Genomic DNA, 72,089 nt, shown 5'->3' on the forward strand with positions numbered 1-72,089 from the left:
GGCTTACTAGCCGTCCTCTTCTTCGGTTTTTGATCTTCGAGGGCGGGGGCTCTTTTCCTATTATTATCTTTTACCGGCTTTGGGACAGAGGCCGAAGCCTCTTCCTCGACAGACGATGGCCTCAAAACCGCATCCTTGCTCATACCTGCATACGAAATTTTTTACTAAAGTATGTGAAAGGCATCTTATTCGAATTACCAAGGGATACGAGAGAAATTCTCACCATGATTTTTGGCCTCCCATTAGCCCTTTGACAAGTCGCGCCATGAGCGCTCGGCATATGAGAAGGTCGAAACCAGATCACGTACCCAATTCTTGAGATCGGGCACTGCGCCGGGCATCCAGGGAACCGCTGCGTCACAAAAAGGGATATTGGTGAGAAAATAAATGAAAGAACAACATAATAGAAGATAACAACAGAATTACACTTACGCTTCATGTTCCACTCCCTGGAGAAAGGCATCTTTTCGGTTAGGATCAGGTCTGAAGTCCTCACTCGAATGAACCGGCCATCCAGCCTCGATCCATATCCTCGTCTATACTCGAGAACAGAGCCTTGGTAGCTCGACATTGGATTTTTATTAACCCTCCTCGAAAAAGACGAGGACGGTATAATCGGACAAGATGATCGAGGGTGAAAGGCATCCCCTCGTTTTTTCTTACAAAATATCGGATCAAGATAATGATCCGCCAAAAGGAAGGATGTATCAAATCTATGATAATAGGGTCGAGGGGACCTAACGTGAAAGGGTAAGTATACACGCTTAAAAACCCTCTCACGTGAGTAGTAATATCCTCTTCAAGAGATGGCACTACCACCTCTGTGTTTTCCCAGTTATAATCTTTTTTAATCAGCTCGATGTGCTCCCGGGTTATCGAACAAATATATCTCGATACGGGCTCACATCGGCCAGGAGCCGGTGAACCTTTATCGAGTTTGAAATCGGAGGTAAGAACACATGCCGCCGGAACGCACTCCTCAGGACGAGGATCCACCGGTGTTTTATCGGCGGCGGTTTGGGAAGAAGAAGGTTTTTCCTTTTGGGGGACGGTTTTGGACGTCTTCACCATCTTGGATTTAAAGAAGGTGACAAAAATTCGGTAATTTGGAAGAAGAATCTTGCAAAAGGGAATCACTGATTTGCGAATAAACTCAGAGAATACGAAAAAGAAATTAGGAAATTTGGAAGATTGAAGTTGCAAAAGTGATAAATGATAAAAGGAAGGGTTATTTATAGGTTCAAGCAAATGACGGTTCAGTATCAGCGGTGGCCGACCACCGTCTGACATGCATTAAATACCTTGAAAAACTAAATCGATGGGACAACTATTACGTGCGTCATGGTCGAGCCCAATATAAACGTCAGCTTGTAATCCGATCGAGCCGTTAAAAAGTCATATCGTTTCTCACCATATTCTTCTTGAGAAACGAGGGGACTATCTGTATACGGTTGAAATAGATTTCGGCCTTCGTATGATCGATCGAGTTCGAAACATAATCGATCGAAGCGAGACTTCAAGATGGATTTCGAAGATGATACAAACAAGCCTCGAGTCCGAGGGGCCGGTATCATTATCGAGCCCAAATCCAAATCAAACTATGATGCAAAGTGAAGTTATCGAGCTTATGATCCAGAGACAGACCAACATTGACCCCGAATCATTTCAAGGGTCCGAGTCAGAATCGAGCTCGAGCCAAGATCGAGAGCTCGAGTCAAAACCGAAAACTCAAGTCAATATCGAGCTCATAGACAAGAGCCGTTACAATCCCACTAGAGGAGAGAATCTCCGTAGGAATTGTGAAAAAGTTAATTTATCATGGGTCTCCCACTATGTATTTTTAATTATATCTAAAGTAAGATCCCTCTACTATAAAAGGGATGGTTATCATTTCTATAGGGGGCAAGTTTTATGCTTACATTGTAATCCAAATACCATATTCTCGATAGTGAAGAGTTGTTCTTTCAAGCTTCTTAAACAAATTTCACTTGTTTAGTCCTAAATTTCATCTTCTTCGCAACTTTATCTATTTAGCATTCTTTTCGAGCCATATTGGGGATTTCTATTTATCTCTAAAATTTGTATTAAGTTGCACCACATATCCTTAGAACTACGTATAAATTCAACTTTATCCGTTTTTCGGGTAAACACCAACAATTGATAACATTTTATCCCCCATTATCTCACTCCGAATTTATGAACCAAATGACTCTTAGAATGTGTCGATGTTTCCGGCTTTAGGTGTTCGAACTTTTTGTGCAAAATGGCTCTGCACCTTGCATCATTAGAAGAGCCATTACCATAAAATCAAGGCAAAATACATAGTTTACCCATCAACCTTGCAGCGAAATCCCTGTTACAGGCAAAATACATAGTTTACGCACTCAGCCTTTCAAAAGTGTGTCTAAGATACACTACTTTTGACCAGATAGCACTTGCATGTTTGCACGCAAAAAACGCGCGTTAAGCCCATAAAAAATCCCATATTTTGTCTCCCCTCCCCACAGGAACCCCTCCCCCTGGTCTTCTTCCTCAGACCACCTTCCCTTTCATCTTCTTCCCCACATAGAATTGGTGAAAGAACATAAAATTTCAGATCTAAAATTTCAGCGGCTTTTGTTAGTTTATTATCCAAATATTGTGAAAACCATTTATTTGTGATAGATTTAAAAGCTTTAACAGTAGCATTGAAGGTTTGGTGAAAAAAATCTAGAATCCGTCATTGTTGGGGTATTAAAAAAGCTTGAAAAGTCAATTGGGTCTTGTTGATTATTAAGTTGTTGAACTCAATTTGTTGCTCGATTTTTTTCCGACTAGTTGTTTAGATAGTGTGGTTGACTTTTGGCGTTGGAAACTCTCACAAACAACCATGGTAGTGGCAACAATAGTGCTTAAGATAGTAAATGGGAAGATGAAGATGGGGTTTAATTGTAATTTCTAATTTTTTTCCCATTTTAAAGTCAATGACACGTGTCACGACCCTACTCGGACGTGCCTTTCACGTTATCTGAAAAATTGGTCAAACACAAAAATGGTATGTCTTGGACACTTTTAAAAGGTTGAGTGTTTAAAAGATTTTTCATGAACGAGAAGTGTGTAACAGGAATTTCGCTGCAAGATCGATGGGTAAACTACCGTCTAAGTAAGCCCACTTCATACAAAATTTCATTCGCCATTCACTGCATATTAGATATTATGCACAAGTTATATCATCATATTTCCAGAAAAATGAGAATTTCCAAAACCTTCCTAATGCATGACGTATTTTCATGCTTCATCTTCACTACTTTCAAGGACTACAAGAGCTTTCTTGGTTTTCAACTTCTTAACAGCATTGCCTTTGCTCTCTTTGCCATCTGCATCTTGTTGGGGGTCAGACTTATAACTGGCAATCTCTTCAAGAATTCTGCTCCCATATTTTTCAGTCTTCAACTTGCCAATAATCTTCTCCAACTGCATGAAATATAGAGTAGTTTTCAGATGATTGCATCACATGAGAAGCTGTAAGGCTGTGCTATCAATACAATCGTCTAAATTATAGCAGTCTCAGCTCTTAGCTAGAAGGATTTTTACATTTTCATACCAAACAAACATTGCATCTCTGCATCTCACTACTTAAGAGGCCAAAAATTATCATGCTTTGGAATAACTATGTTGCACGCACACGAAGCATACAGTAGGTACAATTACTCTGCAAAGTCCTCATTAAAAATTTGCTCTCTCTTTGTCAAATTACCTGTCCTACTTCCTTTCTTTGGCCATACCCGAAGACAATCCATTTTGAGAAAGTAAATTTTTCCTATACTCGTCTCAGTCTGTACTTGATTTGGCACTATTATTATGTCAAGATTTGAAAATGTGAATATTTCAGCATTAAGAGAGGAAAACTGTGGAAGTCATTGCCTACTTTTCTTAAATTTTTGGAGTAATGTAAGAGAATATTTTGCGAGAGACGTAAAAGCAGGGTCCATAAATGTTTAGTGGATAACAGTATCAATCACTAGATTTTCCTTTTAGCAACATAGATTTTACTTTGACATGAATGGAAAGGAAAAACCAGACAATTGGAGGTAACAAATGTAAATGTCCTCTTTCCTGAAGATTTTAGTAACTACAACAGACAATCAAGTAATGAAACACCGAAAGTCAGAAGTTAAAGCATCTACTCTGTAAGAAAAAACAGTAGGAGTGTACCTCTTCAATTGATTTTGGTTTCTGTGCAGTCAAGGCACTGATTTGTTGCATAGATAATACAGAATGAGGGAATATTCCCCCATGGATGGATGCGAGTTCTTTTCGCAGCTCGTCAAGCTTATCATCCAATCCTGATGATCTTTCTCGTTTGGATGATCTCATACTGCTCGAGGTCCTTGATTGTCTAGTTGACATCTCAACCGTAATAATTTTCTTACCTGAAAGTTAACCAGAAAAAGAAGTTAGATGTCTATAGGACTCTATGATGACTTGAAGTCCTTTTCCTTTCTTTGATTTGTATGTAACTAGAGATGATAAAGAGCTGGCTTAGCCGAATTCTTTGTGCCTGGGCTTGACTTAGCATTCTTTCAAGCCAAGCTCAAACTCAGCTTGAACACTAAATGAGGCAAAAACTTCGCCAAAAACTTGAGATCAAAACACTGAAAAGATCGGATTCACACTTTGCTAATCTCTAGAACAATGAAATTGTCCAAGTGCTAAAGCAAAGAATGAAGAAATTGTCTAATACTAATTGTATTGGCTGAAAATCAGCAGAACTCTTCTTAATTCTCACAACCACGACAATCCCTTTAAGTATTTAGAAAGCATCCAACTAGGAAAAGGAAAAGGAAAATAAAAAATTCATTTCTACGAAGTGGGTGCAAGATGAGGTGGTTGTCCTTATGGTTGATTGATTGACGGAAGAACAAACCTTTAAACTGGACTAAGTGGTGGTGCAAGGCACCGACTTCACTAGCACGCATCAGCAATAACTTTGCATCACATATTGAAGGTGGAACCAACAGGGGGGGGGGGGGGGGGGGTTCTCATCAACTTGACTTCTGAAGGAAGAAACCAAAATGATAAAGTTGAATACTGTGCATCCTGAGAGGTAGGATGAGGATGTTATTTGAAGGTTGAGAGATGCTGCATATTTGCGTATCTGGAAAGAAGGGTAGTTACCTTGCAATACTTGCATTGCCAGAGGTCCTACTGTGACATAAGCATTTGTTGCATAGGCAGTATGCTGATATTCTTCTTTCTGCATGGAGGAAAAGGCACAAAGATGTTAGTTCAAAACTTAGGAAAGGGAAAGGAGACAGAAGCGGATACACTTTTCGTATAATCATATCCATTATTCCCTGGCTTGTTTCTACCTAAGTTGCTCAGACACGGGTGCGGATCTAGAGGTCGGATCCTTTGACATGTAAATTCTAAGATTCAGGGATACGGATCCTAGTACGGATGTGGGTGCGGGGATCCGGCTAAAAATAATTCAAAAAAATAAAAATATAAAAATATCTCTAAGTTATAAGAAATTTTGTGGAATACTTACGTATAGCTTGTGAAGTGTGGATTTTCTTTTTATTCTCAAATTGTAGATAAGTAAAGGATTAATTTACTAGATAAGGTATGCTATTTTCTTCAAATTTACCCTAGTTATGGTTCTCATTTCGGGAATCAAATTGTATCTCGTCTCGAATTTTTTCGTCAGTCGTGGTCAAAGTACCCAAAATTGTTTGACCATATCCGGTATGGATCCCATACCCACACCCATACTAGTGTCGTGTCGACACGGGTGCGACACCTAAACTGCCGTGTCGGAGCAACTTAGGTTTCTACTGCAAAGGCAAAGGGGAAAAGGGAAAGTTTTATTTATATGCTTTGTACTTCTGTTCTTGTAATTAATTCTATTTACCCTCTAAACTAGAATCTATTACACCCTAGTCCAAAACTTGGATCACAGCTTAATACTTGAAAATTTGTTACCTCAAATTTAATTTGTCGCTGAAGTGTTAAGTTCCTATTCTGATATGTTAGTAAAGTAAGAGAGTAACTTAAGAAAATAAAAATAAATAAAAAGAGTCCTTACAAGAACATGATCCAAAATAAGCTTGATGACAAGTTGCTCCAATTCATCTTTTTTCAGATCAGAACCTGGGTAAATACCAAGAACGCTAAATTTTTTATTCTATGTCTGCTATCCCTAAAGTAAGAAACAAAATAAGAGAACTAAAAGCAAAAAGTAGCAGAGTGATAATAAAATACTGCATTTGGAAAGAAGCTGCTCAGTTAGACCGACATTAAGCTCTCAATATAAGCATTGACCAAGACAGTGGATGAAAGGGGAACACGCTCATGCTAAGGGGGGAGACAATCCAACTTTGAGACAAGACACAAAATCTATATCCATGTAAAAGCTGCTTTTAGTAGCCATATTTTCCCCTTGACATAAAGAATTGATTTGGCCTAATGATACTTGAGACTGCTTTTGCTCAAGACTCTGTTTTGGACTTCCTTTTTCTCTAAGAAAAGCATATTTTTTGCAATGCCATGATTTTGTGAAACTTACCTAGGTTCTTCTGATTAACCTTTAGCTTTTCCACCAGTTGCAACATTGTGACCCTCTGATCATTCTCTTGTATATCTTTCAGCATAGAGACAACGAGTTTTGCATGACCTGCACACAAATAAAGCATAAGCAGAAAGATACTTCCCAATGGGAAACAAGATTAAATTTGAAGCATCGCATTGTAGATGTGATAAAATCTGAAAGGATGATATTTTTTTAATTGGAGTACAGAACAATCGCAACAATAGTTGTGCACCCTCCAACAAAAAAAGAAGAAGAATAGAGAGAGAGAAATGGAGCTTAGAAATCCTAAATACTATGATTTCTTTCAGTGCAGCTAGTTGTCAAAGAAATTGACCATCCAACCCAACCCTAAGTCAATTGGTGGAGTAGATCTTTATAAACCTTTCTTTAATTTTTTGATAAAGTGCCCTTAATCATCGGGTGACTTTATATCTTTCAAATTTGAATTTTTTAAAGGAGATAGACCGTAGTGACTCAAGAAAAAGAGTACGCTTGGAGCAGATGACTCAAATGAGCTAGGAGTTAATTGAGAAAAGCCCAAAACAGTAGAGGCAATGATTCAATAAGCTTGAATATTTGTGAATTGTGATAGAGAAGTCCAAAATCGTAAGAATGAGTTGAGAAGAGAATAACTAGATGATGATTCAATAAGCAGGAATATTTGTGAATTGTGATAGAGAAGTCCAAAATCGTAAGAATGAGCTGAGAAGAGAATAAATAGAATTATCCCTATTAGAAAGGAAGGAAAACTAAATGAGTACTAGACAATGAACCAGCATATCAAAGGTTAGATCTGATGCCATATGAAAATATGAGCACCAAACCACACGTAAGGTAATGAGTGGATAACCGAATAATCTTTATACACCACTTTAGATTCCCTTAATCAATGTGGAAATTTATTACTAATACAAGTAAATATAGATCTATGCCGGTCGATCCATCTTAATTGAACTGCTACAAAAAAATAAATATTTTTCAATTAAAAGTACGAATCTGGAGTTGTCGATTCTTCTTTTTGTTTGTCAGAAAATAACTTTTCCCTTTCCGCTTAATAAAAAATTAATACAAAGAGGCGTTACTCGATATGTCAAAGATCTCAATGTGAATTAGGGCAGTCATCCCCCTTCTTACGGGTTCCCTACCAGCCCAGTGACACACCAACCACAACCCTTCTCCTTCTCCTATTATAAAGCTCCCTATCCCTTTATTTATCTTTCATCCCCCTTGAATAAGTAAGACCTTTCTCCTTCTATTTCAAGGAAAAAAAAGGGGCGAAGAGAACGATGCAGTGCTGTCCTTGTATATCTACTATAAAATTCAGACTTAGACAAGAAGCCAACATGCAAAAACAAGAACAGACTTCCTTAGCTCGAATATTTGCATCATATATATGCCCAGATTAAGTATACTAGAAAAATGAAAAACTAAAGCCAAGTGAAATATGGACATTTTAAAGTAAGAATTCACGTTTCGTGAGCTTGTATATTACTCAGTAAAGCTGCTTTTGCAGAAAACATTCACTACTAGGATATTTGTTAATTTGTTGGAGACTGTTGAAAGAGAACATCTGTTATATATATATATATATATCAACAATTTTATTGTCGGATCAAAATGATCATATCTTAAATCCAAGAAAATGGTTGATAACTAAAACTAACATAACTTATCGAAGACTGCGAAAGACAGACTAAGGTAAAGCCATGCCTTTAGAGAACTCATAGACATAAAAAGAAGATTGGTATGACTATTAAAGTCAACACAACGTACTTGAGACATCCAGCTCTTTCACCTCATTTGAAAAGGCACAGTTGTCACACATTCCTGAGCAAGATGAAGGTCAAGTGAAGTTGTGGTGCTCTTCTGGCTATTGTGACAAGTTAACATCACAATCCACTTACGAAGTTAGTGAACCATACCGTTACATTCTTGTAAAGGCTCAGCAAAATGTCGGAAGAAAGCACTTCGACGGCACTCTCTTTTAGACTGCAACAAAAAGATATTTATTCCTCTAGCTGATTGTTAACAATAAACTGTTTACACATGAGCACTAGTAGAAATTGAGTTCCGGGTTCCCTATAACTTGGGAGCAATGGCTCTTATCGAGCAAAACTATAAAACCGGTATACTTGTGGCAACTGTCACTTACTGGTTAAATAATGTCAGTACATATAACTACGGATTAAGCAACCAAGAACCATCATTCCTATTTTGACAGGAATGGAAAACCAGCATAATATCAGAACAAACTCTCTTGCATTCCCAATCTAACTAGTCTGCAACTTTCGAATTTCGAGAGTCAAACGAGTTTTTCTTTGACCAGATTTTTGCATATACCTTTTAAATATTTTGAATTGCTAATTATTGAGATTTATATTACTTTTATGTAGTTTCCAAATATGTAAATTTTATTTCAAAAAACTTTAACGATTTTCTATGGCCGAATTTGCGGTCAAAATTGAGAAGTTTGACTATCGAAATCCTAACTGCATCAAACAAATTGGGGCGGAGGGAGTATTCAATTACAGCTTAAAAAAGATGTATTCAGGAGCCAGGTACTCTAAGAGCATCTCACATCAAAATGGTATGCAAGTTTATAGCAGAAGCTGGAAAGCTGGCAGGAATAGCAACTCCAAACCTTTCCCTTAACACTAAATGTCTTTTATTTTTGTACAGCTGAAGTACTCTTACACCTGTAAACTCCCCTGACAATTTTTTGGACTTTGTTAGCTCATTAACTCTAGTCTAGGATTCATTGTACTGGAGCTAGAAAACTGTTTTGTATTTCTTTTTTGCATCTTCTTGATGCCATTTATAAATCTCTTCATCAAAAACATATTGCTTTAATATGGAGCCTTTTTCATATTCTAAGTTTTTTCCCTATCATATTCTAAGTTTGACACCGAGCTTTTTATTGGTTAATGATTGTAGGAGATCAATAAACTGGCACAAAGGAGGTCCATCCATGCATAGTACCAGAAATAAAGGAAGAGACTGCATCAATCTATATAAAGCTTACGTCTTCTTGAGAAGGGAAGAATTCAGCATGACCAGTATGGTATAATTCAGAAGATGACAAAGAATTAAGCTAAAAACACAGTTGAAAATAGCACATGGCATTACTTCTTTCAAAATATTGTTTGAATGGGCATTGTATTATTAGATTGAATGTTCAAAAGGAATACTATGTGAAATTAGAAGTATCTAGAGTTATTAGCCTTGAGTGCTCACAAATAACAAAAAGCAATATAAATAAAGTTCCCTAGATTTTTAAAAAAAAAAGGATAGCTGGGGTAGTTCTATTATGATGGAAATTTTCACATTAAATGTGCAAATCGTGATTGTGACTAGAAGTCCTGAAACAGAAAAGAGGTATTAAGTTTTGTCATATGAATCCTACTGACAATTCTTCAACAGTCAATTTAGGAGGAAGCCATACAGAAACTAAAGCACAAGAGAAGGCACAAAAGATGTTTATCATCTAAACTGTCTTCCTCATATGTGGACAGGGTGAGGGTTTAGGTAATCAGATGATATCGTAAGGTGACCTTCAAACATTACTAAGAAATTACATCACTTTTTCCTTTCCATACCAGCAAAATCTTCTGCTTATTTGCACACTTTTACAGGGCATATTGAATGTTTATAATTGTATAATTCTCAATTTATATAGGCTTATCCAAGTACCTTAGCTGGTTTTGGGAGAAGAAACTACTGATATATTCTAAGCAGAATGAGCTGTTGCTATATCCCTTGAGTAAGATTATATTACTAATGGATTCTTTTTAATAGCAAGCGAATAAGATAACTAAAAGGTATGCGCATGGAATCAGAATGACATCAATATAGACAACACAACCGCTAATATGAAAAAATTCTCAACAGCCAACATTATAGCCAACCAAGTAAAAAAGGCACAGAAAACATCAAAGCAAAGAGTTGAGGAGCCATACCTGACAATAACGTACTATGTCATACAGATTTTTCAATCCAGAATTCTCGTAGAAGACCATAGAACTCTGCCCAAAAACCACAACAGCCACATATTACATCATCTTGCACTAAAACATTAAGAGAAAAGGCATAAGTTGCCCCTTAAACTTATCCGGCAAAGTCATTTACACACTTTAACTTTACGGGTGACCCATCACCCCACTGTTCTTGTTTGAAGCGAATTTATTTACCCCCTAATATGTCACAACCATATCCGATCAAAACTGTATTTTACACGCGCTGACATGTGTCGTTACCATATTTTTTCCTTTTTAATTTTTTTTTTCACTAGAATAAACCCTTCCCCTCACTCCACCTCATTTTTTCCTCTTTTCTTCCTTCCGGCGTTTGTTCCCCCCTAAAGTAGACTATTCGAAATAATATAAAAAATAATGGAAGAATTTGGAAATTAGCTACATCTAATTAGGAACCCGTAAACTATTTGTCAAGCCTATTGGATTTATAAGAAAAGTTCATATGCTAATGATGATTAGAATGGAAAATGCCATGTTATTGTTCTTTATAGCTACTCATGTTCTATGCCATGATTAACCTTTGGAGGATGTTTTTGGAATTAAATATCAGATCAGAAGGGCATATTTTAGCTAAGTCTTTTTAGGTTGAATGTTGCAGTAATTTTTGGAATTTGGGTATGGAGGGAAATGATGGAGACCGGCAGCAAAAGGGCCAACGATGGAAATGAGAATGTAGGTTGTTGGTGGAGTTTGGAATTTTAGTTGATGGAGAGGTTTATGTGAGGTGATGGAGATTATGAAAATGGGAGTGAAAGAGGTCGGGTGGTGACAATAATTTTCCGGCCAAATCTTGGTCGGACAATTATGGTGGTTTCACCATTGAAGACCACAGACCTTAAGATTAAGGAGAACAGAAAAAGAAGAAAAGGACAAAAAGAAAAAAGAGAGTAAAGAATAAGAAAAAATAAAATATGCAAAATTATTAAGAATCAATAATTAAGTATAATTAGCTAACACCCAATTGAAATATGACACGTGCACAAATTAGTTAGTTTTTCACAGTTTCTTGCTTTCACGCGCTTATGGGAATGTGAAGACACATTCTTTGCCAAGTCACCTTTTAGGTGGTAAATAAATTCGCTTCAAACAAGAACAGTGGGGTGATGGGTCGCCCGTAAAGTTAAAGTGTGTAAATGTCTTTACCGGACAAGTTTAAGGGGCAACTTATGCCTTTTCTCAAACATTAACAGTATCAGTCCAAACAAATTTTACCTGCCTAGGAACATCAGCAGGTCTAAAGAAAAGAACGCATTCAGAAGGAAGTCCATCCCTTCCCGCTCGACCACTTTCCTGTAGAAAGACAGTTAGACAAAGAAAGCCTATATCATGCAAAATAAGCTTGGGGTAGGGAATTAGGACCTGGTAGTAAGTCTCCATTGATTTGCTCAAGCTGTGATGGACGACAAATCTGACTATGAATAAGTAGGACTGAGTTTACCATATCAGAGCAGAATACCTCTATGAATAACAGATTAATAGAAGAAGCAATATTAACTATTATGTTCTGCTCGCCACAAAGTAGAAAAGGAAATTGACGTCTAAGAAGCTTAGGGATAATTTTGTTTCACAAGTAAAGAAGATTAACAATATTATTAGGGCACTACAAGAAAAGAACTCCTCTCATTTCTTGAAAGAAGAGAACTAGGTGAGAAACAGACACAGAATTCCACCCATGGTCCCTCAATCTTATGAGGACACTGTTAAAAAACGGAAAGACCATTTCCAATAGCTGCTTCTAAATGTCTTAGATGGATAAGAAATTTATACATTTCAAGCAAACTTCTCGATAAGATGTATTAAGACAACTGTCCAGCAAATGACATCTTTTTCCGTCTCTACTGAATGATAGGACTGGGGAAACAAGATTCCAGTGAATCGTAAATGTTTGATTTTTCTCACATAAAGCTATTTGAACTGCAGTCATCCTAGTGCTGAAGAGTCTACACTGCATTACTCTACTAATGCTGGTAGATAGATAGTCAGCAACTAGCTTTGCTACACCATCAACTCTCTCTTTCTTCTTCCTCTTGTTCGTGTATGTTCCAATTTTACCCGATGCTCCCCAGGAGATGCTAATCATCTCTTAACAGCATTATACTTTCTTAATCGTGCTACAACATGTGTGAATCACCTATTTTCCCCATTATAGCAGGTTGTAGATGGTCAAAACTTCATCTGGGTGAAGCCATTCACCTTATTAGGAGACTGGTGGACAGTATAGGGAAAGAAAGACGGACTTGCAGATGGTGTTCACTGACCTAGAGAAAGCTTACGACAAAGTTCCGAGGGAGGTTCTTTGGAGATGCTTGGAGGTTAGAGGTGTGCCCGTAGCATATACTAGGGTGATCCAGGATATGTATGATGGCGTTAAGACTCGGGTTAGGATGGTGGGAGGAGACTCGGAACACTTCCCTGTCGAGATGGGCTTGCATCAAAGGATCCGTGCTTAACCCGTTTTTATTTGCCTTGGTGATAGATGTTCTGACGGGGCACATTCAAGAGGAGGTGCCATGGTGCATGTTATTTGCGGATGACACAATACTAATTGATGAGACGCAAGGTGGTGTTAACGCGGGGCTGGAGGTTTGGAGATAGACCCTGGAGTCAAAAGGTTTCAAGATGAGTAGGACCAAAACAGAGTATTTGGAATGTAAGTTTAGCAACGTGACTCATGATGCAGACGCGGAAGTGAGGCAGGATTCACAAGTCATCCTTAAGAGGGGAGTTTCAAGTACCTCGGATTTGTTATCCAAGGTAATAGTGAGATTGACGAGGATGTCACACATTGTATTGGAGTGAGATCAATGAAATGGAGGCTCGCTTCCCGGGTTTTATGTGATACGAAGGTGCCACCAAGATTTAAGGGTAAGTTCTACAAAGTGGTGGTTAGACTTACTCTGTTATATGGGCAGAGTGTTGGCATGTGAAGAACATCCATGTCCAAAAGATGACAGTAGCAGAAATGAGGATGATGAGATGGATGTGTGGGCATACCAGATTAGATAAGAAAAGGAATGTTGATATTCGGGACATGGTGGGAGTGGCCCCCGTGCAGGACAAAATGAGGGAAGCTAGGTTGAGATGGTACGGGCATGTGAATAGGAGGTGCATTAATGCCCCAGTGAGGAGGTGTGAGAGATTGGCAAGGGGGGAGGGTTGAGGAGAGGTAGAGGTAGGCCTAAAAAGTATTGAAGAGAGGTGATTAGGCATGACATGGTGCTACTCCAGCTTACTGAGGACATGACCCTTGATAGGAGGGTATGAAAGTTGAGAATTAGGGTAGCAGGATAGTGGTTAAGCGGGTGTATCTCATTTACATGCCGATAACATTAGAATTAGTCTCATGTTTTCGTTTCTTCGTATCCGTAGATTTCTTTTACTATATGTTGTCTCTATCGCTACGATTTATATATCACCTTTGCTTGCTATGGCCACTACTTGTTGTTTCTGCTTCTTTTTAGTTTTTTTTCCTTGAGTCAGGGGTCTATCGAAAACAGTCTCTCTACCTTCATAAGGTAGGGGTAAGGTCTGCGTACACTCCACCCTCCCCAGACCCTACTTTGTGGAATTACACTGGGTTTGTTGCTGTTGTTGTTTAGCAGGTTCTAACAAAATATCCATGGCTGCAGTTTGGCACCATTATTCCAGCCTCAAAACAACCCTTCTCTGTTGTCATTGCTGTCGATGCTGCTTCTATGCAACCCATTCCCATGATCTAATCCCACGTCCAACCTTCCCTGGCTGCAGCTGCTCTATCATTGTTCTATTTGGCCGTCAGGGATGACTACCATATGCCCATCCCTCCTTCCTCCGCATATCTGACGGGCTATTTCCAGATTGCTAGAAAGATACCGTTTAGTTGTTCCTTTTAAATTTTTTTCAACTTGCAATTATTTCAGTTTTGTTTTTTCCCCTTATTTATATTTTGCTTGCAATTAATGTTAACTAGTTGCTGAAGAAGAATTGGTAGGATTTTCTTTATTGAAAAATCTTTTACTGGTTTGAAATTATTGTGCATTTGTGCTGCTATTTTCCTTATGTTTTTACATCGTATCTCGATTGAGATAAAGAATGTTGGTTCTGAAAAAGAAACAAAAAAAAAGTCGACGAAGATAGAGTTGGGGTTAGGCAATCACTTGTTAATAACTTTATTAAAAAGGGCAGCCCGATGCACAAAGCATCCTGCATTCATGCAGGGTCCGGGGAAGGAAAGAAAATCTTAATGCCTAAGATATTGGAAGGAAGAAATTAATCACGTCGCGTATCAGGCAATAGACTAGATCATTATTCTTTTTTGATATATAATAACTAGATTATTATTAGGACAATGAAAACCATGTGTCCGAGAAAGGTTCCCTATCTGACTCTTAACCCATTCCATATTATCCAATCTTGAGTGATAGCAATCCTCAGATATCGCATTTTCTATCAAACAAACCCTTTGTTTATAGAGTAAGATCCACAAGCTTGCTTAAAGAAATTTTTGTCAAATGAACCTTTTCTAAGCACCCAGGGGCGGAGGCAGGGAAGAATAATATCCTCACTAATGTATGAATTTATATGATAAGACATGTCAAAAGGATATAACCTGGTAAGTACTAACCATCTGGCTTGTTAATTCCCATACCAAATGCGACCTGAAAAAGAAAAGAACTTCTAAGTATGGTGATTGCCATTTGAAAATTAGAAGAAATCAGGGAACTTCATGATACATACCGTACCAACAATCACCTGCAATTTCCCACTACTCCACCTATGACATCACATATAAGTTACTTATTGAATTAGAATAAGATTTTACAATTAAGAAACCGATACCATGAACTATAACCGTGCAGCTAAAATAGTAGAATAAAATCACAATTTGGCAGCTAATAGTATGAAATATTTTCAATGCGTAGTAATTTTGGGAAAACTATTTGTTAGATCATTTTCCAGAGATTGGTTGGGTGTAAAGGTAGGTAACTTATGGTAATAGCAGAAGGTGGGGATGGGCATGAGGTGATCTCTTAGCGATAGCTTTGTGTACTAAAAGCCATGTATTATTTGAAATAACAGTAGAAGGTGGGGATGTAACATGGCATGATGTCTCGGTGATAATTCTGAATACTAAGGCTAACAACAGTATTTATGTGTTATTTGAAACAAATGAAATAGAGTAACAATTGAGATATTTATAAAAGAAAATGACTTAAAACCATCTACGAGGTAAGTTATTTTCCCCTAAATGTTCTCAATGATAGAAGGCATTAATAAAAAAATGATCTCATCAAGCAAAACATTTTACAACAAACTATACACATCATAAGAGGAAAAAAAGAAACAAAAATTTCAAGTAAGACATGAAGAGCACACAAAGGACTGACAAGATGTCCTTAAGCGACAAAGTCAAAACATAAAGAACAAAAAAGAAACTCTTAACAATCAAAAAAAAAAAAAAAACTCTTAACAAGTAGTGCTTCGTGATCCCCATAGCAAAGCCTAAATGTCATGAACAGAAACTAGAAGCTTATTTTACCATAAAACAATCCAACAACCAGCTCTCGAGCAAAATAAACCATCGAACCACAGGAGAAAATATGTTATTGATATTGGATGATAAATACAATACAAGAGGTCCCTATTTATAGCTATACACTACAAAGAGATATTACTCCTCTTCCAATGTGGGACAAGATTACACTATACATATCTGTAAACTAACAATATTGAAGATATGCTTGTTGGCCGCGCCTTCAGTCTTAATACATGTAACTAGGAAGCGGGTATGCTTACGCCGATTATCAAGGTGACTCCCATTTCCCTCGGCGTCTTGATAATCGAGCAGAGTCACCTTTTACTTTAGTCCATTCAGATGTTTGGGGTCCTAGTCGGGTCAGTTCCACCTTGGGATTCCGCTACTTTGTCTGTTTCATTGATGATTATTTCAGGTGCACTTGGATATTTTTGATAAAAAATCGATTTGAGCTGTTTTCTATTTTCCAGACTTTCCACGCTGAAATTCAAAATCAATTTGGGGTTTCTATTCGCACATTTCGTAGTGATAATGCCCGAGAGCGTTTGTCTTTCCCATTTCAGCAGTTTATGAAATCTCATGGGATTATTCATCAAACATCTTGTTCGTATACATCTCAACAAAATGGGGTAGCTGAAAGAGAATAGACGTCTTATTGAAACTGCTCGTACCCTACTCATACAATCTCATGCTCCCTTGCGTTTTTGGGGGATGCAGTTCTTACATCTTGCTATCTTATTAATCGTATACCATCTTCAAATATCCAGAACCAAGTTCCATTCTCTGTCATGTTTCCCCACTTACCTTTGTTTTCTCTTCCACCCCGTATCTTTGGAAGCACTTGTTTTGTCCATAACCTTACTCCAGGAACAGATAAGTTAGCTCCTCGTGCTCTGAAGTGCGTATTTCTGGGTTTCTCGAGAACACAAAAGGGGTATCGATGCTACTCTCCTAACCTCCAGCGGTACCTTATGTCCGTTGATGTTACCTTTTTTGAAACCCAATCATACTTTACAGGTTCAGGTCATCACTTAGATATTTCTGAGGTATTACCAGTTTCAACTTTTGGAGATTCAGTCACTCCAGTGTTGCGACCAAACACACTCACGCAAGTATACGTGGTCGTCAAGTAATATAGTAGTGAGTAGAGTATCGTTCCCACGGAGACTTATGATTAACTTTTGACTAACTCAAACTCAAATAACTTATCGATTCAAGCGATTTCTCACAAAATAGATAATTTTCTAATTTACTACCTAAACACTATCAAGTAATGAAATACTAGAGATCAACCACAACACTTAAATGATTTCGAATAACAATCAATAGGAGATAATATTCCAGAGTCACGAGTTATCTAACAATCATGTTGCATTCTTAGCTTAAAATAACTAATTGATTTATCTGGATTGTTGATTGACAGGGTTGATATTACTCATAAGAATCTGTCGAGTTCTTACTCGCCTATTCAAGCTAACTTAATGCCTATATGTCTATGGAATTAAGATTAACAAGAATGCATTTACACATCCTGTATTTCAACCAAGCAAGACAATTAGGTATATTTCTATCCTAATTGCGAATCCGTTCCCCGATGCCCGGGTTTAAGAACTTGCTCTATTTAATTCTATATGCAATCTAGAGTTCCCACTTTCAAGTTCAACTCTAGATTCGTAGATAGTATTCCACTGTTAGCTACTCAGCAAAATAATGAAAAAACAGAATTAAATAAACAACCCAATATGATAAAATCAACTTTGTCAAATTAAACTTCAAACATCAACATTCATGTATAGCCCATGACCCTAGAATAATAGGGTTCTTAGCCACTCATGTTCATGCAATCATCAAATAATTCACAAGAGTGCATAATAATCAATAAAAGAAGAAAAAATAAGAACTCAAGATGAATTCCGTGGTTCCCCAACTTTGTCGTGGCTTTTTCCCCCTTCCCAATATGTTAGATGACCTAAAAGAGGCGTTTTTGGCTTATATATTGCGTACAAAAGTCGTGGGCCAAAGTTCTCCTATTTCTAATCCAAATCAGCTTCAGGGATTGATGCTGGGGTGGATGCGTCGCATCTACCTCGTCCTCCACTTCTCAGCTTCGCATGCTAGGGTGGATGTTCGCATCCACCCTTTGTTCCTCCATCTCAGCTTTGCCCAGGTGCGGATGCTAAGGCGGATGCTATGGGCCGACTTCACTGCTAAAGGTGCACAAAATCTGATTTTTTTCTAGATTGGATGCGACGCATCCAACCCCTCTTCCTCTAGCTAGAGCACCTTTTCTTCATATTTTTGCACTCCAAACACTCTAAATCATCAAACACAACTCAATTAGTCATAAAACCAATAATTAAACCATGTTGGGCATTTTAAAGATCAAATAGCATCAAAAAGCGGTTAAAACATGGGTAATGTAACATCAACACATATCGAAATATGCCCAACATCATCCAGCTCCACCACCTATAGCTCCAGTTCCACCACCTACAGCTCCAGTTGTAGCTCCACCACCTATAGCTCCAGTTCCTCCACATAATCCAGTTCAATCTTCTGAAGCTCCACCACTCTTGACTTATCATCGTCGTCCACATCCAGCATCAGGCCCAGGTGATTCACGCCCCGCATCAGATTCTGCACCTACTGCGGACTTGTCTCCTCTTAGTCAACCAATTACACTCCGCAAAGGTGTACGATCCACACTTAATCCTAATCCCCACTATGTCGTTTAAGTTATCATCGTCTGTCGTCACCTCATTATGCTTTTATATCTTCTTTGTCCACTGTTTCTATCCCTAAGTCTACAGGTGAGACACTATCTCATCCAGGATGGTGATATGCTATGATTGACGAGATGTCTGCTTTACATGCGAGTGGCACTTGGGAGCTTGTTTCCTCTTCCTGCAGGTAAGTCTACTGTTGGTTGTCGTTGGGTTTATGCAGTCAAAGTCGGCCCGGATGGCCAGGTTGATCGGCTTAAGGCTCGTCTTGTTGCAAAAGGATATACTCAGATTTTTGGGCTTGATTATAGTAATACTATCTCTCCCGTGGCTAAAGTAGCATCTGTTCGTCTCTTTTTGTCCATGGCTATTGTACGTCATTGGCCTCTTTATCAGTTAGACATTAAGAATGTTTTTCTCCACGGTGATCTTGAGGAAGAAGTTTATATGGAGCAACCACCTGGTTTTGTTGCTCAGGGGGAGTTTAATGGTTGTGTGTGCAGATTGCGCAGGTCACTATATGGTTTGAAACAGTCCCTCGAGCTTGGTTTGGTAAGTTCAGCACAATTATTCAGGAGTTCGGCATGACTCGTAGTGAGGCTGATCACTTTGTGTTTTATCGGCATTCTACTCCTAATCTGTGTATTTATCTAGTGGTTTATGTTGATGATATTGTTATTACTGGTAATGATCAGGATGGTATTACTAATCTGAAGCAACATCTCTTTTAGCACTTCCAGACTAAGGATTTGGGCAGATTGAAGTATTTTCTAGGTATTGAGGTCGCTCAGTCTAGCTCAGGTATTGTTATTTCACAGCGGAAGTATGCCTTAGACATTCTTGAGGAGACTGGAATTATGGGTTGCAGACCTATTGACTCTCCTATGGATCCGAATGCTAAGCTTCTGCCTGGACAGGGGAGCCTCTTAGAGACCCTACGAGATATAGGAGGTTGGTTGGCAAATTGAATTACCTCACAGTGACTAGACCTGACATTTCTTTTCCGGTGAGTGTTGTAAGTCAGTTTATAGATTCTCCCTGTGATAGTCACTGGGATGCAGTTTTTCGCATTCTTCGGTATATAAAGTCAGCTCCAGGCAAAGGATTACTATTCGAGGATCGAGGCCACGAGCAAATTGTTGGATACACAGATGCTGATTAGGCAGGATCACCTTTTGATAGACGTTCTACGTCTGGATATTGTGTTCTAGTAGGAGGTAATTTGGTCTCGTGGAAGAGCAAGAAACAGAATGTAGTTGCTCGATCTAGCACCGAAGCCTAATATCGGTGTCACACCTCCTTTTTCCCGCAGGGATAGGGTAGTTTTTCCAATTTAAGTGACATTAATCGAATTGAGATTATTTATTTATTTTTTAGAGTCGCCACTTGGAATAATTTATGGTGTCCCAAGTCACCGATTTATTTTAGAATCCCAAATCGAGAAAAATTGACTCTTATTTATGGTCTGCGAACACAGAAGACCGGGTAAGGAATTCTGTTAACCCGAGAGAAGGTGTGAGGCACTCTCGAGTTCCGTGGTTTTAGCACGGTCGTTCAACTATTAATAATTGGCCTAGTTATTTGATTTAATACATGTTTTAAACCTATATGTGCATTTTTATTCCTTTTACCGCTTTTATTACATTACTGCATTTTAAACTTTTATGGAATTAATATTAGACGAGTTACGTTGACGTACACTCGTTGTTTATACACATCGCAAATCGCGTCACGTGAAACGCACCCGCAATCTACAACGCGTTTAATTTTATTTATTATTATTTGAAGTTGTGGTCGAGTCACGTGAAATGCACACTCGAATTGGGGATTACATATCGTGACTATGCCACGGAAACCGTACCCACAATCACGATGATTTATTATTAATCGCGCCTAAAGCAAGCTACGATGTTCGAATATTATTCAATTACTAATTTTGAGATTATTGTAAGGTCATGAGGTATGTAATTATTTGTGGAAGAATTGGATTTATTATTTATAGAAAAGTGGGCTAGTTTAGAGAAAGATGTGTCAACTATGTTATTTATTACTTTGGGCCTGATGAGACTAAATCTTTTGGCCCAAAATCTTTTCTTCTCCAACAGCCCAAAAACCAATTTTCTTATAAACAAATCGTGGCCTAAGCAAATTATCCAACCCATTATCCCATATTCTGTACATTTCTTAAACAAAACTAATGACACCACAATCTCACGAACAAAATTAGTAAACAAGCCAAATTACAGTGATTCACTAGACCCTTTATCCGATTAAATCAACTCAAAACAAAACTTTGCAATTCTAAAATTAACATCATGGTCCAATAAACATATGAACAAGGAAACAATCAGATTCAAATGATCCAAATATCAATAGAGTGAACTACTACTTCATGCTACCCAATAATCACACCAATAGACAAGACGGTAAATGGACAATTATAATCAGTGAAGAAAGGGAAATAACGGACCTTTGATATAAATTAACAGAGATGAAATTACAAGAGCGCTAAACAATTCGACGAGTGTTGACTGGAGCTTTCACCGGCCACGAAACCTCGAACAACAAATCGCGACTTGCAACCCCGATCGACCTTGCAAGACCGGTGATTTAGTGGCTTGTTTTTGCTGGGTTTAAAGGCTATTTTTTGGGGGGGAGGAGGGGTGATTTTGCTGGATTTTTCGAAAGAAAGACGAAGAAAGAATGACACGAGTAGAAATTTCCATATCCTAGAAGAAGAAAATAAATTTCTCTCAATTCCTTCCTCCCTATTTTTTCTCTCTTTCCTCTCTTTTTTTCATCACATTTCTCTTCCATTTATAGAAAACAATTTCGGAATTTTCAGATTTTTATTTTTTATTAATTTTTTTATTTTTAATTAAAAAGAATTTTCACTTCCCATTTTTCTTGTTTTTTTTAAAAAATAATTCCCCACTTTCCTTTACTTTTATTTTTTAATTTCTCACTTTTTTTACTTTTAATATATTTAAAATCCCATTTTTTTATTTCCCACTTAATTTACTTTTCTTTTTTTATTTCCCACATACTTTTACTTTTTGAAAAAAAAAATCAGATACCCTTACTTTTTATTTTTAAATTCCAACTTTATTTTACTTTTTATTTTTTAAATTTTCACATTCTTTTACTTTTATTTTTTTAATTTTCCACTTTCTTTTACTTTTTTTATTAAACAATTTCTACCTACTTTTACTTTTTTTATTAAATAATTTCTACCTACTTTTACTTTTACTTTTTTATTTTATATTTCTACTTTTCCTATTTTTTAATTCCCATTCGAAATTTGTTTTAAAAAAAAAAAATAATAATTAATTTTTATTTATTTTCGGTTTTTAATTCATTTTATTTAAAAATAAAGATAAAAATAATAATAAAAATAATACTAATAGTAATAATTGACCTTTTAAATTATTAATAATTTTTCTATATATATATATATATATATATATAAGTGTAACAAAGCTAAAAAATATATATTAAATTCTGAAAATATTTACATAGTAGAAGGTGATAAAAATTCAAATATAGTCAAAAATTAGGTGCTCACAATCGGGCCATGGTTGTGGCGACGTGTGAGTTAGTTTGGGTCAAGCAGTTGCTCAAGGAGTTAAAGTTCGGAGAAATCAGCAAGCTGGAACTAGTGTGTGATAACCAAGCTGCTCTTCATATTACGTCAAATCCGGTGTTCCATGAGAGGACTAAACACATTGAGATCGATTGTCACTTTGTCAGAGACAAATTTGTAAAGTCGAATGATCAACTAGCAGATATTTTCACTAAGTCTCTTACTGGTTCTCGTATTAGTTACATGTGTAACAAGCTCGGTACATATGATAGGGGAATGTTAGTTTACAGATATGTATAGTGTAGTTTTGTCCCACATTGGAAGAGGAGTAATATCTCCCTGTAGTGTATAGCTATAAATAGGGACCTCTTGTATTGTATTTATCATCCAATATCAATAACATATTTTCTCCCGTGCCTTCTCACAGCGTGGATAACATAACATTAGGCCCAACATTACATAAACCGAAAATATGGATAGGCCTAGCTCTGATACATGTTAAGTAAATGGATTATGGGCCTACCTCAACCTCAAAACGTCACCAGGTGAGAATTGCACAAAACCATATAACGAGACAACACATTCCCTCAACTAATGTGGATACTTAACTGCTGAAGTGTATAATCATCTCATCTAAAAGTTTAAGCTGTTAGAGATAGTAGACCTTTATTTACTTAATTATATCGTCAGCATCCCCCCTTACGTGGCCTGTTTTCATGGGCAAACACGTGAAAGTTCTTTTCGATCATGGTGGCAGTGAAACTCGAACTCAAGACTTCTGCCTACTCTGATATCATGTTGATACCATATTAAAGTTTATGACCATCTCATCTAAAAGCTTAAGCTATCAAAGAGGGTGCATTTTTATTTACTTAACTATTTCTTCAATATTTCAATATCCATTTTGAAGAAATGACACCAACTCTAAGAAATATGTCTTTTCTGCCTTTACAAGCACCTGAAATTATGTTAGCAGTAAAAAGAAAATTCTTAGTGTTTATAAGTGCTTATTTAGCTTTGCTATTAAGTAGAACCATGTGAAAATATAAGAAGTAAGATTAGGAGAATTCCTTAAACAAGTGTCTTAGGAGCTTACAGATAATTTAAACGAAAGAAAAATAATTATCTTTGATGTGGGATCAGTATATTTAATTTAGCATATTCTAACATTCCAAAACTCTCCTAAAAACCCAAAAAGGAGAATTTACCTTTGCCAAAAAAATGAAGCATAGAATCTTAAGTGGAAGTGATGGTCAATATGCTACAACTCATGATTAACAGTGCTAATATTGCTGAAACTATAAACAATATCAGAGTAGTGAGAAACAACGAGACAAAAGAGAGGTATGTTACTGCCAGAATGATCACCAGAAAGAGGCATAGTAGCGGAACAATCGGCTTGAACGACCATCGAAAGGAGGAATGGTGCTGCAAGAACAGCCCTTAGAAAGAGACAAGGTGCTGCTGCAACAGCCACCAAACAAATACTGAAAATAGACACCTAGCTGTTGGAATGGTCAGCAAGAAGAGATTTAGGATAGCAAATGAAATCTTGAATAAGAACATTTGGCTAGTAAGCCAGCCGGCATAAGTGAACAATTAAATCTCCACCAAAGTATAATACTTTCTTCCAATTAAATCTTACCCTTGTGAGGCTTTATAGATAACTGACAAAGTATAATACTTTCTTCCAATGTGGGACATCACATGTAATACGACATAATACGCCAATTAAAGGAACTCCAGTTAAAAGAACTGTTTTCAAATAATACGTGCCCATAGACATATACATCTCATATAATGAGAGGGGCAAAGTCATATCTTGCTGGACATACTTGATATATGGCTGTAGATGACTCAGATTGTCATACACAGCTTGTACATAACTTTTTAACACCTACTTGGTGTTTTCTTAATCAAATCTTTTGACTTGTTGAAGTGTGCGGCCATCTCGTCAAAAGCCTAAGTTGTTACAGAGAACACACTATTATTACTTAATTTTGCATGCAACACACTCCCTCACGTGCAGGCCTCATGGCCAAGCACGTGGAATTCTTTTTGGTAGTGATTGACAGTGAGATTCGAACCTAGGACCTCTGTTTGCTCTGATACCATGCTGAAGTGTATGGTCATCTCATCTAAAAGCTTAAGTTGTTAAAGAGAACACATTTTTATTTATTTAAGTTGCTGATTCACACAGCACGAGAGTCCATGACATGATAGAAAAAAGGAAAAGGAAAATCTCTAAAATGGTACAATGAAGCATTTGTTTACGAAGACAATATTCATGAATAATTACAGTGAAAAGCTAGTTGTATATATAGAATGAGCAGACAGAAATATCAAAGGAAAACTTTTACCTTAGATGTACTTTCTCACGAGCATTTACATCCATATCGGCGTGATAGTGATCGGCTGAAATTCCCCTTTTACGCAATTCTTGTGCAACCTACAGTTTGTGACCAAATAAGAAGGTGAAACAAAAGTTTGAGATGTAACAACAATAAGAAAATCGAAACAACACAATGCAAATACAATGTAGGCAAAAAGAAAAAAAACTAAAAGGAACAAAAAATTATTTGCTAATTCATCTACTACCCTATAACTTTAAAATGAATTAATCACAAAATTTGCCCATTCATTACCAACAAAATTGCTGTCTCTCCACACTTCTATTAGAGGGGCAGGACTAGATATTGTTCACTGCTATATACAGTAGATTCGCCAAGGCTAAAAGTTAAAAGCTAAACATTGATGTAGTTCTCATCTTGATGTGACATTAGCCTAACCACTCCGTTGTAAGAAAACATCATCTACCCCCTTCTCCCTCTCTCTCTCTCTCTCATATTGGTCAATAATAGGGAAAAGACACATTTAAGTGGTTGAGACCTAAGTTACTCGGACTCGGCATTTTGGGTGCCATACCCGTGTCGACACGACACTGACACGGGTAAGGGTGTGGGATCTGGGTCGGATCCGGTCAAACGAGATCGGGTGTGTTGACCAAAATTTTGGGGAAAAGTTTGAGAATTGATTTCCCTAAGTAAAGATTTGAAGAGATGGGAAACGAAATACCTTCAATTCCGCTGCTATGTAGTAATTTATACTAGTCCTTTTGAAGCTTTTTGTCTTGATCAATCTTCTTGTTCATGCTGCAGGTTTCTGAAATCAAGAGCTCTAGTATTTTTTTTTAGGGCAGAGAAGTTGTAGATGGGTGGTGGACTACTGGACTGAGGCTTATTGGGGAGGGCTCGAATGGGTCTTGTTCTACTGGAAAAAAGCAGAGACATGGAAAAAAATTTGTTGGGGAAGAAGAAGAAGACAGCGATGCAGAGAATAAGGAAAAAAGAAGACTTAGACTAATTAGGAATTGACTACTTTATTAGTTGATATGTTTGTTAATATTCTGCCACTTGCTTTATGAGATAAACATTACATATACTATGTCTTAAATAGTTTTAAGTTTATAAAAATTACAGTTTTAATTGTACCAAAAATAGTTATAGTTTTAATCAAAATAATAAATAATTATTTAATTGTAAACTAAATATAATTGTATATGCTTTAAAGACACATATTTTTATTTTGAGTAAACTTCATATATATTAAATAAGTATATGCTCTAAATAAACAAATTTTATTAATTTACCTAATTATACTATTTATAAATATTTTCTTTCTCAAAGAAACGGGTATAAGTTCTAAATTAATTATTAGCATGTAAATTTTTTGACAAATTACGTTCACGCAAAGATCATGAAAATTTATAAATTGTACATAATAGAATTGACCCTTTAGTTCTCCACTATATGCTATGTTGTGACACATATTTTAAGACTAATTATAAATTACATGATTTGAGAATGAGCTAAAATAATTTTAAAAAATGACAAAGAAGAATATTCTTATATTATATTTGATTAGGACCACCAATTAATATTGAGTTATCGAAATACTTGAAATATAATTAATTATTCATGGCTAATGTTATATTGCTTTCAAACAAATCACATTAATTGACTAGGGAACTCTTCTTGTTAGATCATTTGATTCTTCCTATCAAATACAAGTTATGAACTATCGAAATACTTGAAATCTAAATAGATGTTTGATTGGAATTAACGATTGACTTTATCTCACTAATTTGACCGATAACAAGATATATCCACTATCGTATTAGGAATCCCGTCTTGTTAGATTGTTTGATTCTTTCTATCAATACAAGTTCTAGAATATCGAAATACTTTAGAAATATGACATAAGCGAATTTTAGAAGATAAACAAAGAATGAGAGAACTTAATAACACTTAATTTATACAAGTTAAAGTAAATTAAATTTATTCAAAGACTTATATTCTTATATTATATTTGATTTGAACCACCAATTAATATTGAGCTATTGAAATACTTGAAATATAATTAATTATTCATGATTAAGGTTATATAGCTTTCAGACAAATCACATTAATCGACTAGAGTAGGAAACTCTTCTTGTTAGATCATTTGAGTCTTCCTATCAATACAAGTTATGAACTATCAAAATACTTGAAATCTAATGAAGATATAGAGATTTCACAAAATAGGCTCAAATGCTTTCAAAGATATTTCAAGGATCCGAATGATTTAAAGAAAGCTTCTTTGGAGTATGGGGCATTTTGTTGTGGGAATGGTTACTTTGGTGAGCTTCATGTGATTGATGCTATGGGGTATGAGGAACCTTTATCTTGGTGGGCTAACCATGGTGTAAATGCTCCACTTTTACAAAGTTTAGCTTACAAATTGTTTTCCCAGCCAGCTTCTCCATCTTGTTGCGAGAGAAATCGGAGTACTTTTTCATTGATTCATAGCATCAAGAGAAACAAGCTAGCTACTTCTAGAGCCGAAGATTTAGTTTTTATCCATTATAATCTTCGCTTGCTCTCTCGAAGAAAGGAAAAGTATACAAGTGGTCCAAGCAAATATTGGGATTTAGGTATATCCGTATATGTATATCCATTATTTGATATTTCTTGAGTAATTTTTTTAGCATGATGAGTTCCTTTCACAATCTTCTAAATTTATTTTGGTGTTGTTTTAGGTGGAGATTATTTTAATATTGATGAAAGTATCAATGATCTAGTTGAATTGTCAATAGACGAACCTCAACTAGAAGGAGTCTTCTTTGAAGATGAAGTTCAAGATTTGCAAGAAGTTGACATTGAAGAGATTGAGGAAGATGACCTTTGAATAGAATAATGTACTCATGCACAATGTTTCAAGTGACAAGTCTAGCATAGTTTAAATGTGTATGTTGTGTACTTATTTTTTGTCTATGAACTTGTGAACTTACAATTTCTGTAAGACTTTTTGGTGGTCATTTGAGTAACTTAATTTGAATAGCTAATTATTTAAAACTTTTGACTAGTGACTCTTGAATATATGTTAGTCTATTTAGTTCTAAGTTCTAACTTCTAAAGGTATGTTTCATTTCTTTTGTATCTCTAAATCTCTTTATAACTTTTATTTGTTATATATCAACAAGTTTATAATAACTCATTTTAATACTTTGTTGTGCGAGTTGTAGGAAAATTAATGAATCATGCCATTTTGGAGAGTGTCTACATGCCTGCCTACAACTTGAAAACTAAATGACTCAGTTACTATACTCTACACGGCACAAGTTACATGTAAGTTTTCCATATAATCTCTCATAATTATGCATATCTCTATAGCTATATTTCTAGATTTTTAATTTATTTTTGCCGAATCCCCGCACCCGTACCAGTACCTAGATCCGTATCTTCGAATCCTAAAATTTAGACCATGAAGGATCCGACCTTTGGATCCGATCCCGTATCGGACACCCGCACCCGAGTCCGAGTAACTTAGGTTGAGACCACTCAAAACTAAAATGTGGAACGCAATGTAATAAACCAATTATGTATTCCGTAAGAGCTGCCAGACCAATCAAAAAGATAATGAGCTCAGAATGTTCCAGGTTTCCGGCCTTATACACAAACCAATAGACTATATCTGAACCAGTGATGCACCTCCTTAGAATTTTACAGTTCGTTGTGTGACCAAAACCACAATGTCTCACCAAGTGAAAATAGAACAGAATATTCCAAAATTAGCATCATTAATCTACCGTACAGTCTATCTAAACACAATGAGAATGGACCTTGTTGCGCCTTTTTGCATAAGATTGAAAGTTTGAAACTATGTTTTTGTGAATAACATCCCTCTTTAGCTTCTCATAAATAAATAAAAAACGAAGTAAACTTCTTTACTTCTTTTCTGGGGAAAGATTGTAACCAAATTAGGTATAAGAAGAAGGATTTGAAAGTGAATATCCAAAGGACGTAAGTTCCAAAAGCAAGTGCTAGAGTGTGGACAGCTAGAACGAGTTAAATTACAAGCTTAAGCAGGTTGTATAATTATTTGATTTTCTGTGAGCTAAGCCCCAAAACAGGATAAAATTCCAGGGAATGTACTTATTTAATAGAAACAGGATAATCATAAGCATTTCAAAGGAGGAAAGCCAATTTAGATGCAAGTACATCACGAGAAAAGAACATCACAAACCCAATTCTTCTCAGAAACAAAGCATGCACCATTTCCTAGCCTAACAAGAAAAAGGTATCAAAAGAGGATGATGAACTTTAATGGCTTGCATAATAGATGTTGGACACAAAATATAACCCGAGCTAAACCACCTCCACCAAGGATAAATCACAAGTTCAAGATTAAATACATTATTCTTTTTTGGCGAAATACATAAACGGCCCCTTTAAGTTGTCCTCAACGATCACACAGACACTTCAATTGACCCCTTTACCATTTTGACATTTCAAGTGGCTATTAAGTATTTCAAGTAAACACCTCGCGCTGACATGGCAAATCAGTTGTGTCTCTACAAATTGAGCGCGTGAGGACTTCATTAACATTTTTTCTCCTTTTCAGTTTAAATTATTTTGTGTGGCCCACGCCAAAAGATGTTGAAGAAGAAGGAAAACAGCAACACCCCCCCAAAAAAAAACTTTTCTACAATGAAGATGACGATATGATGAAAGATTCTATTGATGCCTGAGAGTTTATTCTGAAAACAAAAATTGGAAATAAGTACTATGAAGTATATTGAGGATTGTTGATATTTCCAGATCTGTTGCTCAAAACTAGGAATTGAATAAAAATATTTGAACAAGAAAGCAGGAAAAAATTTAGAAATAACGGTGGAGAATGAAAAAAAGGTTTCTTTTTGAGCTGAAAAGTTTCTCTCAATTAGTAGGAGAAAATATTAAAGCTTTAAAGCTTTAGGCTTTAAGAAATTAGCAATAACAGAAAGTAAAAAAGCGAATTCCTCCCTCATTGGCGGCGCCAGCGGCGGAGGAAAAAAAGCAATTGAGAACTCTAAACCCTAGCAGTTTCCATTGTTGCTGCTGTGTTGCAAGATGAAGAAGAACGAAAGTTTTGGGATCTGACTAAATGTATTACCGTGAAATGCATACATCTAAACCCAAAACCCCTTAAAATTTGATTAATCTTTGAGGTAGCTAGGATGGGCGAGCGTGTTGGAAGGGCTCAGATGGTTTTTTTTGTTTTAATCAAAATTACAAGTGTCACTTTTTAATTGGTTCATTAGGCAAGTGTAATTCACGCATATGGTCTGTGCACTCAGGTGTTTACTTGATATACTTAATAACTACTTGAAGTGTCAAAATGGTAAAAGGGTCAGTTGAAGTGTCTGTCTGTCTGATCGTTGAGGACAACTTAAAGGGGCTGTTTATGTATTTCGCCTTCTATTTTTGATAAGTAGTTAATAACATGATCCTTTCACAGCTCATCCTACTGATCAAAAGAAAATCATGCATGAGCTGCATCCTTTTTGCACAACCATTAGAGATTCTGAACAAGAAATCTCACCCAACTTGAACCACCAATAATTGATCACAGATCACAATCTGCCAACCTAGTCCAAGGGAGAAACAATAGAGTTTTTACAGGGTGGTTTATATGCTGTGTAATTATTTCAACTAAGCAAATATCAAGATATCAAGAGTTCCCGTTAGGCACCCAAGCAGTGAACTTCTAGCACCTGAATGCCTTGTAAAACTATTGCACATCCAATCAAGCACCATCACTCGTATGTGCCCGAGCACAGTGCAACACCATGTTTGTAGATACAATTAAAGAACGAGATAGAATCTTACACAACAGAGCTAGTGCTAGTACCTGTTCACACTCCTTCCTGGAGAAGCAATAAACTATCCCAGATTCATTATTTGGATATGATGCTAGAATATATTCAGCAATTTCATCAACCACTGTCTTTCCTACAGATGACTTCTCACGCACCTGCAAAATGAATCAGATAAATTTGAAACATAGATGCCCATTGCTGCAAAATTTATAATTGTAATTTACTTTTAGTACAGCTATACCATGTAGTAAAGATTGGGTCTGTTCACTGAACTAACAAACTTAATGCATCTAGGAATATGAAGCATCTCCATCAAATCATCCTGTACTTTCTTTGTCGCGGTTGCCTGGAAATAAACATTCAAGTCCAGATGCTGCTCAGGAATTGTTAATCAACAAAGTTAAACGAATAAAGGAGGAAATTTGTTCTCTTCAAGCTATAAGAAAATACATACTGTTAGAGCAACCACAGGAACATTCGGAAACTGAGTCTTTAAAATACCAAGATTTTTGTAATCTGGACGGAAATCATGGCCCCACTGGCTACAGCAATGTGCCTCCTGCAAGCAATTTGAGCAAAGTAATTGGCGTAAGTTGACATGTAGATCAAAGCGATGGCGTATTACTTCACTACTGCTGCTACAGATTATATTCAGTCAGCACCGGGGAAATTCCAAATGAAGAAATAAAGAATAGCATCCAAGAAATAGGGTTACTCTTCATTGTATTCCAAATAAAAAAGTTTTATTTCGCAGTTGACAGCAGCTTTCTATTGCAAACCAAAATAACTATTCATGAAACCATAAGATTTACAAGATTTGCAACAACTTTCAACGATTCAACTCACTAGGATACGGACATTCCTAATTATGACACAATTAGGAAGTATAGTCTATACCTTTAAACATACATTAAATCTAGAAAATTGTTGCATATAACTTGATTAATTTTCTTGACCTTCAACAAGCAAAAAAGTGAGAACGTGAAATATTATGTGGGATATGTAGCATCCTCGCCTGCTTGGATAAGCAGGACATTCCCTATGGATAGGGTGTGACAAAACCATAGAAATTGGAGACGAGCTCTAGTCTTTTACTCCAATTATCTTTTATCCCATAACAGAAAAAGGAAGGGAAAAAAAAATCTAGCAACACTTGATTCTTTCCACGTTCATCAAGCAGTACAAAGAGAGTTTATAGTCTGTGACATTACAAATCAGGGTACTTAATCCCCGTGATATCTTTCAGAATGCAACTATCATGATTCAATGGCATTTTTTGTATTATGCTTTGACTCACTTGTACCATTTTCATTTCTTTGGTCAAGATACTAAGGCTTCGAGGAGAAATTAAAATACTCAAGCAAAGCTAATAGGTTAACAAGATTTAAACATGCGGGCTCTACATTTCCTACTTGACGTGCAATGATCCATTCAAAGAAATCCAGAAGGGTCAAAAAAGGATCCATGTAGAGGATCTAAAGCTCATACGCGAATGATAAAAAGCTTATGTGAGATCAATAAAGATATCATATGTTCTTGATCAAACTTTCTTTTATTTGTGGATATCTTGTCCTTGCTTCTTGTACACATACATGTACTAGTCAAATGTAAGTTGCTCGGACTCGGGTGTAGGTGTCTGATACGGTGTGGATCTAGAGGTCGGATCCTTCATGATCTAAATTTTAAGATTCGGGGGTACGGATCTAGGTACGGATACGGGTGAGATTCAGCTAAAAATAATTCAAATATCTAAAAATAGAGTTATAAAAATATATCTAAATTATGAGACATTATGTGGAAAACTAACAAGGTATTCTGACAAAGAAAAAATATTGGTCAGAGGAGAATCCCAAAAGGAGATAAAAAGAAAGGACAAACATAGAAATTTCTATATACAAGGTATTTAATTTTCTTCAATTCCACCCTAACATTTATTTTGATTTCAAAAATTATTGTATTTGTTATTTCTTTGTCGATGTTGGTCAAAGTATCCAAACTTGGTTGACCAGACCCGGTACGAATTCCACACCCAGACCCACGTCGTGTCGACACGGGTGCGACACTAAAAGTGAAGAGTCCGAGCAACTTAGGTCAAATGTTTTATTTTTCTCTCTTTTAAACCGGGAACTTTGGTCTAATCCCCCATGAAGCCAATACAACAACAACAAATCCCACAAATTGAGGTATGGGAAGGGTAGTGTGTACGCAGACCTTACCCCTACCTTGTGCAGGTAAAGAGACTGTTTCCAATAGACCCCCGGCTCAACATAGTCGCAGCAACAAAGCAAAGGAAATAAAGCAATGAAAAAGACATGAAATAATTGTTATGCACAGGATAGACTGCTAGCCCCTCAAAGACAGAGATGAGAGAATGAAAAAGAAGAGATATCCTTAAAGATTCAAATACAGTATACGGGAGTGGGAAAATACGAAATTGTGGACTTACATCGATTGAAATTAAAGAAAGACGACCAGCATGGTGACACTTTTCAAGTTTTGACATAAATCTCTTGCTCTTGGATATCTTTTCTGGTGTAACATACAATATTTTAAGCTCATCATCGCCCTTCTCCAAAGCCTTGTATATGAATTTCTCATTATCCTTGCTAGTTGTTGAGGTTAACATGAAAGCTGGGATGCCTAAAGCAGCCAACCCCATGACCTGAGGCAATAACGTTTGTCAGCAGTTGTTGCATTTAGTGGAAGATGGAAATGGGTGCTTAGATACCTGATCTTGAATAAGAGAAAGCAAAGGACTGACAACAAGAGCCACCCCATCACGAAGAACTGCCGGAAGTTGGTAGCAGAGACTCTTGCCCCCACCAGCAGCCATAATTACTAGAACATCCCTTCCACTCATTATTGCATTTATTATCTACAAACAAATTACTGCACATCAGAAAATCTCTAATTGTTAAATTCACAATTAAATTTGCAAAATTCGGCACTAGACAATTTAATGTACATCTTTACTTATGAGTTATGTGCATTTTGGATTCAGTAATATCCAAACAGTTGTATCTATCAATAATCTACAGAACGAGGAAAAGAAACGCACAGACAGATCAATTGAGATGATTAATGATTCGAAAATCAACCATTAAATTACTCCCAAATAAAAATTTCCAGAAACGGAACCTAGCCTGCAGGTTAGGGCAAATATTCCTCAAGCAACGTTAATTATTTTATTGTAAAGGCATCCCTATAAGACACTGAATCCCATTATTTTCTTCTTTGTCAATCTTGAATCCATTCCACGCCAGCTTGCACGCACCTCGACTATTAGAGTGGGTACATGTTACCTCCCACCAAGGCTTATGCCTATCATACAACTGATTATGACCTGGTAGAGCTTTGATAGGCTGAAACTTCTATAGTTCATCCGTCACATGGTACTATCCATTGGAATATTCTTATCTATAATTTTTTTAAACAGGTAAGAGTATTATAGACCTTCAGTACAAAGGTTGTGCTGATAGCCACATTTACAGTTCATAAGAAACAAAAGTCCTTGTTCATCATTCAGCATCTTCTAATAGCTCCTCTTTACACCAAAAGTGAAACAACAATAAACAATTCATCTTGAATGAGCAAGACTGTGAGGATAATGGATAGCGTGCAAGTAGAAACAATTCTAAACTCTTGCAATGACTCACCAAAAATTAAATACCCCAATCCCCTCCCCTTCCACCTTTTATTCTGAAAAGTGAAATCCTTTTTGATAGGTTCACCTATACTAAAAAGAAGTTAGAAAAGAACAGATCTAGGTCATACTCAGACCTCTTGTTTTATGTTGACAACTCTGTGCCACACTTATTCTTAAAGATGAATTGTAAAGTTTCTGTAAGCATGCAAAACCTTGCAATATAAATCCAGTAAAAAGTAAATGTAGACAGGATGGACCAACCTCTCGCTGGTTTGCACGATATTTTGATATGCCAAAAACATTAAACCTAATGTCATCAGCTTGAGAGTCCCATACGAATGGCCTTGACCAGTCGTCTACTGAAACAGCAGCATTATCGTCACCCGGGCCACTAGATGATTCACAACTTTCCAACAAAGCTTTAAGTTCAGATTGTCTCTCATGCAATTTCTCTTGTTGATCTAGCAATAATTTTATTTGGTCTGGACAAGAAGACATTGAAGACAATGCTTTCAGATGGATGAATAATTCACAATGCAGAAGAACAGAAACTTCAAGCATTTAAGGAAGGAACTCCATCACAACAACAATAAACACAACAAAATGAAAAAAGGAAATTTAAAATCAACACATGAAATCATTAAAGATTAGCTGTAACGAGGTACCTAAACTCTTTGTTAATCAAAATGGTAGATGGGTGAGGATTGACTTGTCCAGAATAACATCTTATCTGAGTGATATAAATCATGTTGACTAAATTTATGTAAAAAGACAAATCCAAAAGGAAGTAATCCATGTTGGGAACCATGTTCATAAAGACAAGCCGGAGAAATGAGTTACAACTCAGACGTGCAATAGATTGTCTGAATTTTTCCGTTCTTTGAAAACGTCACACAACCTTGACATGTTGGTGCTTTAAAAAAAATGTGAACACTTTGATGCGAGCTGCGACACCAAATAAACCAAAAAAAAGGGATAAGGACATTTTAGAATTTTATGACATTTGTTCAATTAGCTAAGAGAAGAGGAGGAGAATCAAACGTTAACAGCTAAACTAAGATGACCCTCATCTACCATAGTCAACAAGTAATAACGCAAAATATATAAACTTGTCGATCAACACAAAATAAAAATATATGATTTCTGTATTACACTGCCGGACAGAAGAATATGCAATCCCTTAATTTATTAGAAAACATCATGTTGGCCTTCAATCTAGTTTGCTAGATTAATATTATTCTTTAAACATTCAATTTATTTTGTTGGCTACCCCACGGATATTTGATTATTTTCTCATAAGAGGTGCGCCAAATGCCAACCTCCAAAATTTTCTTATGAAATACTCTATCTTAGTTTGACTTGGCACAAACTCTAATAAAGAAGGGAAAACTTTTGAGATATGTGGTGGTCTTAAATAAGCCATAGCACTTGTGTAGCTGTAAACTTTTAAAACTTGTAGTCTGAAACCTGTCATAGCATTTGTGTGGCTGTAAATGCTTCCTATTAAGGAAATATTGAAAGGTGTCAATCTTTTTGAAACAAACTAATAAGGAGATAGTGCCAATCTTTTTGAAACAGAGGGAGTAGTATAATACAGTGGGTTATGCCGAGTTAAGTAAAGAAGGCATTGTATAGCTGAATTTCAATAGGAGAAAGAGAAGACCCAAGGCATGGGATGTAGCCCCACTATCTCTTATGTGGTTTGTGTGGAGGGAGAGGAATAGGAAAGCATTTGAAAGGATCGAGAATGATTTTGTACATTAGAGGAATAGCCTCTTGTATCTAGTTTCTTTTTGTGCACCCATGATGATGGGGTCCTTGTTTGTGTAGATGAGTGGGTGACTTTTGTAGAGAACCATATTTTGGTGTAGGTTTCTCTACTTTTGATATATTTTTTGTATAAAGGGATTTTCCAACATTAATAAACTTATTTACCTTATCAAAAAAAAAAATAGTACAATTCTTTAGCAGAGGGATACCTAACAAATAATGAAAATATATCGACTAAAGGTTTCTTAAAATAAAGGAAGAAACTTTTATTGGTAAAGAAAGGTAAAAGTGAGGATGACCTTCAACTACATATGACCAAAAAATGTCAAAATTAAACATAGGTCTGCTTTCTGTCTGCCTATCTAAATGTTATTAAATAGTTATGTGTAAATAATCCTAGTCCAATATGTAGTAGGAGTAGAACATGTATTATCTATCGGGCTCATTGTATCATTGTTAAAAAATCAATATAACATATTTTTCTCCCGTGCTTTCTCACATGGTATCAGCGCAATCGTGAGAGATTTATCGCTGTGCATAAATTCCAACGACTCCGGGAAGGGGAAAAAAATCAATCCTTTTTCCGACAAATCAGGGATGTCCGCAAGAAAGTTATTTTCCATCGGTTTTGTCTAAAAACCAATACTACTGCAGGGTAGATCAGCCTCTTTCACGCGCTCTCACGTGCCGTTAGCAGTTTTTTTCCGACGGAGGTTCGACTCACGCGCCGGCGTGTGTGGCCTTTTTCCGGCCAGATTTCGAAATTTTCTTTCATTCGCGAGGCTTTTTCGAGCCTACCTATCCAAGTTTCACCAAAATCCGACAACTCTTTTTTCCCGGCGACTGTTTCTGATTTTTCCGGCAACAGTATCCAGATTTCAGCTTGCTTTTCTGTTATTTGCTGATATTTTGCTAGCCCTCTCTTCAATCCAACCATGTCTTTCGGACTTGATGCTTTTGGTTCCAAAAACAGTGGTGTTGGAAATTCAGCCTTTATGATTACTTCTGAACCCCTACTTGGGAGTTCAAATTATTTATCTTAGGCTTCGTTTGTGAAGTTGTGGTGTAAAGGTCAAGGTGTTCAAGATCACCAAACCAAAAAGGCTAGTAAGGGAAATGAAAAGGCCAAAGCACAGTGGGAAAATCGATGCTCAGTTATGTAGTATCTTGTGGCGATCTATTTATTCCAAGTTGATGCCTTTGTTTCATCCATTCCAAGCATGCCATTTAGTTTGGGAAAAGGCTCGTACTTTATACACTAATGACATATCTCTTAACTGTTATTGATGACATTTAAGACATCGAACCAAAATTTATAATGGCATTTAAGACATGGAACCAAAAATATTTTCTTAATTGTACGCATCAATTTTACCATAAGATGGATAAAACACCTCTCGAAAGAGTGTGGAAACAAAATTCTGCAAGAAAGAATCATTAATGATAAAATCTACATGAAAGATAAAATCTCACGACAAAAGGTAGGTAGTTGGATGGGGACGAGGAGAGGAACAATTTTTGGGACTTAAGCTCCTAACTAGTCACTGTACTGACAAATTCATTACCCTTGAGGTGATACTAAATCAATGGATAAGATTCTGCCTTTCCAGAGCTTCAAATTGGCAAGGTTGTTTAATGTGTTTGATCGGACAATATCATGCTATTATACAAATTTCAACAGACAAATCTGGTGCTTTTTCATCAATATATTGGGCATTAGATGGTGCTTTCCAAGATTGACAGTTGATTTCCTCTTCACTTGGCACGAGAGGGGTTATCTAAATCCTCTCAAACACAACTGTAACTTTTTGCTTAGTTTAGTGCAACTGCAACATGTGCTTAGCTAATGTTTTAGAGCCAGAGGCCATGAATCATGATTGATTTTCTTAGCCCCATAAGCTCTTTGTAAAGATCTTCTTTTGGATATAATTTCACCACTTTTTACTGGAACACAGCCACACATCTATAGAATACTCTTATTAACTATCAAAAGAAAAATACCATGCTCTTATATCATAGCATTAAGTTGGGTATTCACAACAACGGAAGAAGCATAAGCTCAAACCAACTCAATAAACTCATATCTGTACATATTAAAACCTCATCCAGCTTCCCTTCTACCCCAGTCGTAACAAATACTAATCAGGTAGCATATAGTAACTAATACTGTCAGATTACTGGTGCCAAAATCAGAAGCAACTACTCATTCTGAAAAAGCATCTCAACCATCATAGTCCAACTACTTTCTCTCTCTGCTTGTCTATATGTTTTCATGAATTAGAATATGAAATCCAATATTTGTACTCAACACCTTTTCCACTAATGACCCCATATGTAACTGAAACAATTTAAGACTTTGGCGATCAAGTCAAACATATTTAAACCCATTATCAAGTTCAAAACTAGGAGACCTAGAGTAAACTAACAAAATCTCAATCTTTTCAAATTGTCGCCAACAAGTACTGTGATTCACAAAAATGCTCCCCGGCTTTGTTAACAATGGTAAGATCATATTATGATCCCACCATCACATGTCGCAACATTCTTTCTGTTTCTTTTCCATTTTCCCAAGACACTTAGACCTAGTTAACAACTACAAACGAATAGTTATTCTTGTTGCTATAGACACAGTAGAGTATACACTTATTCTAAGATCTGAGGTGGTCAAAAGTGCTAAAAGACTTTAACTTTAGACACAAAGAGAGCCTCAAATGTTTTCTACAATAATAAAAATGCTCCATTTACACTAGAAAATTCCAAAATACAATCATAAACCTATATGTCACTACTAGATGATTTCTTCGTATCAGCCCAAGCCTTGGAGGGAAGAGTTACCCAGTACCTATGTTGGTAGGAGTTAGTTGGCACCCGTGGAGTTAGTCCAGTTGCACGCAAACTGGCCCGGGCACCACCGTCATTAAAAAGAACTACATATCACTATACAAGCAGCAATTAATACCAAAAAAAAAAAGAACTTTATGTTAGCATTATGACATATTCTAACACAATGTTACAGATTAAACATTTGACAAACAAATATAAGCATCAGAGAGAGCATGATCAAATATAGAACAATGTATCTTGGTACTTAGTAGAATTAAACAAAGAATAACCTTTCAATCAATGTTACTGACGAACGAATATAAAAGAAAAATATTAGGTAAAGAGGAAAAAAAACAAAAGATGAAGAAACAGTATACTAAGCTAACCTTGGACGTCGTGAAGCTCTACTTCAACATTCATAAGCTCCTCAAAGAGTTCTTCAGTTCTTCCCATTTTACTAAAGACAAACAAAAAATCCCAAAAAATACCATTGAATTCACTATCTTCTGCATATTTATATAAAAACAATACTTAAGAAATAGTACTAAAAAGTAAAAGAAACCCAGAAAATACCTTTGAGTTTATAGTGTTCTTCTTCTCTTGAAATAAAATTGTATTCGCCTCCTATGTTCTGCACTTCGCTACATTGAGAAGGAGAAAATGAGTTCAAGAATTTAATCAAGATTGGGCTTGCGCTGGCTTGTGAGCTTCAAAACAGGCCTATGCTTTGTAACGTGCAAAAATATCACAAATGAGCTTCAAAGGAACTGATGGGCAAAACCTTTGACCTTTGGGAAGGTTACTTGAATGGCCAAAATCTTAAGTTTGGGCAAAACTTTTTTTCTGGCGACCTTCCCCAAAGGGGGCCAAAAGTTAAATACTATCCCTTTGGTGATCCCTATTTAAAGAATAACCAAAATTTATAAAGTTTTTATAGTTTAGCTCTATAATTATCAACTTCAGACATGAATCAACTTCTAATTTTGAAGTTTCCAAAATCAGACCTATGAATATAAAGTTTGGCTCCACCAAAGCCTAATTTCATACTTGAATTCAAATTTAAACTTCAAGGTCTGAAGTTAGGTTTTGGCGAGCCTAACTTCAAGCCCAAAGGTCCGAGTTTGAACTTGTAAAAATGTTGTGGGGTAGCCACTATTTAAGGTGATTTTTATTTTTTATCTTGCAATTCTAATGTCGAGCAAAAATAGCCACTATTCTATTAAAATTAATATAAAAAGATATTTTTACCCTTTCTTCTATCTCTTTTCTTTCCCAAAACCTTTATCAAAATTTCAAAACCCACGCTTCTCTCTCCAGAACTCCATCTCGTTACTTCTCTACCTACATGCAGTAAGTCTTTGTCATCTTCTCTGCATCGAATATATTAAATTTCATTCTTGAAGGGAAGATAAGTCATATCACAGGAGAAATTTTAGTCCCGAAGATTGCAGATGTGTCAGCACTGAGTTTAATCCTGAGCTCAGATCCTTTGTCCAATTTTATATGTACTCCTTTGTCATCTTCTTTGTAGTGAACTTGTCGACGTTTTTCGTGAATCGAATTGTATGTTTTCTATTTTACTTTCGAAAAAGGACCATATATGCTAGTGAACTATGTGAATTAGGACAAATATGCCCGTCATTATTAGTTCGGCCCAGATTTGCCCAAACCATCCAATACTTGCTCATTCATGCCCTTAGTCAGACGGAACCACTATTTTGTATTTCTTAAATAATTAATAATTGGACCCAACCAAATTCTACTGACCCGATCCGTTATGACCCGACCCAACCTTATTTCTAGATGACCCCACTAGTTATTTCTTATTTCCAGCCCTTCTTTTTCATATTCTCTCTTCATGAAGATGGCTCCTTTCTAAAATCCTCAATTAGGGTTGAATATGTTCGCTATATTGAGTTTATTCTTAAGAGGTTAGTTATCTTGTGTGATTTCTACTCACTTTGCTATCTTACTTCTTTCATTTGCTTTTGAAATGTCGGAATGTTCTAGTTCTTCAAAAAGTCATAGAAGGATGTGTGGATGTAGAGTTGCTGCACTCCATCTCACGTCGCGGACTGAAATGAATCCTAGGAGACGCTTTTTCAGGTGTCATAAGCCTAATGTAAATTTTCTCTTTTTCCTTGTTAATCTTTGTTTTGACAGATTTGTATCGATGATTTTGACAGATTTGTAATCGATTTTTGTAATGATATTTATGTTTTATTGTAGAAAACTGGATGTGGTTATTGGGAATGGGAAGACGATGAATTTTCACTAAGAGCTATTGTTGTCATCAACAAATTGAAAAGGGAAAAGGATGTTCTTCTTAAAGAAAGAATTGAAAACAGGGGAAAAAAATATTTCTTATGTTATTGGGTTTCGTTATTGGATTTGTGCTTAGTTTCATGTTTTGAGGGAAGATTTGAAAATATGTTTGTAATTGATTATGGTTGTTTTAGTTGTATAATTTAGATGCTCTCCTTTACTGTAATTGTTGGATGATTATGATTGAAAATATTTTAGATGGTTTGGAATGTAATGTCATTTTTGTGTGTCACGACCCAAAATTTTCATCTTCGGACCGTGATGGCGCCTAACATTTCACTTACTAGGCAAGCCAACGTTAGAATAATATTAACCATTTTTAAAACAATTTTAAATTTATTAATAACAAGGAAACAAATGCGGAAGCAAAGTTTGAAGTATAGTGAAATAATCCATCAAAACAACGGTGTCTAAATACCATCCCAGAATTGGTGTCACAAGTGCACGGGCTTCTAGAATAAATACAAATAAAGGTCTGAATAAAATAAAACTATCTGGAAACAAACACACAGCTAAAGTAAAGTAGATGGGGACTTCAGAACTGCGAACGTCGTGCAGTTATACCTCAAGTCTCCTCTGAATAGCTGAAATCCGAGCAAGTCTACGGTACGCCGATGTGACCAACTCCAAAATCTGCACAAGAAGTGCAGAGTGTAGTATCAGTACAACCGACCCCATGTACCGGTATGTGCTGAGCCTAACCTCGACGAAATAGTGATGAGGTTAAGGCGGTTCACTTACATTAACATGTACGCAGTAATAATAATAACCACAAATAATATAAATAAATCAGGTAACTCATTTATTATAATTGAAGCCAACGCAGCAGTCATAATCAATTATTATTTTTATCAATTCTGTTGCAGCGTGCAACCCGCTCTCACAATATATTCACATTCAATTATGTTGCAGCGTGCAACCCTCTCTCACAATATATTCATATTCGGTTCTGTTGCGGCGTGCAACCCGCTCCTCCAATATATTCATTTTAATCAAGTCTCTTGCGGCGTGCAACCCTATTACCCAATATATATATATATATATATATATATATATATATATATATATATATATATATATATATATATATATATATATATGTCGACTTTTAAATAAGTCTGTTGCGGCGTGCAACCCGATCCTCCAATATGGACTTTTAATAAGTCTGTTGCGGCGTGCAACCCGATCCTCCAATATGGACTTTTTAATAAGTGTGTTGCGGCGTGCAACCCGATCCTCCAAGATATTCATTATAATCAATTTTGTTACGGCGTGCAACCCGCTCCTCCAACATATTCATTTACCAATTCTTATAGAAGAAATTTCCCAAATAATTGCAACAATTGATATAAAATTATAAGACAACAAGCATACGATAATTATGATTTAATTATGAAACAAATAATGTCAAATAGCAAATTATTATGGAAATCAGGGAGAAAATAGACAGTTTAATATTTAATATGCTAAATGTTAAATAACAATTAAAACACATAATTCAAATAGCATGTAACAATTAATGCAGGAATTCAAGAATTAATATTTAACAAAGAATAGGAGAGAAATAATTATTATAATAATTAATTTATGATTTAAAATAATTTATGATTTTTCAAGTAAGCAGGCGTACAATTAATTTGACGACGTATAGACACCCGTCACCTCGCTTATATGTCGTTCACATGCAATTCACATAACAAATAATTTAAGGGTTCTATTCCCTCAAGTCAAGGTTAACCACGACACTTACCTCGCTTTGCAAATTTCAATCAATTACTCAACCACGGCTTTTCCTTTTAAATTTGCCTCTGAAAGTTTCAAATATATTCACAAACAATTCAATATATTCAATACTAATCATAAGAATTAATTCCATATGAATTTATAAATTTTTCGTATAAAATCTGAAATTCATTAAAATATTCGATAGTGGGATCCACATCTCAAATCCTGAAAAAACTCACGAAATACGAACACCCGTTCCGATACGAGTTCAACCATATAAAATTTGTCCAATTCCGATATCAAATCGACCTTCAAATCTTAATTTTTTATTTTTGGAAGATTTTATAAAAATCTGATTTAAATTTCACGGATTCATGATAAAAATGAATATGAAATCATGAAATATAATCAATATAGGATAAGGAACATTTATCCCAATGCTTTCCCGTAAAGATCGCCCAAAAATCGCATTACCCGAGCTCAAAAATGGAAAAGAGTTGAAAATGGGTCGAAACTCCATTTCTAGAACTTACGTTCTGTTTCTGGGATATTTCTGCAGTTTTCTTAAGTCCAACAATGATCCGTTAACCTCCCGAAATCAACCCGAGCCCTCGGGACTCAATATCAAACATGCACCCAAGTCCTAAAACATCATATGAACTTGCTCGCGCGATCAAAATGCCAAAATAACACCTAGTACTACGAATCAAACACCCAATCAAAGGAAATTTTTAAGAAAACTTTAAAACTTATATTTTTACCACCGGGCGTCCGAATCACGTCAAATCAACTCCGATTCTCATCAAATTTGGCGGACAAGTCATAAATATTATAATGGACATATACCGATCTCCGGAACGAAAATAGGGACCCGAGGTCAATAAATCCAACATCAGTAATTTCTTAAAAATCATTAAGCTTTCAAGCTTTTAATTTTTCATCAAAATTCCATATCTTGGGCTAGGGACCTCGGAATTCGATTCCGGACATACTCACAAGTCCCAAATCATGATACGGGCCTACCGAAATTGTCAAAATACTGATCTGAGTCCGTTTGCTCAAAATGTTTACCAAAGTCAACTTAGTTGAGTTTTAACGCTTTAATTCACATTTTAATCCATTTTCACCTTAAAACTTTCTAGAAAATTATACGGACTGCGCACGCAAGTTGAGGAATGATAAATGGTGCTTTTCGAGGTCTTAGAATATAAAATTACTTATTAAATTTAAAGATGATATTTTGGGTCATCACATTCTCCACCTCTAAAACAAACGTTCGTCCTCGAACGGAGTTAGAGAAAAAGTACCTGAGCTGATGAATAAGTGTGGATATTTACTCCGCATGTCCGACTCGAACTCCCAGGTAGATGCCTCTACCGGCTGACCTCTCTATTTCACTCGAACCGAAGGATAACTCTTTGACCTCAACTGTCGGACCTGCCAGGCTAGAATAGCCACCGGCTCCTCCTCGTAAGTCAAATCTTTGTCTAATTGGACTGAACTGAAATCTAATACATGGGACGGATCACCATAATATTTCCGGAGCATAGACATATGGAACACTGGATGAACCGCTGATAAACTAGGTGGTAATGCAAGCATGTAGGCTACTTCACCCACCCTTTCAAGAATTTCAAAGGGTCCGATATACCTAGGACTCAACTTGCCCTTCTTTCCGAACCTCATTACACCTTTCATAGGTGAAACCCAGAGCAATATTCTTTCTCCAACCATGAATTCCATATCACGACTTTTCGGTCGGCATAACTCTTTTGCCTAGACTGAGCTGTGCGAAGTCGATCCTGAATAATTTTGACCTTATCCAAGGCATCCTGTACCAAATTGGTACCCAACAACCGAGCCTCTCCCGGTTCAAACCAACCAATTGGAGATCGGCATCGCCTTCCGTATAATGCCTCATATGGATGCTCGACTGGTAGCTATTATTATAAGCAAACTCCGCAAGTGGCAAGAAATGATCCCAAGAACTTTCAAAGTCTATAACACAAGCGCAGAGCATATCTTCCAATATTTGAATAGTGCGCTCTGACTGACCGTCTGTCTGTGGATGAAATGTTATACTCAAATCCACCCGCGTGCTAACTCACGTTGTACAGCCCTCCAGAAATGTGAGGTAAACTGCGTACCTCGATCTGAATTAATAGACACGGGCACACCGTGAAGGCGGACAATCTCACGAATGTAGATTTCAGCTAACTTCTCTGAAGAATAGGTAACTGCCACTGGAATGAAATATGCTGACTTGGTCAACCTGTCCACAATGACCCAAACTGCGTCAAATTTTCTCTGAGTCCGTGGGAGCCCAACAAAAAAATCCATAGTGATACACTCCCACTGCCACTCAGGAATTTCTAACTTCTGAAGCAAACCACCATGTCTCTGATGCTCGTACTTAACTTGCTGACAATTCAGACACCGAGCTATATATGCAACTATATCCTTTTTCATTCTCCTCCACCAATAATGTTGCCGCAAATCTTGATACATTTTGGTGGTACCTGGATGAATAGAATACAGGGAATTGTGTGCTTCTTCAAGAATTAATTCACGAAGTCCATCCATATTAGGATCCTGAACCTATGGGTAATACCAACACTGGCACCGTAGTTAAAGCGGTCTTGAGCTTCTGAAATCTCAACTCACATTCGTCTGACCATCTAAATGGGACACCCTTCTGGGTTAGTCTGGTCAATGGGCTTGCTATAGATGAAAAACCTTCCACGAACCGACGATAATAACCTGCTAAACCCAGGAAACTCCGGATCTCTATAACTGAAGTAGGTCTAGGCCAATTCTGAACAGCCTCAATCTTCTTAGGATCCACCGTTATGCCTTTTGCCGATACAACATGCCCCCAAAAGGCAACTGAGTCTAACCAAAACTCGCATTTTGAAAATTTGGCATATAATTGATTATTCTTCAAGGTGTGAAGCACACTTCGAAGATGCTGCTCATGCTCTTCTCGACTACTGGAGTAAATCAAGATATCATAAATGAATACAACCACAAAATAATCCAAATAAGGCTTGAACACCCGATTCATCAAATCCATAAATGTTGCTGGAGCATTTGTCAACACAAATGACATCACTAGGAACTCGTAATGCCTATACCGAGTCTGAAAAGCTGTCTTAGGGACATCAGATGCCCTAATCTTCAACTGATGGTAACCAGATCTCAAATCAATCTTCGAAAATACCTTGGCACCCTAAAGCTGATCAAATAAGTCATCAATTCTTGGCAGCAGATATTTATTTTTTATAGTGGCCTTGTTCAACTGCCGATACTCTATACACATCCGCATCGAGCCATCTTTCTTCTTTACAAATAATACTGGTGCACCCCAGGGAGAGACACTGGGTCTAATGAATCCCTGATCAAGCAAGTCTTGTAACTGCTCTTTCAATTCTTTCAACTCTGGCGGGGCCATACGATATGGTGGAATAGAAATGGGATGAGTGCCCGGAGCCAAATCAATACAGAAGTCAATATCTCTATCGGGTGGCATCCCCGGTAGATCTTCAGGAAATACTTCCGAAAATTCACGAACAACTGGTACTGAGTCCATAGAAGGGACATCCGCACTGAGATCGCGAATATAAGCCAAATAGGCTAGACACCCTTTCTCTACCATACGCCGAGCTTTCATATAAGAAATAGCCCTGCTGGCAGAATGGCCAGGAGTTCCTTTCCACTCTAACCGAGGTAACCCCGGCATAGCTAGGGTCACTTTCTTGGCATGATAGTCCAATATAGCATGATAAGGAGACAACCAATCCATACTCAAGATGGCATCAAAATTTACCATATCAAGAAATAGAAGATCCACACTAGTCTCAAGATTACCAATAGTAACCACACATGAATGATAGACATGATCTACTACAACAGAGTCTCCCACCGGTGTAGATACACATACAAAAGCACTTAGAGAATCACAAGGCATAACCAAATATGAAGCAAAATCGGAGGACACATAGGAATAAGTAGATCCTGGATTAAATAGAACTGAAGCATATCTATGGCAAACTGGAATAATACCTGTGATCAAAGCATCAGATGACTCGGCCTTAGGCCTAGCTGGAAAAGCATAAAATCGGGGTTGGGCCCTACCACTCTGAACTGCATCTCTGGGACGGCCTCTAACTGGCTGGCCTCTACCTCTAACGGTCTGACCTCCACCTCTAATGGCCTAACCTCTACCTCTAATAGCCTGACCTCCACCTCTAGATGCCTGACCCCTACTTCTAACTAGCTGAGCAGGCGGTGAAGCAACCGGTGCCGGTATGATGGCACGAGAATCTTGTCGAGATCTGTTATTCGCCAATCTAGGGCAATACCTCCTGATGTGACCAATGTTCCCACACTCATAGCACCTATCCTGATGTAGTGGCTGTTGAAGCTGAAGCTGACCCAAATGGGCCAGATAACCACTGTAGTAACTCTAGAGTGGTGGTGCATTGATAGGAGTTAAATGTACACTAAATGCTGGCTGACCAGAGTAAGGCATAATAGGACCGTGACTCCTTGAAGCACCGAGAGATACATGAAGTGCTGAATGAAATGGTCTGGGAGGATGACCCCTACCAAAATTACCTCTGCCTCCAAACGAGGCACCACTGAAACCACTGAACTGACGAGGCCTCTTATCGGACCTCTGCCCTCTCTCCTGTGCAAGAACCATCTCGATCCTCCTTGCGACATTACCAGCCTCCTAAAAAGAAATCTCACTTTTGGTCTCCTTGGCTATCTGAAGTCTGATAGGGTAAGTGAGTCCCTCAATAAACCTCCTCACTCTCTCTCCCTCCGTAGGTAGTAAAAGGAGAGCATGACAGGCCAAATCCACAAAATGGGACTCATACTGAGTAACAGTCATACTGCCCTGCTGTAGAAGCTCAAATTGTTTGCGAAATTTCTCTCTCAGTGTGATAGGGAGGAACTTCTCCAGAAATAGCTGAGAGAACTGCTCCCAGGTAAATGCAGGTGATCCGACTGGTCGGGTCAATGTATAATCTCTCCACCACTTCTTGGCAGAACCCGTCATCTGAAATACAGCAAAATCAGCCCCATTGGTCTCAATTATACCCATATTCCGCAATACCTCGTGGCAGCATTCAAGATAATCAAGTGGGTCCTCAGAAGGTGTACCATTGAAGTGAACTGGAAAGAGCTTAATGAACTTATTCAGTCTCAATAAGGCCTCAAAAGACATGGCGGGCCTATCACTGGTCTATGCCGCAACAACTAGTTGAACTATCCCAACTGGCGGGGCTGTTAGAGCCTGATTCTAGGGAGCCATTTGCTCCGGAGCGGGAGTAATGGGAGTTTGTGCTCTTATCCTAGCCTGTGAGACGGCTGGTGCCACTAGAAATGTACCATTCTAGGCTACGCCCTCCATAAGACTTACCAAATGGACTAGAGCGTCCTGAAGTACTGGAGTGGCTATGAATCCTTCCGGGACCTAAACTGGTCCAACTGGTACATTCTGAACTGGAACCTCCTCCTGAAGGTCTACCTAAGGTTCTACAACAGGTGCAGTTGCTCGAGCCCTGGACTGAGCTCTACCTTGGCCTCTAGCATGACCCCGGCCTCGACCTCTACCCCTAGCCATAGTTTCCACTGGGGGTTCTGGTCCCTGTCTATCGGTAGAGGTATTACGTGTCCTCACCATCTGCGAGAGATTAAGAGTAAAATGGTTCAATCATCGATGATAGAATAAAATCGCACGACAAAATAAGAAAGAAGTGATATTATTCCTTAACTACATAGCCTCTGAGAGATAAGTACAGACGTCTCCGTGCCGATCCTTCAGACTCTACTAAGCTTGCTCGTGACTCGTAATACCTATGTAACCTAGTGCTCTGATACCAACTGTCACGACCCGAAATTTCCACCTTCGGACTGTGATGGCGCCTAATATTTTACTTGCTAGGCAAGCCAACGGTAGAATAATATTAACCATTTTAAAAATAATTTTAAATTTATTAATAACAAGGAAATAAATGTGGAAGCAAAGTTTAAAGTATAGTGAAATAATCCATCAAAATAATGGTGTCTAAATACCATCCCAGAATTGGTGTCACAAGTGCACGGGCTTCTAGAATAAATACAAATAAAGGTCTGAATAAAATAAAGCTGTCTGGAAACAAACACACAACTAAAGTAAAGTAGACGGGGACTTCAGAACTGCGAACGCCGTGCAGTTATACCTCAAGTCTCCTCTGAATAGCTGAAATCTGAACAAGTCTACGGTACGCTGATGGGACCAACTTCAAAATCTGCACAAGAAGTGCAGAGTGTAGTATCAGTACAACCGACCCCATATACTGGTAAGTGCTGAGCCTAACCTCGACGAAGTAGTGACGAGGCTAAGGCGGTTCACTTACATTAACCTGTACGCAGTATTAATAATAACTACAAATAATAAAAATAAATTAGGTAACTCATTTATTATAATTAAAGCCAATGCATCAGTCTTAATCAATTATCATTTCCATCAATTCTGTTGCAGTGTTCAACCCGCTCTCATAATATATTCATATTCAATTCTGTTGCAGCGTGCAACCCGCTCTCACAATATATTCATATTCGGTTCTTGTAACGACCCGACCGGTCGTTTTGAGTATTATAACCTTGCTTCCCCCTTTACTACTCAAATTATACTTTACAGTTGTTGTGTGAATTGACGGGGTAATTGGTTCGGGTCCAGTGAGGTTTTGGAAGGAATTGGAATACTTAGTTCCAAGGTTTAAAGCGTAAGTTAAAACAGTGACCGGATGCGGACTTATGTGTAAACAACCTCAGATTCGAATTTTGATGATTCCAATAGCTCCGTATGGTGATTTTGGACTTAGGAGCGTGTCCGAAAAATTATTTGGAGGTCCGTAATGGAATTTGGCTTGAATTGCCGAAAGTTGAATTTTTAGAAAGTTTGACCGAGGGTTTGACCTTTTGATATCGGGTTCGGAATTCGATTCCGGACATTTGAATAAGTATGTAATGTGAAATGTGACTTGTGTGCAAAATTTGAGGTCAATCGGACGTGATTTGATAGGTTTCGGCGTCGTTTGTAGAATTTGGAAATTTATTAGGCTTAAATCCGTGTGTAGTTCATATTTTTGAGGTTGTTAGGTATGATTTGAGGCCTCGAGTAGGTCTGTGTTATGTTATGGAACTTGTTAGTATGTTCGGACGGGGACCCGAGGGCCTCGGGTGAGTTTCGGATGGTTAACGGATTGATTTTTGAATTTGGAAGACTGCTGGAACTGAAGCCTTCTCGTGTAATCGCACCTGCGGAAAAGTAGTCACATGTGCGAGCTCACAAGTGTGAGCAGGGGTGCGCTAAAGCAAGGTGCGCATGTGCAGAAGATGCTTCGCAGGTGCGGAATCGCACCTGCACAAGAAGGAGCATAGATGCGGGCAGAGGGCTGTGAGGCATTGGTCGCAGGTGCGAGGGAAAATTCCGCACATGCGTGAGCGCAGATGCGGACGAATGCACGCAGAAGTGGAAACTGGGCAGGCAAGTGGAATTCACAAATACGACGTTTTGCTTGCACAAGCGGATGCGCAGGTGCGCAAAGTTTGTTCGCAGATGCGGAAATCGCTGGGGCAGAACCTTAAAATTCGAGGGTTCAACATTTTCACCCATTTTCGATTTTTGGAGCTCGGGTTGGGCGATTTTGGAGAGGAAATTTTCCACACAACTTGGGGTAAGTGTTCTTAACCCCCTTGTGATTATATTCCATGAATTCATCTTCATTTTTGGTGTAAGATTACTGAATCTTCAAGAGAAATAGAAGAAAATTTCAATAATGTCACAAAACGAATTTTTCAAGTTTGAATACCGATTTGAAGTTGGATTTGAGTGAAATTAGTATGGTTGAACTTGTAATTGAATGGGTTGTCGTATTTTGTGAGTTTCGTCAGATTTCGAGACGTGGGCCCCACGAGTGATTTTTGGGGTGTAATTTCAGATTTTTGGAAAATATTAGTATTTTGATATGAAATTAATTCCTATAATTTTTGTGAGTTGAATCAAATTAATTGTGACTAGATTCGAGCTGTTTGGAAGTTATATGCGCAGAATAGAATTTCTGGAGCATTGCTTAGCTTGCTCGACATTGGATTTGGCTTGTTCGAGGTAAGTAACTCTTCTAATCTTGGAGTTGAGGGTATGAACCCTGAATATATGTATTTTATGAATTGTTGGGAGGTGACGCACATGCTAGGTGACGGGCGTGTGGGCGTACACTATAGAAATTGTGACATAATTATTTCTGTGGAATTTTGTAGTTAAATGATCTTGGCATTTTCCATGCGGTTTTATGAGTTAAAGAAATTGTGCTGAAAAGCATATTAAAAATCATGTTGAGGCTATGTGCCAGTATTATTGGGACCCACAGAGGTCATATTATTGCGAATTATTTATTTTAAATTAAAAATTTATACTCAGTCATATTCATGTCATTACATATCATATCTCAGTCTCTGTTATTATTTATTGATACATCATATCATCATTTTTGGATGTTCTCATGATATTATGAGCCCATGAGAGAGAGACTGGAGAGATTGATGACTGAGGGAGGCCGAGGGCCTAATTGTGAGGATATTTTTGGGATTGGGCTGCACGCCGCAGCAGGCCATGTTGGCTTTATATATATATTATATTATTGCACGTGAGTTAGCCGTGCAGATCTATATATTATACTATTGCACGTGAGTTGGTCGTGCAGATCCAGATATTATTATAGCACGTGAGTTAGCCGTGCGAATCCAGATATTATTATTGCACGTGAGTTGGCCGTGCAGATCCTTATATTATTATTGCACGTGAGTTGGCCGTGAGGATCCAGATATTTATATTATGGCACGTGAGTTGTCCGTGCTTATAGCGCTTGGGCTGTAGGAGCCCCTCATGAGTCTGTACACCCCCAGTGAGCGCAGTCGACTATAAACAGGGATTGGGCTGCACGCCATAGCAGGTATTGTATAGCGCTGAGTGATTGAGTATGTTGAGCACAGTGAGAGAGAATGCGAGATAATGAGATTGAGTACTCTGAGAGTGCGAGTACATGAGTGCAATATCTAAGATACATTGCATTGACATGCACACATGACATATATGCATAGAGATGTGTTTTTCTCATCCTGTACGATATCACATTATTCATGATTTCTCTCACATGTTGACAGATGGACATAGTGATGCATTTGTTTTACACTGGTTATCTCGGAAAGAAAATGAGATATTTTATTTATCATTGAAAGGATTTTTTGAAAAATTATTATTTTCAAACTTATTCATATTTTTGGTAATCTTCGGTATACGATTCGGGTTTTCATTGATGTACTTGAAAGGTAGAACTATTTTCAGAATTCATGATTTAGCTGAGCCTTTATTCTTGAGTTACTTCTGGTATTACTTGTTTAATATTATTATGAACTATTGTTGGCTATTGGAAGTTGGACTCTGACCTTGGTAGAAACTCGTCACTACTTTGAACCTACGACTAGGTTTGTTACTTACTTAGTATATGGGGTCGGTTGTACTGATACTACACTTCTGCACATTGCGTGCAGATATTGGTTGCCGTTGTTGCTGTGCTCGATGGTTGCGGGATCTAAAGATGTACATGCGTTCCTGTTGTGGCTGCCTCTTGTTCAGGGTAGCCTTAGATTTATAAAAGCTCTGTTTATGTATTATTTCATTTTCGCTTTGTATACTCTATTTTTAGAAGCTCATGATTTGTACTACCAGTTCTTGGGGAGATGTATTAGTTTTAGATATTTTCTTTTAATTAATTTCATTGGAATTGGATAGATGGAAATTGGCTTACCTAACGGGTTGGGTTAGGTACCATCACGACTAGTGGGATTTTGGGTTGTGACAGTTCTGTTGCGGCGTGCAACCCGCTCCTCCAATATATTCATTTTAATCAAGTCTGTTTCGGCGTGCAACCCGATCTCCCAATATATATATATATATATATATATATATATATATATATATATATATATATATATATATATATATATATATGTATATCGAATTTTAAATAAGTCTGTTGTGGCGTGCAACCCGATCCTCCAATATGGACTTTTAATAAGTCTGTTGCGGCGTGCAACCCGATCCTCCAATATGGACTTTTAATAAGCGTGTTGTGGCGTGCAACCCGATCCTCCAAGATATTCATTATAATCAATTTTGTTACGGCGTGCAACCCGCTCCTCCAACATATTCATTTACCAATTCTTATAGAAGAAATTTCCCAAATAATTGCAACAATTGATATAAAATTATAAGACAACAAACATACAATAATTATGATTTAATTATGAAACAAACAATGTCAAATAGCAAATTATTATGAAAATCGGGAAAAAAATAGGCAGTTTAATATTTAATATGCTAAATATCAAATAACAAATAAAACACATAATTCAAATAGTATGTAACAATTAATGCAGGAATTCAAAAATTAATATTTGACAAAGAATAGGAGAGAAACAATTATTATAATAATTACTTTATAATTTAAAACAATTTATGATTTTTCAAGTAAGCAGGCAAACAATTAATTTGATGATGTATAGACACTCGTCACCTCGCCTATACGTCGTTCACATGCAATTCACATAACAAATAATTTAAGGGTTCTATTCCCTAAGTCAAGGTTAACCACGACACGTACCTCGCTTTGCAAATTTTAATTAGTTACTCAACCACAACTTTTCCTTTTAAATTTGCCTCCAAAAGCTTCAAATTTATTCACAAACAATTCAATATAATCAATACTAATTATAGGAATTAATTCCATATGAATTTATAAATTTTTCGGATAAAAATCCGAAATTTATTAAAATATACAACAGTGGGACCCACGAGTTCAACCATACAAATCTTAATTCTGATACGAGTTCAACCATACAAAATTTGTCCAATTCCGATATCAAATGGACCTTTAAATCTTAATTATTTGTTTTTGGAAGATTTTATAAAAATCTGATTTTTCTTCCAAACTTTTACTGATTCATGATAAAAATGAGTATGAAATCATGAAATATAATCCATATAGGATAAGGAACACTTACCCCAATGTTTTCCCGTGAAAATCGCCCAAAAATCACCTTACCTGAGCTCAAAAATGGGAAAGAGTTGAAAATGGGCCGAAACCCCGTTTCTAGAACTTAAGTTCTGTTTCTGGGATTTTTACCCTTCACGAACGCGGTCAGTGCCTCGCGTTCGCGAAGCACAAATTTGTGCTGTCCAATTTTACTCTTCGCGAACGCGAGGGATACCTCGCGAACACGATGCTTGCCTGGCTTGGCCTTCGCAAACGCGAAGGCTAATTTTCCTAGCCAACCTCTTTCCTTTCACGAACGCGGGGATTCGATCGCGAACGCGAAGCTTTGCACCTCGACACTTCGCGAACGCGTTCCCTTAGTCGCGAACGCGAAGCACAAAAAGGGCCAGACCAAATTTCCTCTTCGCGAACGGGAGACTCCCCTCGCGAACGCGAAGAAAGAAACCATACTAAATATGCACCCAAGTCCTAAAACATCAGACGAACTTGCTCGTGCGATCAAATCGCCAAAATAACACCTAGAACTACGAATCAGACACCCAATCAAAGAAAATTTTCAAGAAAACTTTAAAACTTATATTTTTACCACCGGACGTCCGAATCACGTCAAATCAACTCTGATTCTTATCAAATTTGGCAGACAAGTCATAAATATTATAGTGGACCTATACCAGAATTCGGAACCAAAATACGGACCCGAGGTCAATAAATCCAACATCTGTAATTTCTTAAAAATTATTAAGCTTTCAAGCTTTTAATTTTTCATCAAAATTTCATATCTTGGGTTAGGGACCTCAGAATTCGATTTCGGGCATACTCTCAAGTCCCAAATCATGATACGGACCTACCAGAATTTTTAAAATACTGATCCGGGTCCATTTGCTCAAAATATTGACCAACGTCAACTTAGTTGAGTTTTAAAGCTCTAATTCACATTTTAATCCATTTTTCACATAAAAACTTTTTAAAAAATTGTACGAACTGCGCACCTAAGTCGAGTAATGATAAATTGTACTTTTAGAGGTCTTAGAACATAGAATTACTTATTAAATTTAAAGATGACATTTTGGGTCATCACATTGTATCATATTGTTTGTTTGGAATCCATGCCTGTGGAAAGACAATCTTCTAGCCAAGTGAAGACTACGAAGTAATATTTTCCATGTTGAACAGAAAATATGCAAAATAGTTGAAAGATAAACTACTTTTTGTAATCATTTATTTGGATTCAAGATAAATGAGGAATGGAGTTCACTTGATGTCTTAACTGCTTTGAAGTTTCTTTATGATTTTTGTGATGGTAAGGGTGCTTTGAAGTGGCATTTTGTTGGAAAAATATAGTGATATTTTCCAAGACATAAAGCTATGTTTTAGAAAGCAGTGAGCATATACAGAAAAAGGATACCATATTGGATGTTAACATCTCTACAAATGGTTAGCAATTTAGTTTCAAGGCAAACACCCCTTTCATACGTGTAAAGAGATTTTCGAAGAAATGAGATGGAAAAAGGAGAGTGCAAGGAAAAATCTTACTGTCGAAGAAATGATTCATACATACTAAAATTAACACACATATTTCACTTACATTTACTAACGTATTAACAAGAAATGCTGACAACGGTAAGAACAACAACTAGAACAACACTGCTACGAAACCAAAACAACTGAAATTGCCTCTGTTGTCACAGAAAACCAAATAATATTCATATACAAACAACTTTCGCATCCATTATCCAAAAGGACATTCATATTCACTAAATCAAACTAAGTTAATTATGTTTTTCACAAAAATAACTAGCCAAATACCACCAGTTTAGTACACAACCATCCATAAAAACATAACTAGCCAAATGATGGCGCCATCTTCTTTTTCTTTTTTCTTGCTTCATCTTGGAGCTGGCTTAGTGTAAGTGCAGCTTTACCCTTCCAAGTTGCTTTAGTTGGTGAGTAAGGCAAGTTTGTTGGCATAGACACTCCATCTGCACCCCCAGTAAATTGACTCCTTCTTGTCCCAGTTGGTAGTCTTGCTTTCAGTCTTATTTCCTTAAGTACTGACTGTGACTCAGAGATGATTTGTGGCCTCAACGGTGGATCTTCCTCATCTCCAATATCTGGACCATAGGCTTGTGATTGTTGTGTTGTGACTTGAGAAGAGTAATCTGATTGTTGTGTCTGTGTTTCATTTTCAAATTCAAAGTCCAACCAATCATCTTTACTACTAAGAGTCGATATTGTACTATCCTTTTGATTCTTTTTACTTGATATTATACTCTCTCCACTATCAGTAATAAGATTCAAAGTCCAACCATTATAAGTTTGTTTTACCTTGAAACAAGTCCTAGAATTGTGGTTCTCTCCACCACATTTGTTGCATGTCATCACAGTTCCTTTCCTTGAATAACTCCACTCTCCCTTCTGCTTCCTTGCTTCATTAGGTTCTCTATTTCTCTTTACTTTGGGTCTGCCGACAATCTTGACAATTTCAGGTGGTTCCATTGCTTGGTTAGGATCAATTTTCCAGAATTTTATACCCCTAACTGGTTGAAACTTGTGCTTATAAGTCAAGGAATATGCTTCTTTGCTATAGTACCAATGAATTTGTAACTTAGGATCACCCTTCAAAAATAAGAAATAACACTAATTAGATAACTTGAAAAATATGAGGTTAAAAAAGAAAACTAAATTAAAATATTTCATACCCTATCATATATTGTAGCTTTGATAGCATGGGGGCAAGGGATCCCAAAAAGTTGCCACAATCTACAAGTGCATTTTTTATGTTCAAGATCCACAATATGTCTATCATCACCTTCTGTGATTTCATATCTAAAGTCACCATTAAACTCAACCTTGCAATAATGACATATTGCCATATAGTCATTGTAAAGCATCAAAGCACTTGGACTAAAGTCACCATTCCATTTTCTGACAAAATAGATACAAGGAGTCAAAAGAAATTTAAGGAAATGGACATTATGTAAATCAGAAGCATAACATTTCATAATAACTAGCCATTACCTAATTTTATCTTCATTGATAGCCAACAAATTCATAACCTTTATCCTAATCTCCTCGAGCATCTTGATAATTGGCATATGTCTAGCTTCAAGAATCCATTCATTAAACGACTCTGTGAAATTGTTGTCGACCATTATGTTTTTACATTGAGTGTCAAAATATGCTCTACACCAAGACTGGGGAGGATAATGCAGGAGATCTTTGGCAGCAGAAGCATCATCATCCTCACATAGCTCACCCATCTTTTTTAAGTTGATCTTTGAAATCTTCTTCATACGTGATCCAAGCACACCACCACAACAACTTCTTCATATGTCCACTTCTCCATTTCTTCTGCCAATTTGCCTCAATATGTCTTACACAATACCTATGATGAGCTTCAGGAAGTATATTCTGTACATCATCAATTAACCCTTATGATAAAATAGGAACAACACAGTCATAAAAGATAAAGTATATAAGTGTATATAGAAGAGAATAATAAAAACCTGAGATGAAAGTTGTAGCGTTTACCTTTTGCATATCTGAGATGAAAGTAACTCCTTGTCCATCATTTAGCTCCATAGAAAGCTTCAAACACTCTAAAAACCAACCCCAAGTCCTGGCAGTTTCCTTGTCTACCACAGCCCATGCAAGAGGATAAAATTGCTTCATACAATCTAGACCAATAGCTACTAACAACTGACCCTTAAATCTACCCTTGAGAAAGGTACCATCTAGCCCAATCAGTGGTCTTAAGCCGCTTTTCCACCCATTTTTCAATGCATTGAAGCATATGTACATCCTTAAGAACTTTTTTTTCCCTTCTTCAAGAGCATCCTTTGATATATTGATCACAACATCATTGTCAGGATTAGATTTCCTTACTTCTTGTCCATATGCCTCAAGTTTGTTGTAGTCATCAACAAAACTGCCCTCCAACTTCTTAAGAGCCAATCCCTTGGCTCTTTTGAGCTTACTATTGTACACATTTAAATCAAAACCAGTCTCCAACTCAGCTTTCATATGCTTTAACTTGTACTTAGGATTGTACTGTACTTTTTCTTAAATAATTGGGCCAAAGTATTCTGATCAGCCCTAGGATTTTTGAAACATAGATCACATGTATGTTCATCTCTCAATTTTTTGATTCTAATAGTAGGACACTTTGCATCATTCGAAATATATAGTCTAAAAGGGCAGCCTTCAACACACTTGTAACTAGCCCTAGTTGTATCAGTTTTGAGTAACTTCAACCCTCTTTTATTTACTAGTGCATAGAAGTTAACTACCCTTCTAACTTCTACAATATCCTTAAATGTCATATGTAACTCTAACTCCTTAAAATGTTCCAACTTATTAGTTATAACCATCTTCTTTTCTTTGATAATGCCATCAAGTTCTATAGAATCACCGTCAAAATTATCTGATTCATCAAAGTCACTTCCCCCAAGACTATGTTCACATTCAGAAGCTACATCAATGTCTATAGAATATGTATCTGTATGATGAGTAATATTTTGAGCAAACACCTTTAGGTCACACTCATCAACAACAAAGAAATTAATCACCCTGAAGTCTTTAGAAAATAAGTACCGAAGAGTCTTTACACCTTCGTCATCAGTTACCAAGTAGTACCTCCCCGAAGGTCCAGTCACTAAAAGTTGTGTTACAGAGCTAAACCCTAACTCTTTTGTAAATTCTTCACAAATAAAATCATATTTAACCAGATAAGAGACATAACCAGACAAAGTGTGCACCAACATCTTGTTATACACTATCTTAGGGGAAAAGACCCAGTTACCCATATAGTGAAATACCAAGTCCACTTTATCAATCATCTTCAACAGACTTCACACACCAAAAAAATAGAAAAAGGGAAAAGAATGGACCACATCAGTATATATAAAGATATCATAAAAACATTACTCTTTAATGGATTCTAACAGAGTCCCTACATATGAAACACACAAGAAAAAATACGAACTCACAAATATAACACACAAAGAAAGCATAAAGTAGTCTTACCTTAGTTGAGACTAGCAGAAAATGGACAAGCATACACCTTCGATTGAAAATTCCTCAAAGAAGAAAACCCTAGTTGTGAAAATAAGAAGAGTAGCTCCAGAGAATAGGAATAAAAATAAGAATATAAGGGCTGGAAATAAGGAATAACTAGTGGGGTCATCTAGAAATAAGGTTGGGTCAGGTCATAACGGATCGGGTCAGCAGAATTTGGTTGGGTCCGGTTATTAATTATTTAAGAAATACAAAATAGTAGTTCCGTCTGACTAAGGGTATGAATGAGCAAGTATTGGATAGTTTGGGCAAATCTGGGCCGAACTAATAACGACGGAAATATTTGTCCTAATTCACATAGTTCACTGGCATATATGGTCCTTTTCCGTTTTGCTTTTATGCATTTTTCTTTTTGTATATCTCTAATTCAGCGATAACATTGGGTCATAATGTTGTGTTTGTGATCAATTCAGCTATAACATTGGGTCATAATGCTGTGTTTGTGATCAAGTATGCGCGTCTTAGAAGTAAAAGTAAAAATGTCCAAAATAATGATTATAGTTTGATTCACTGAGGAATAAGAAGTGAATTTTTTTAGAAAGTTATTGAGAATCTTTTGGCATTGAATTGTGTTTGTGGTTCAATCAATATATTGATTATGTAATATGCAATCAGAGTAGTTCAATCATTGAGAATTTTGGCTAAAGATAAATTTGTATGCTAACTGTGTTTAAGAATTTTGCTAAATACTTGTATTCTTAACTGTACTTGTATTAAAGATGCATCTAATTAGGTCTTGTTTTTTAGTTTAAATATTAAGGACATTTCAGAAAAATTATCCTAATGTTTACATTCTATTTCCTTCTTTGTAGTGTGCTAATGGAAGGAGATCGTGTTTTCGAGTTTGATGATTGGCGTAATTTGGTGAGCTATTGGAAGGGAGATTTTCAGTATAAGGAAACAAAAAAAAGTTTCTTGTCAAACACGCAATGGAAGAAGTTGAGAAATGGTATTTTCAGAAACGTTTTCCGATTGGAAGGTGCGAAATTCTGTAGAAAACTTATTCATTGTGTGTTGCTTTCTGAAATTGTAAGCAATGACACGAATTCAATGACATTCAAGGTATTTGATCATCAAGTGAAGTTTACACGTGAAGCCTTCCAGATAATTACCGGGTTAAAATGTTCTTCTTCAGTGGACTTCAAAATTTTGAGTGAAAGAGATAATAGGCTTTCTAAAGTCTACTTTCCTGGAAAGGATAGAATTAAGTTAGGCGATTTGTGGCATTTTATTATTAGTCACCCATTTGGTACAACTGCATCATTTGTAGGCAGCGATAACGATGCGGTGAAGTTGGCAATAATTTATTTTGTTGAATCTGTGTTGATGGGGAAGCGTAAGACTCGGAATGTGTCTGAGCGAGTAATGAAAATCATTGATGACGATGAACTCTGCTCTTCTTTCAATTAAGGCTCTCTTTGTTCTGAAAAGTTACTCAAATCATTGAAGAGTTGCTTGAAGCCCAAACAAAATACTTCAGACAATGAGAATGAGAATGAGAGAGAGAAAGATAAAGAGAAGGATAATTATACTATACTTGGCTTCCCTTTCGCCTTATGTGTTTGAATTATGGAAGTATTCCCAATTTTCAGAAAAAATCGTTTGTGAACTTCAGAGAATGTGGGTTCTCTCGGATGCTATGTTATTCATTTATGAAATCTCCGCATTATGTTAGCCTATGTAAAAAGTACTTCCATAATGAAAAAGTAAGTTAATATGATTACTATCTATCTTTTTGTTTATGTGTTTTGGTTCTAAATACTTACCTTTTCCCCCTTATATAATAGGTATTTCAGTTGCTCGAGATGGTACCATTTATTTCTTCTGAAGAAGATGCGGAGCCCACTAGTATGCATGTGCAATTATCTCAAGATCAAAGTTCAATACCTTCAACACAATTTGATGAAGGCTTGCTTAAAGAAATTGTTAATGTAAGTTTTTTGTCTTTGAATACCATTAGTTTTTTATTTGCTTATTTTTGCTTAAGAGACTTTTTTGTTTTTATGGTTATTGATTCAGAGATTATCGGAGAAGTTCAAAAAGGATTTGCAGGCAGAAAGTGTTAGAATACATCAAAAAATAATTTTATCAGAAAAAAGGATTTAAAATGACATCAAGGTAACATGTATTTAATTTTTGAGCTTCTAAATTTAAATTTAGGACTAGATGTCCTTAATTTCTGTACTGGTAACTCTAAGTTCAAGATTAGGTGTCCTTAATTTTTGAACTTATAAATCTAAGGTTAGGACTACATGTCCTTAATTTTTGAGCATGTAACTCTAAGTTTAGGACTACCTGTCCTTAACTTTTGAACTTGTAACTCTAAGTTCAGGACTACCTGTCCTTAATTTCTGTGCTTGTAACTCTAAGTTAAGGACTAAGTGTCCTTAATTTTTGAGCTTGTAACTCTAAGGTTAGGACTACATGTCCTTAATTTTGGAGCATGTAACTCTAAGTTTAGGACTACCTATCCTTAACTTTTGAACTTGTAACTCTAAGTTCAGGACTACATGTCCTTATTTTTTGAACTTAGAACTCTGAGTTCAGGACTACCTGTCCTTAATTTCTGTGCTTGTAACTCTAAGTTAAGGACTAAGTGTCCTTAATTTTTGAGCTTGTAACTCTAGGTTCATGACTAAGTATCCTTAATTTTTGAAGTTGTAACTCTAAGGTTAGGACTGCTTGTCCTTAATTTTTGTGCTTGTAACTCTAAGTTTAGGACTATATGTCCTTAATTTTTGAGCTTGTAACTCTAAGTTCAGGACTACATATCCTTTTTTTTTGAACTTGGAACTCTAAGTTGAGGACTACCTGTCCTTAACTTTTGTACTTGTAACTCTAAGTTAAGGACTAAGTGTCCTTAACTTATAAGTAACTAACATTCTGATTCTTATTTTGAATACTATCTCACAGGCTTTAAAGAAAAACCTAGTGTCAAAGGTTGATACTTTATTGAAGCTTCTTGAGAAATCTCATGAAAGGAATAAAGAGAGAGAACCTAGTGTTCCAATTAGCAAAGATGCAATTGATGATCAATGTGACAATACAGATGTGCATCTAGAAGATTAATTATGAGATTAACTATCCCTCGTGTCAAATGAGCCCGATAAGTTGACAAAGGAGGCGTGGATGGGAGAAGCTTCCTATGTATGCTATTACTGAGTATTAAATATGAAGTGGTTATCCTGCAGCTTAAAGAGGGCAACTAGCGACTAACTTGGTTTTCCCTTTGGTACCCAAAAATGTAAAGAAAAAAGTCATCTGCTAAAATTATATGTCATAATAGTACCCTACTGTAACATTATTTGCAATTTTTGTAATAAGAATTGGGGGGGAGGGCGGGGGTGGGAACATAAAAGGAATTACTGTTGTCATCCTAGCCTTTGAACCAAAAGGCCAAACCAAAACCCTATACATCCAAAGTGAAGGGTACAATTTTCATAGTTGTATGATTGGACATAGATTCAATGCTTTCCCTCCTTTCTTGATGTTGATTTTTATTTATTTCTTTGTCAACTCTTCTTGTTCTATATTGGCCTTTTTGGAAATTAGGATACTTATTGAGCATTCAAGAGATTTGCTTTCATTTCCTTGTCATTTGAGAAGTGAGAGGCAGAGCTTATTCACTATTGGTTGGGAATTTTGGATTTAACACTTGTACTATTATTACAAAGTACTTTGTACTAGTACACTAGGGACCACAGAAGAAAAGAAAACCAATACCTGTTTTCCGACTACTCATTGGGAGATGTTTCTGAAATTGCTAGTTCAGAAATTTTCCATATTTATCATAAATTTCAATGTGTTAAATTTGACTTCATAAAACCCTTTTATTTTTTTTCCTTTCTTTTATGTAGGATGATGCCAGGATTTAAAAAAGACTTAGTGATAATCGAATCTTGCGTATATATACAATACGTGTAAATTGTTATCAATGCTCCAAATGTATATATTAATATGTAAATTGACACTTGGTACTAATTAGAACAAGTCTCAGATGTAAAATTATGGACAATATTTTTCTATACAAAAAATTTATTGGTCCAAAAGTCTCAAATATCAAACCTTAACAATAAAAGCTTTTAACTTGAATTAAAACTAGAAATGGAATAATATTAGCAATTGCTGGACAAAGAAAAACTGTCCTCTATTTCTTCACACTGACTTTGATCTTTTCATGTGAATGCTTCCTTAGAAGTTATTGTTAGTGACGAAAAATTATGTCAGAGTTGTTGATGATGGGAAAGGATATGGAGAAATTCCAACATGAGGACATATCAAACTTTAGAAAAGAACTTGTAGTAAATCATTGGGCACATGGAGAGTGAAAAAGAAATTCTAGTTATGAAACACTACCAAAAAAAGTCGGCGACGACTATGATAGTAAAAATGTAACTTCTTGCCCGAAGGAGCTGTAGTGAAATTGCTAGTAGTATATTTCTGAAATGTCTAGTAAATTATTCATAAGCCACTTTATTTTGTTTGCATAGCATAATATTTTGAATTTTTAATTGCTGAAACTGGTCAATGTGTCCCAGTTGAGTAGCTACTATCTACTCAACTGTCCCAGTTCAGAATAGTTTTAATGAAATCTGCAGCTTCATAATTGACAATTTTATTAGTCCAATTTGGTTCTTTCTGTTAACTACTGGTCTCTCTATTTTTGCACAGTTTTAAACTGCCAATATTTGATTAAATTGTCCATAAGTCTTTCAGATTCCGTCCAGTTATTGTTGATTTGCACAGTCTTGCAAATTTGTAGAGCTATTGCAAAAGATTCCTATCTGTTTCTAAGATAGAATAGACAAAGCAACACATATTGATTGTTGTAGAACTTCAGGACATAATGCTCATAAATGTCCTGATTTGTTAAATGATGAAAATAATATTTAGGACATATTTTTCTGAAATGTCCTGAACTTCTGAAAATCTAGACACTAAACTGAGATTTCTAGAAGTTAAGGACATTTTAGAAATTTATGTCCTTAATATTAGATTCATACTTCAAACTTTCATTACGTTTCAAAAAATTATATCCTGAAGTTTACTTGTACCAATCTTATTTTAAAAATAAGATGTATCAGGCATCAAGTTTTATAAAGAAACAAAGAGCACATAAGCACAAAGAAACTTTGAAAATTCAGGACATTTTTTATATAACCATCTGCTAAAGTTTACTTGCTCAAATAAAAATAATCTAAATGAACCCAATTTATATCAAAAACTTAAAAGACTAGATAAACATAAGTGGATATATCTATAATTCTCTATGCTTCCTTGAAAATGAGTGGACTGCCGCAGAATATATACAAGATGTTCTATTATGACCAATTCTTCTGCAACGACCACATTTGAATATTATTTCTGATGATTCGGTAGCTGGAATATGCTTTTTCTTCTGTCTTCTATCTGGCGGGACCTTAAATTCTGGAGGTTTAACAATTTGTGACTTAACATTCTCTGGTACAATCCAAGAATCCGTATATCCTACAGGATGTATTTGTCTTTCATATATTTTCAACTAAGATTCCTTTAAGTACCAGTCTGAGCAGATGTTTCTCTTCTCGATAGCTGCAATTGCATGTATACATGGTAATTCATCAAATTGAAATTGGAAACAATCATATGTTCTTTTGTTTAAGTCCACCAAGAAAGTATTTCATTCTTCCTCAACTCTAGAACACCATGAATCAACATGGAAGACCTTCAAAGTTGAAAAACTATAAGTTAGTATATTATGTTAAATAATCATTAAAATAATAAGCTAAAGTAAGAACATAATACTTACATTTAAAGTAAAAGCTAAATCTATCTTTTTCTTCAATTCCTCTTCTACCCAACATGAAACATCATAAACAGTTCCTTCTGCTTCATTTCTTCTTTCATAAAATCAACGTTGTAGCTTTACTTGGATGAAATCCATCATTCTCAATATAGGCAGCTCCCTTGCTTCTAATAGCACATAATTCATTGACTCAACTTTGATGTGTGCAGTGTAAATGATAAGGACACGGTGTCCTTAACTTAACTCTGATGTGTGCAGTGTAAATGTTAAGGAAATGGTATCCTTAACTTTGAAGTATGCATTGAAAATATTAAGGACATGGTGTCCTTAACTTTGATGTTTGCATGTGTAAATGTTAAGGACACAGTGTCCTTAACTTTGATATTTGCACGGTAAATATTTTGGACATGGTGTCCTTAACTTTATTGTGTGCAGTGTAAATGTTAAGGATATGGTGTCCTTAAATTTGATGTGTGCAATGTAATTTTTAAGGACATGGTGTCCTTAACTTAACTTTGATGTTTGCAGTGTAAATGTTAAGGACGTGGTGTCCTTAACTTTGATGTGTGTACTGTAAATATTTAGGACATGATGTCCTTAACTTTGATGTGTGCAATGTAGATGTTAAGAACATAGTGTCCTTAACTGAACTCTGATGTGTGCAGTGTAAATGTTAAGAAAATGGTATCCTTAACTTTGAAGTGTGCATTGTAAATATTAAGGACATGGTGTCCTTAACTTTGATGTGTGTATGTGAAAATATGGTGTCCTTAACTTTGATGTTTGTGCTGTAAATATTTTGGACACGGTGTCCTTAACTTTGTTGTGTGCAATATAAATGTTAAGGATATGGTGTCCTTAACTTAACTTTGATGTGTGTAGTGTAAATATTAAGGACATGGTGTCCTTAACTTTGATGTGTGCATTGTAAATGTTAAGGACATGGTGTCCTTAACTTTGATGTTTGCATTGTAAATATTTAGGACATGGTGTCCTTAACTTTGATGTGTGTAGTATAAATATTAAGGACATGGTGTCCATACCTTAACTCTGATATGTGCAGTGTAAATGGTAAGGAATTGGTATTCTTAACTTTGATGTGTGCATGTGTAAATGTTAAGGATATAGTGTCTTTAACTTTGATATTTGCACTGTAAATATTTAGGATATGGTGTCCTTAACTTTGTTGTGTGCAGTGTAAATGTTAAGGACATGGTGTCCTTAACTTAACTTTGATGTGTGTAGTGTAAATGTTAAGGACATAATGTCCTTAACTTAACTTTGATATGTGCAGTGTAAATATTAAGGACACAGTGTCCTTAACTTTGACTTGTGCATTGTAAATGTTAAGGACATGGTGTCCTTAACTTTGATGTGTGCAATGTAAATGTTAAGGACATGGTGTCCTTAACTTTGATGTTTGCAATGTAAATATTTAGGACATGGTGTCCTTAATTTTGATGTGTGCAGTGTAAATATTAAGTACATGGTGTCTTTAACTTAACTTTGATGTGTGTAGTGTAAATGTTAAGGAAATTGTATCCTTAACTTTGATGTGTGCATGTGTAAATGTTAATTACATGGTATCCTTAACTTTGATGTTAGCACTGTAATACTTTGGACATGGTGTCCTTAACTTTGTTGTGTGCAGTATAAATATTAAAGACATGGTGTCCTTAACTTAACTTTGATGTGTGCAGTGTAAATATTAAGGACATGGTGTCCTTAACTTTGACTTATACATTGTAAATGTTAAGGACATGGCGTCCTTAACTTTGATGTGTGCAATGTAAATGTTAAGGACATGGTGTCCTTAACTTTGATATTTGCAATGTAAATATTTAGGACATGGTGTCCTTAATTTTGATGTGTGCAGTGTAAATATTAAGAACATGGTGTCTTTAACTTAACTCTGATGTTTGTAGTGTAAATGTTAAGGAAATTGTATTCTTAACTTTGATGTGTGCATGTGTAAATATTAAGGACATGGTATCCTTAACTTTGATGTTAGCACTGTAATACTTTGGACATGGTGTCCTTAAATTTATTGTGTGCAGTATAAATGTTAAGGACATGGTATCCTTAACTTAACTTTGATGTGTGAAGTGTAAATATTAAGGACATGGTGTCCCTAACTTTGATGTGTGCATTGTAAATATTAAGGAGATTGTGTCCTTAACTTTGATGTGTGCAGTGTTAATGTTAAGGACATGGTGTCGTTAACTTTGATGTGTGCAGTGTAAATGTTAAGGACACGGTATCCTGTATTTTCACCTTTTGTTGTTAAACTGTATTTTCAGGTTTCTTTATATGTTTTATGCATATGGATCATCAATAGCTGGTTGGAATCATTTTAGACCGTTGATTGCATTGTAAGTTAGTACATTATGACCAATTCTTCTGCAACGACTACATTTGAATATTTGTTGTCAGCATGTTATATCTTTGTTGTGGACAACAAGAACACGCCCACCTTTCCGGTGGTTCTTTCATCAAGTAGTCAAAAGTCTTCTTATCAATTTTTGCTACCTCTAACATGTATAGATCAAATTCTTTGCGCATGTATACTCTTGCAACACTTTGAAAAAGTTTTATGACCTCACTTTTCACTTTCCTTCGCTTTAGGTTCTGCTCCAAATGATATATACAAATCCCATGGTGGCTTTTAGGATATACCTTTGCGATGCCATGTGCAATAGATTGATGCCTATCTGATAAAAAAAATTAAATTGTCACGGCTCCCAATTGCATTGTGAAGCTCACTAAAGTACCACTCATAGGAGTTGTTATTTCCAAATTCCGCAATCCCAAAGGCTAGTGGAAATATTTTGTTATTTTCATCATTTAAAACTGAAATCATTAAAACACCTAGATATTTTGACTTCAAAAAAGTTGCATCAACAGCAATCACCGGTCTACAATAATTCCAATCAGTTATTGATGATCTATATGCATAAAACATATAAAGAAACATGAAAATATAATTTAACAACAAAAGGTAAAAATACAGGACACCATGTCCTTAACATTTACACCGCACACACCAAAGTTAAGGACACCATGTCCTTAATATTTACAATGCATGCATCAAAGTTAAGGACACCATGTCCTTATTATTTACACTACACACATCAAAGTTAAGTTAAGAATACCATGTCCTTAATATTTACACATGTACACATCAAAGTTAAGGACACCATGTCCTTAACATTTTTAATGCACATTTCAAAGTTAAGGATACCATTTCCTTAACATTTACACTGCATACATTAGAGTTAAGTTAAGGACACCATGTCCTTAATATTTACACTGCACACATCAGAGTTAAGTTAAGGGTAACATGTCCTTAATATTTACACTGCACACATCAAAGTTAAGGACACCATGTCTTAAATATTTACAGTACAAACATCAAAGTTAAGGACACCATGTCCTTAACATTTACATTGCACACACCAAAGTTAGGACACCATGTCCTTAACATTTACAATGCACACATCAAAGTTAAGGACACCATGTCCTTATTATTTATACTGCACACATCAAAGTTAAGTTAAGAACACTATGTCCTTAACATTTACACTGAACACAATAAAGTTAAGGACACCGTGTCCAAAATATTTACAGTGCAAATATCAAAGTTAAGGAAATCATGTCCTTAACATTTACACATGCACACATCAAAGTTAAGGATACCATGTCCTTAACATTTACAATGCACACTTCCAAGTTAAGAATACCATTTCCTTAACATTTACACTGCACACATCAGAGTTAAGTTAAAGATACCATGTCCTTAACATTTAAACTGTACACATCAAAGTTAAGGACACCATGTCCTAAATATTTACAGTGCAAACATCAAAATTAAGGACACCATGTCCTTAACATTTACACTGCACACACCAAAGTTAAGGACAACATGTCCTTAACATTTACAATGCGCACATCAAAGTTAAGGATACCATGTCCTTATTATTTACACTGCACACATCAAAGTTAAGTTAAGAACACCATGTTCTTAATATTTATACTGTACACAATAAAGTTAAGCACACCATGTCCAAAATATTTACAGTGTAAATATCAAAGTTAAGGACACCATGTCCTTAATATTTACACATGCACACATCAAAGTTAAGGACACCATGTCCTTAACATTTCCAATGCACACTTCAAAGTTAAGGATACCATTTTCTTAATATTTACACTACACACATTAGAGTTAAGTTAAGGACACCATGTTCTTAGTATTTACACTGTACACATCAAAGTTAAGGACACCATGTCCTTAATATTTACACTACACACATCAAAGTTATGTTAAGGACACCATGTCCTTAACATTTACACTGCACACATCAAATTTAAGGACACTATGTCATTAACATTTACACTGCACACATCAAAGTTAAGGACACCATGTCCTTAACATTTACAATGCACACATCAAAGTTAAGGACACCATGTACTTAATATTTACACTGCACACATCAAAGTTTAGTTAAGGACACCATGTCCTTAACATTTACACTGCACATATCAAAGTTAAGGACATCATGTCCTTAACATTTACACTGCACACATCAAAGTTAAGGACACCATGTCCTAAAGTTTAAAACATACTAATAAACTCTTTTTGTTTACCTGTTGTTGTCGTCTATCTTTATGTTAGTGTATGTTCCCGGATTTTTATTTTTTTTCATGTACAAGTATGAAGACAGCAATTCATAATTCTTTTCAGAAATTCCTTTATTAAAGCCTAAGCACGTTGAATAGCATGCCACACCTTGTGATACCCAATGTCTAGTCCATGCAATTTTTGTATTTCTGCCATGACAAAGGCTGGTGTAACTTCAAACCTTGGGTCTCGAAGATTGTCACTAATGTAACCACTAATCAACTTTGAAGTTGCATGCCTTTATGAGCTTTCATAGTGTTAACTGAATAGTCATGATGTTTTTCAATCTAACTATCTTGAATAGTGTTGAATCTTTAATTCTAAAAGCACGCACACACCACCTACAATTTTCATCATTGCATTTCAAAGAATATCTTGTTGAGATTGATTTAACAACCTTGAATTCAAAATGTCCTTTAATTGTTATATTCGAAAAACAGTTAATTATACTCTTCTTTTTGTCAAATATTGATCCCACTTTTATTTCATCCAACGAAGCATTTTCTCTTAATATTGTAGTCAGGGATTCTTTTTGTTTCGACTTTGACCTTCGTCTAGTTAGTTGAGTAGAGGATTTTTCAGCAACTTCTTCTATTACTGGTGCACTCTCTAAGACTTGAATACCCAAAGCTTGTTGGTTGTCAATCTCTATAATGTTTTGTCCTTCCACTTGAATATAATTAAATGTTTGAAGCACCTCTTCAGTTATTGGTTCAGGTTCAACCACATCTATTTTTATTATCTGTAGGCATTTGTATTGATTGTCTTGTTGAGTTTCTATATTGACATGTTCAAAGGTGCTTGTAGAGCCACAAACTCTTTTCGAAATATCAACAATAAAACGACCGCCCTTGAAGAGTGAATGACTTTTTAGTAACTCTATACATGTGTGAAGATCTAAATCTTTGGATACAAGAATTCTCTTGCTTGTTCCCAGGTTGATATCAAACCATATCATTACTTCAAATTTGTCTCTATCCAATTCAATAACTTCAAGGACCTGGTTGACGAAATCTTCAAATCGAATTGCCTCAGGTACTAGAACAAGCTTTGTTTGATGATACAAGTTGTAAATACATGACACTTTGTCCTTAACATTTATACATCAGTTATGAAGTTAAGGACACGATGTCCTAAACTTTATCAATAAAAGTTGCAAATACAGGACACTTTGTCCTTAATATTTACGCATCAGTCATGAAGTTAAGGACACCGTGTCCTTAACTTTATCAATAAAAGTTGCAAGTACATGTTATTTTGTCCTCAATATTTACATAACAGTCATAAAGTTAAGGACACGATGTCCTTAAATTTATTAATACAAGTTGTAAATACAGGAAATTTTATCAATACAATGCAATCCAGAAAAGGAAAAAACAAATATCAAATCCCCTGCATCTTATTCTCCACCAACCAAATAAAAATCCACACAAACATACAAAAACATATAGAGATATCTGAAATTTTAGAACTTACTGTAATTTTATAGTGAAATTTGGACGAAAAAGTTGAATTCCGTAGTTTGAAATAGGAGGAGAAAACCTTCTGTAATTTGGACGATCACATGCAAAGTTTAAGCAAAGTTTTCTGCAATCCCAAAAAGCTTATTTACGTTCTCTGCACGTAAATAAGCTGAGCGAAGTTATCATATAAATAAGGAGCGTAGGTTTCAGCGAAATTATTATAGCAGAGGGGTATTTTCGTTCGGGCGGGTAAAAATTTATTAAAGTAGTGGCTAAAGACTAAAAATATTTTAAAAAGTGGCTTAAAAGTAAATACATCTTTTATTACTGGCTAACTATGCACTTGCCCCTTTGAACTTGGGCATTTAAAACTTCAGACCGTTGAGAATGAAGTCGGGCTTTTATAGAGCCCAATTTCAAACCCGAAGGTTTGATGAAGAAGCAGCAGGCTAATAGCATGTGTCGGTCAATCTGAAAAAAATCAGGTTATTTTGAGAAGTGATTTTTTCAAAAGTGCTTTTTGAAAAAGTACTTTTGGAGAAAAACAATTTGTGTTTGGCTAATTAATTTGAAAAATACTTTTGAGCAATAATTTGTATTTGGCCAAACTTTTCAAAAGTGCCTTTTAAGTATCAAATTATGAATAAGGACATGAACAAATTTACCTAATAGTTAATATTATATAAGTAGATAAATAATAAATATTTAATAATTAAGTTTTTTTATTTTATTTAAGTAATAATGGAAAAATAAAATTAAAAAGTACTTTATTCTATTAAGATGATTTAAATATATAAAAAATCATTAAGCAAATATGAAAGTTCATCCCAAAAGTCATTATATATTACTTAATAATTTAAACTAAGTAAAGTTATTTTGGTATATACAATATTTTGCTAAGGGTATATTTAGTAGGAAGAAAATTCAAAAATACTTCCGCTTCTGGGGAGAAACTACTTTTTTGTACTTGCCACAAACAATTTCTGCTTTTGCCAAAAGCACTTCCCCCTACCAAAAAAAAAAATTTGGCCAAACACCTCAGGTTAAGGAAAAATAATACCCTTTTTAGAAATAAAAATCACTTC

At 36.1% G+C, this 72,089-nt stretch overlaps 2 protein-coding genes and 2 long non-coding RNA genes across 5 annotated transcripts; 1 reads left to right on the top strand and 3 right to left on the bottom strand.

The window, feature by feature from the left end:
- Positions 1-3,152: 3,152 nt before the first annotated feature.
- Positions 3,153-39,620, bottom strand: LOC104089687 (ATP-dependent DNA helicase Q-like 2). Of its 2 annotated transcripts, XM_070182429.1 has the most exons (21): positions 39,415-39,608; positions 39,228-39,298; positions 34,510-34,730; positions 33,331-33,477; positions 33,049-33,264; positions 31,057-31,161; positions 30,844-30,948; positions 30,635-30,757; positions 24,784-24,872; positions 15,319-15,355; positions 15,206-15,239; positions 11,962-12,014; positions 11,815-11,892; positions 10,528-10,593; positions 8,494-8,560; positions 8,345-8,398; positions 6,548-6,655; positions 6,068-6,132; positions 5,158-5,236; positions 4,195-4,412; positions 3,153-3,453 (listed from the first exon to the last, which is right to left on the bottom strand). In XM_070182429.1, exons 2-21 carry the CDS (start codon positions 39,292-39,294, stop codon positions 3,268-3,270), a joined length of 2,118 nt encoding a protein of 705 aa, XP_070038530.1. In that variant the 5' UTR covers positions 39,295-39,298; positions 39,415-39,608; the 3' UTR covers positions 3,153-3,267. The 2 variants fall into 2 exon arrangements, with proteins under 2 accessions (XP_070038530.1, XP_070038531.1); XM_070182430.1 differs by lacking the exon at positions 3,153-3,453 and having other exon boundaries at positions 4,335-5,079; positions 39,415-39,620.
- On the bottom strand, positions 29,515-30,469 carry LOC138896669 (uncharacterized). The gene is made up of 2 exons (XR_011410058.1): positions 29,634-30,469; positions 29,515-29,564 (listed from the first exon to the last, which is right to left on the bottom strand). It is a non-coding gene; the product is annotated as an uncharacterized lncRNA (long non-coding RNA).
- Positions 39,621-40,798: 1,178 nt separating the features above from the next.
- LOC108944134 (uncharacterized) lies at positions 40,799-41,156 on the top strand. Its single transcript, XR_001968118.3, has 2 exons — positions 40,799-40,963; positions 41,071-41,156. It is a non-coding gene; the product is annotated as an uncharacterized lncRNA (long non-coding RNA).
- A 14,475-nt stretch (positions 41,157-55,631) lies between these two features.
- Positions 55,632-58,837, bottom strand: LOC104086538 (uncharacterized). The gene is made up of 4 exons (XM_009590828.4): positions 57,531-58,837; positions 57,018-57,394; positions 56,699-56,924; positions 55,632-56,615 (listed from the first exon to the last, which is right to left on the bottom strand). Exons 2-4 carry the CDS (start codon positions 57,290-57,292, stop codon positions 55,842-55,844), a joined length of 1,275 nt encoding a protein of 424 aa, XP_009589123.1. The 5' UTR covers positions 57,293-57,394; positions 57,531-58,837; the 3' UTR covers positions 55,632-55,841.
- Between the last annotated feature and the right edge of the window lie 13,252 nt (positions 58,838-72,089).

Source organism: Nicotiana tomentosiformis, chromosome 8 (genome assembly GCF_000390325.3).
Source record: "Nicotiana tomentosiformis chromosome 8, ASM39032v3, whole genome shotgun sequence".
NCBI classification, from domain to species: Eukaryota; Viridiplantae; Streptophyta; class Magnoliopsida; order Solanales; family Solanaceae; genus Nicotiana; species Nicotiana tomentosiformis.

Bases quoted from the DNA above. Each gene is read 5' to 3' on its own strand.
- LOC104089687 (XM_070182429.1), bottom strand. From the start codon at position 39,294: ATGGGAAGAACTGAAGAACTCTTTGAGGAGCTTATGAATGTTGAAGTA. The intron at 33,265-33,330 runs GTATCTAAGCAC...TTATTGCCTCAG, and splicing joins TTTCTCTTATTCAAGATCAG to GTCATGGGGTTGGCTGCTTT. The intron at 8,399-8,493 runs GTATGGTTCACT...CATCTTGCTCAG, and splicing joins GCCTTTACAAGAATGTAACG to GAATGTGTGACAACTGTGCC.
- LOC104086538 (XM_009590828.4), bottom strand. From the start codon at position 57,292: ATGAAGAAGATTTCAAAGATCAACTTAAAAAAGATGGGTGAGCTATGT. The intron at 56,925-57,017 runs GTAATGGCTAGT...CTATTTTGTCAG, and splicing joins ATCAATGAAGATAAAATTAG to AAAATGGAATGGTGACTTTA. The intron at 56,616-56,698 runs GTATGAAATATT...TTATTTTTGAAG, and splicing joins AAGCTACAATATATGATAGG to GGTGATCCTAAGTTACAAAT.